This window comes from Dermacentor andersoni, chromosome 7, assembly GCF_023375885.2.
Source record: "Dermacentor andersoni chromosome 7, qqDerAnde1_hic_scaffold, whole genome shotgun sequence".
NCBI lineage: Eukaryota > Metazoa > Arthropoda > Arachnida > Ixodida > Ixodidae > Dermacentor > Dermacentor andersoni.
Window position 1 is genome coordinate 83,947,969 of NC_092820.1, and position 72,089 is coordinate 84,020,057.

A 72,089-nucleotide genomic window follows, 5' to 3' on the forward strand; every position below is an offset into this window, starting at 1 on the left:
GAGGTGGCCGGTTCAAACACCTTGTAGTGTATATTTTGAACCGACTACCGGTGAAACAGTGATTACGTGCAGCTGTACTTGGCGTGTCATCGTGGAGAACACAATTAGCCACATAGCGAACTAGCCATGGATGTGGTTGATAATTGTGGAGGCTGTTCGACGCGGCGTCACTTGAACTCCGGCTGCAGAGTTCTACTTTAGTCTTTAGCTTTGACCTGTTGCAGTGTTCTACTTTGGTCTTTAGATTTGTCCTGTTGCTCTCCTTTCCTCTTTCCTTTTTCCTCCCCTCCTTCCTATCTTCCATTTCTGTGTTGCTGTCACCTCTATTCAGAAGAGTAGGCAGGCATTGTGCCCCTTCCGGTGGCAGTTGCCAGCCTGCTCCTTGCTTTCCTTTTCCTGTTAACTGTGTATATGCGTTCAAAACAAATAATAATAATAATAATAATAAACACTGCTACAGAAGGTATCCGTATTGTTGCATGCGGACGACATAATGCTGCTAGCGGACAATGCAATATATTTACACACGGTTGCGAATATCTATGGCAACGCAGCACAAATCTAGGGCTCAAGTTCAGGACAGATAATTGGGAATTCTGCCATTGAATGAGGAATCGAGTAGTTATGTAGTGTCAATTCAACAGCAAGTCATACCCATAGTAAAGCAATATAAATGCAAATACCTTGGTTTATCGACAAATAAAGGAAAAACTTACTCAAGCACCCACCAAGATAATATAAAATACAGGGGAAGTGGAATGCAGCAATCACGAAACTTAGTGCATTTTGGTACCACAATAAATTTTGAAGCAAGAAAGCAGTAATCGTAGCATCACTAATGTTCGCAATTGGCATTCTGTGCTTAAAATCCGATATCCTGTCAGTGTTGGGAATCAACCAAATGTCGGTAAGCCGGTTTGCTTTGGGAGCTCACCCTAGAACCACAATTGAGGCAGGGCAGGGTGACACGGGTGGGGGGGGGGGGGTTCTTTAGAACTCGGAGAAGCGCAGAGCAATGTCAGTTTTGAGGAGAGACTCGGGAACATGGATCAAAATAAATCGGCTGCTAAAATGCACAAGCATCTGTAGCTGAAAAGCTTGGACACAGAATGCAGGAAGAGGTCAAGAAAGTTGACTACCAAGCACAAGTTGATTGAAAGTTAAATAGCCAGCAAGGAGGCGTGAGAAAGAAAGTTAGAGACAAGGAAACATCCAATTGAATGCAGCGAGTGGAAACGAATAGCACCATGAAGATTTGCAAGAATGGCTAGAAAGAAGTTAGAAGGGAAAAACTGTACAACACAGAGGGCAATGCCTTGCTAGTTAAGGCTCCAGCTGCTTGCCTAAGGGCAAAAAGCATACCGGAGCTAATATTCGCAACAAGATGAGGCATGTGTATGCTGCAGACAAGATCCGAAGGCCACTCAGCACATCCTAATGGAATGCGAAGGAACTCACTCAGTGAGACGCGCAGGTAATGTAGTCTTTGCAGAAGCGCTTTGATTTCAAGTGGATGGAAGCATGAACAGGTCAGTAACCGAGATAAGGAAGAGACACTGAGACTACTGGTGAAAAAAAAAGCAAAAAAGAGACTGATTTGACCGGATCTATTAAATACATATGTAGCGATACAAAATAGACAGGGGAGTTTTGATGAAAAAAAGGCAAGAATAGTGAATATGGTGACGACTTCCAACGGAGGCACCAAAAATTTTATAGAAGGCCAGTGTTGTAATATTTTCAAATCAGCTTAACTAGTATTTTGCTTTCCCTCTCGCCGATTACGCTCCCATATTCCTAACAGAATTTCTGGCGATAATTGTGGAAGCTGTTGCTGATGATAGTTTTTTGCACAACGGAGCCACCTGTGAGAGAAGACGACGACGACGAATGTGCGAGCAGTGCCACAAGCGCGTTTGTGCGGTTGGCACCTAGAATTTTTTAAGAGACCCTTTTAAATAGTTGTACAAAACGTTTTCCAAAAACACCTGTCCTTACCTTTTTGCCTTGGACCCCTTTGAGTCCCACGTGTGCTAATGTTAGTTCAAGGGCGCGTCACAGGTTGCCGAGCCCGCAGGGGTATGCGCAAATATGCCCGAACGCGAAGTTTTATTCGGCCATATGAGAAATCATCACTCCCGTATAGAATTAGCAAATCAACTTTACCGTAATACTTAAGTACCTTTCGCTGCTTTCTTATTTACTTATGCATACGTTTCTTAAGCACTCCTCTATGTAATATTTCGGTCTTGAGGTTACAATAAAAATAAATCAATAAAATTGAGCTTGTACCCTTTCTTCACTATCACCAAGATAGGCCCACATGGTGATTTGATTTCTCAACCTCTCGGACACATTTATTTCTTGTTTGCATATCCTAGCCATATACAGTTTCGCTGTCAAATGCTAAAATGAAAAACATCTACAGCATACCCCATTAAATATAGTAAGCGGGTGACTATTTGTTACCGCCCCATTTCAAAGGGCATGATAGTAAATAATCATCGTCTGCACGGAAAGAACGAAGTCCTTCGTCACACTGGAGATTCTCTTCATATCTTTGACACCATAGAGTTTCTCACTATAACACCTAGAGGGAAATCTGGCACCGCCGTCTATGGGAGTTTCTTAAGGGGCCCCTTGACGTCATGGGAATGACGGTATATGGGTCTGCGAGGCTCGTGTTGGCTGGTGTTGCAAGCGGCTTCGTCTAAAACGTAGATATGGCTACACAAATAACGCGTTCGTAAAGTAAAACCGTCATGAAATGTTTCCGTTCGTGCATATTACATCCGTACTGACCTGCAATGCATGACGAAGTGAAGAAAAGCAAGAGCAGACGATAAACTGTTTCAAAGCCAGCGCGAATCTTGTTGTCTGTCCTCCAACGCTAGCGGCCCGCGCATACTTTTTACGTATCATATAATTGTACATGCAATACTAACTTCTGATAGTTCATCAAAACACGTTTTTCCGTAATAACAAAGCTAAAACAGCTTTTTACGTGCTGTTGTTGTAGAAAATGGATCATTGTGACCGACGGAACTGTGCGTGCCTGGCTCTCCGAGAACGATGCCATTTCAAGGTCACAATATACCGGCATTCTCATGTATACCACAGCGCAGGAGCACGAATTTGCCCACTAGGCAATATAGTGAGAAACTATATAGTTGACCCCAAGTACAAGTGACAGCTCGTGTAAGGCGCCACCACGCTATGAAGTGTCCGGAGAAATACTTATACCATCTGAGAAAGCTTTTGAGAGAAAGAGCGGACACACTGGGAGATGAAAAAACGCATGTCTATCCGGAGGATATAATTCCGGCCAACGAGAAAATAGGGCCCTAAGATGTAATGGAAAGTACACTTACAAGCTGGCTAGAAACAATGAGCATTGTAGTGTCTGTGGTTATTTTTGCTATCATGACCATGTTCCGACGCACATTTGCCAGTGCTTCTCACCTGTGTAAAGTTGCAAAGCTTAAAACTCTGCTGAAAATACGCGGCGTTGTTGTGGCTTGTTTAAGCTGCCAACTGCGCTGAGGCTTTGTTTATGGATGCGGGCTTCGTTGACGCCACACAAGTTGATTAGGGCTTCCGTGTCATTGTGTATTACCTGCAGCTCAAATAAATATGGATCTCAAGAATCCGCTGCCTTCATCAAGGCAGATTGGGTCTTAGGTTCCATCTAACATAATAAAACTATTTGTATTCTCCTTAAGGTAATGATTGCGTCCCTGTAGATCAGTGTAAGCCATTGTTGATCAATGGTACAAGCGTATATAAGGTTAATTTCGTAAGCTCTCAGTATTGTTTACAGTTTCAGCGAAGTAAGCTCGTAGACGTTAAAGGATGTAGTGGGCGCTGGAGATTGAAAATTCCGTTTCTTGTTTGAAACGACTAGTTTTACTTTGTGTCATATTGCAAACTGCTACATGCTCACATCTCACCACGACGTATTTGCAGCTAGAATTGATAAGTAGGCAGGATGGACAAGAATACAGAGAAAATAACTTTTAATTAGCAACGCATGTCCAGTTGTCGTTATTTAATTAGTCATAAGTTGTCTTTGATGAACATCAGCCTGCTTTTCGATGGGTCAAAGTGATTCGGCATACAGTTTTTTGTGTTAGTAAGGCAACCGGAAAATTGATTGAATAAAAAGCCTACGCTTACGATACAGGTGCAATTCTTTGTCCCAAATAAAAACAGAGAGCGAGAAATGCTGAGAGGTGCATGATAATTTTTAGATCTGAGGAAAAAATGATTTCAGGCTAACTAATCTTGCAAATTGCAAATAGGAGCCCGTGCGCCTATGAAAAGCTCGCTTGATGTTTTCTTTTCGATTATGTATCTAGTCGTGGTGTTTTTTTTTTTGCGAAGGTGTGCAATAAATATAGGTACTACAACGTACCTTGAAATCCTGCAAGCATTACATCTGGATGGCTCGGATCAACTTTTCCTAAGTAATGTTTATGGACCCACCTGTAATTATAAAGTATTACGTTGTATCGCATTGTGCGCAGCTTTCAACAAAGGGCAAAGATTCACTTACGTTCCGGAGCCATCAACCAAAGAACGCCTAAAATATGTTGTGTTATCTGTTGTGTTATCCACCTTGTCATTTTTACACCAAACGGTGGTGTTATCGGTCGTATTAAATGTCCATATTGTCTCAGTTGTGTTCATGAACTGAAAAAGGAAGCGAAAACTATCAAAAATACTTCACGATGTAAAAAATCGTCACACATTGTTCACACTTTGAAAAGGTATTCTTTTTTTTTCAACGTTCAGTAGAAAGGTGCTCAGAAAATTCTAGTAGCAAGTATATGCGCAAACCAGGCGAATTTTCGATGTCGTCGCCGCCGTCGCCGTGAATATCGCAAGTAATTCCAAGAGCGAGGAAGAGTCAGCGTCCCGCACGCCGTATGCGGCACATGCATGTATGAGCAGGCGAGCGTGAGCAGACGAGTATGGCGGCTTACACGGCGCAGTCCTCCCGAACATTCAGTTGCGGTGTCACGTGACCCGACGTGCGCTGAAAGAAGGGAGGGTGCGTCTCTGAAAGCTCGGCCGTAGCTGCCCGTTCTGTTTCGCGTGAGTCAGCCAATTCGCTGCGCGCGAGCCTCGGAGGTCGCAAATGCGGTGAATGATAGGGACAGAGGCTAGCCAAGATTTCCGCTGCATTCGTGCTGACTGTCTTCCCTGGCACCTAGGGTTGGAGGTAGCGTAATCTGAGATTTGAAGGTGCGGTAGGGTTGAAGTGGGGGATAGGACGGCAGCCCGAGGTAGTCCCTGTGCGACAAGCATGCGCACTCCGCTCAGCCGTCGCTCATCGTCGTGCCAGAGTTGCGACAGCGAGTGCTTCCAGTTTTCAAGTGACATGTGGTCATACCTGTTTGTGCTCGAGCGACACCATGTTCGTTTAGATAGCAAGCGAATGCTTACTACAACGCATGCCGCCTTGTCTAAGAGTTTGGTATTGCTAGAAATTCAACTCCGCGCGGGTGAAACTACGACTTTTATGATTTTGCAAAGGAGACCGTGGCAGTGCGTGCACTATCATACTGTTGTACAACACCCATTTCCTGCAGTACACAAAACACATAGCTCTCAGCATTCGAAAATCAAGGGAAACAGCAAACAAAGCTTCCCTTACATAGCTTCCCACAGTAGGTGCAATCTGCATGACATTTTTTGTACCGGGAATTTCAGGAAGACAATACCGAGCTGTGATTTCCGTTGATTACATGATTATGGAGTTTGCTGCAGGTACACATGTGAAACTGTCGATTGGACAGATAAAATAGCAAAGGAACAACCTGCAAGACGCTGGGTGGTCCAGAAGGCTCGTGGGTGCTCGCGTGGTGGGGGGAGTTGGCTAATGCTTCCTTAATGCATAAAACAGTTGCTACCAAAACCACAATGAGCGTTTTATCCATGTTGCTTGGCAAGGGTTCTTGCTATACACGATACGCATCGATTCTATCCTGTATATTTATATCAAATGTCTCTCTCCTTTAAGCTTTATCGTTTCTTTCCTGTTTCAACGTTCGTTTCTTAAACTGAATGTTTGACTAAAATGATTATTGCTTTTGTCTTTCCATTGTTCTGCTTGCGATGAGGAGATATACTTTGTAGTCGTGTTTGAATGACGTTAAAATATGCAGAGTGTATTTCTCGCACGTCACTGGTTCGACGGCTGCGTGTCGTGCATCGAGGAGCCTAAAGGTCAAACGAGCCTGAACAGTTTTTTTAAAGATTCATTTGAGGGTGAAATTTTAAATTATTAATTGCACAGGCTTTCATTTAAACCCCAGAAGAAGCTTGAGGATAATTTTATTTTCTGAGAAACACAAGAAATGCAGATTAGTTGCAGCACGAAGGGAGCGCTCCCCTTTCGGCGCCAATTACGTTGGCACTAATGACCCTAATGTGGCCGAATATTTTACTGAGCATTCGGATAAATATGTCCTCTATAGAACTAGAGATATTGTTTTATGAGGATTCAAATGTTCAATTAGGGACAATATTTCGGTGGACCAACAGAGAAAATGGTCGCACTAAGAAGGTATGGTGAACAATTGTAGATGTCACTATTGCTAGTCTATGTCTTGTGCACGACGATAGTCTTTACAGCGGTATACTGTCAAGTAGGAACTTTACCAGCTGGATCAATCCCATACCTCAACATGTGTTCTATCTGGTAAAGCCAGGTAATGCAACTTTTCTCGCGGTTCCGGGTACAAATTATCAATTTGCCAACAATATCAGACACCTAGATCTACGGCAGTGCCTTGAAATTTGACTTGTTCAACTGGATTTTCTATTTAAATGCCGCTCAAAAATAGTACTGACCCACGCCGTCGCCTGTTGCAAAATTGGACAACGTTACGCATGAAGCCATCCTCTCTGCTCTCGCAGAGGTAGGAGTGGGTGGTCGGATGTTTAAATGGATACGGAGTTATTTATCCATGCGATCCTTTTTTGTAAGCACCGAAGAAGGCCATACTTGTCTACATTATAGCTACCGCGGCGTCCCCCAGGGCGGTGTACTTAGCCCTGTGTTATTTAATCTAACACTAATTGCTCTCCTTGAGCACGTGCCAACTACAGTCAGGCTATTAACGTACGCGAATGACATCTGCATATGGACGTCTGCAATAACACGCCTACAGTTGCGAGCGAGAATTCAGAGAGCCGCCACACAAACTGTTCTCTACCTTCGTAATCGAGGCCTGGAAATTTCCTCAGAGAAATGCGCACTAGTGCCATTTACGCGCAAACCCATGGCCAACTACAATGTAATGATAAATGGCCAAATAATTCGACGGGTCCGATCGTACAAGTTCCTAGGTGTCATAATCGACAGGGACTTGTCATGGAGCCCACACGTATCATACGTGAAAAAACGGTTGACAGGCATCTGTCATCTCTTCAAGTTTTTCGCTGGCAAGACCTGGGGAATGTCGCCAAGTGCGATGTTGCAACTGTACAGGGTGCTTTTCCTAGGATTTCTGCGATACAGCTTGCCAGCAATAAACAACACAGGTAAAACAAATTTACGCACAATACAAAGTCTTCAGGGTCAAGTGCTCCGGATCTGTCTAGGCCTGCCTCAGAGTGCTTCAACAGTGGCTACGATAGCAATCGCTAGAGACCACCTTGTCAAGACCCACATTGAAATTGAAGTACTCAGGACCCATATAAGGCATCTGACCAGGACTCCTCGTCACCACTTGGCCTCCCTAACAGCGGACAGACCACACACATCTTTCAGCCGGACGATAACCGCACATGATGAATCATTGCCAGCTTGTTTCACCCCGGCTGCGAGACCTTCGATTCCTCCATGGTGCCTCGCTCAGCCAAAAATCAACCTCACAATACCTGGTATCTCGAAAAAAGCTGATCTATCATCGCCAGCCCTTAGACAGCTCACGCTACTACATTTGTACGAGAATTACCGTGATTCTACGCATATTTACACTGATGGATCTGTCCTTCCAAGTAGCTCCGCGGCGGCAATCGTCATACCAGCGAAAGCTACAACGATCAAATTTAAGACGACCCACGCGACAACATCGACGGCAGCAGAGCTCGCAGCGCTCTTTACTGCCCTTCATCACATTGGTGATGAACCACCGCATAAATGGACAATATTCTGCGATTCGAAGGCGGCACTGCAGTCTCTACTGTCACCTTTACTACGCGGACCACACGAACAACTAATATTCCATATTACAGAGACATTGCAACATATAAGTGAAGCAGGCCATGAGATAACCTTTCAGTGGCTTCCAAGTCACTGCGGGATTATCGGCAATGAACGGGCGGATCACGCTGCCCGCTCAGCCCATACTGAGGAGCGCCACGTCCCAATTCCTCATTCTAAAACTGACGCAGCACGGAAGCTCCGCCTACTTGCTCGGCAGTGCACCGCGTCGCAATGGAATGAGCCACATTTAAGAAACACGCGACTGTACTCACTTGATCCAACACTAAGTCTTCGAGCGCCATCACAGCTTCGCCGTAGAGACGCCAATCTTTTATATCGACTTTGGTTGGGCGTTGCCTTTACTAAAGCCTATGCATTCCGCATAGGGATGACCGACAGCCCAACCTGTGACCACTGCGGCCATGAAGAATCAATTGGCCATATTTTGTGTGCCTGCCCGCAGTACAGTACACAGAGGGCATGCCTTCGCCACGAACTTGACCAACTGGACGACCAAGCGCTATCCGAAAAAAGAATTCTACAACATCGAAAGGACCTACCGTCACAGAAGAAGGCCGTGCAAGCGCTATTGCGCTTTTTGCGATCTACCGGCCTGCGTGAACGACTTTAACTGGAACGCCTTTTGTGTGTGTGTGTGCCTCCATGTGTGCGTGTTTTTTTCCCCTTTTTTTGCGTTTTCCTCTCTGTCATCTTTCTAACCCCTATCCCCCATCCCCAGTGTAGGGTAGCAAACCGGAGACTCATATCTGGTTAACCTCCCCGCCTTTCCTCTTCATTCTCTCTCTTGGGGAATCCTGCTTTTTGAAAAGATTACACCTTAATATTGTTGGTCCCGGAATTCATTTGCAAATTTTAATATTTATAAACTTAGAGCACAAACCGACTGTATTGAAGGCCTCATATGTATTCTCAGTATACAGTAAATTTCAAATATGCATATACGCCAATAAGAATATATATCTTCAGTATAATTGTGTAACTTAATAATTGAGGTAAACAAGAAATTTTCAATGTTTTGACGTGATTAGACGTCTTGAAGACTTCTCGAACATTAAGTGTCTGTCCGTCTGTCTGTTTGTCTGTATGTCTGTTTGCATGACCGTTTTCCGTTATCACAGGTCACAGAGTAGTCCTTGGTCAAATGAGTACAACACCGGTCTTTATTTTCCTGGGTTCGAGAGCAGCCGTTCGACCGACTTCGGTCACGGGTTGTGTGTCATACGGCCATGTGCCGCTCTTCGCAGAACCTCTGTCCTGCATATTGAGGTTATAGGGCCTCTGCATGCGGGTGTGTCATGCTCCTCAGTGAACCTCCTGGACACAAACTTCGGTCACTGCGTGTGTACTGCTTTTCGATGAACCTCTTCCAGCATTCGTCACCGCGTATGGGCCGCTTGGTATGTGCGACTAGGCATGTGCCAATAGGCATGCGTAGGTGTGTTCTGCTATTCAACAAAAAAAAAAAATATATATAAATGTGTACGGTGACTTGGTGGACTCCCACCTGCCTCGCGCAGAGTCAAACAATGTTGTCTGAACATTTATTCGCACTCTCACCGACCGGGGATTCCTTATGGCATCCCGGGACACTAGGTGGCGTACACCGTTCAGTGGGTAAACCAATTTTGCATTTACACGCCAAATTGATCACTTGGGACATTTTGCGTGTATTTGCTGGTTTCTTTCACGCTGGGAAAACCACTTTCACGCAGCAAGTATGGCGCAGCACGAAGTCGTATCAGGAATTTTTCATCTTCTACAATCTTCTGATTGACGCTTTTCATCTAATTATAATAATTAAGAAGTTTAACATGTTTTTAAGACTTATTACATAACTATACGGAATGCAAAAGGTAGTCTGAGTATCTCCGAGCAACGGGCAACAGCATTACCGGGGTTCCAACCAGCCACGTGGCATTCGCATATATTTAATTTTCGGCTCAAGTTAGGTCCAACATCCTGTATATGTTGAAGGAACATAGGGACTTCTATTATCGCCAGTGCAGAAATATTCTCCTGGCCCCATGTTTGACGATAGCCTTTGCTCTTACTCGAATGGATTAGTAAAGTGTTGTTAAAAGCGCGCCGGTTCAGTCATGCAACGTGTCACATGTATTTGGCGAAATATGTGTGAGTTTTTGCCTTCTTCACAGGAAAGCATGATTTCTTCCAACGTTCTTTTCCTGGAAGGAATAAACTCGACACATGCGACAATTCTCACTTGAATTTTAAGGAACAGCGATGACGTCAGCATAGCTATTTCAGAAATAGAAATATCAGCGGCCATACTCACGTACATAAGCCACAGTGAAGGCAAGCAAAAAAGAAAATGAAATTATAGTTTGACTGCCTGGAGACGTCAAGGCAATAGTATTGTTTTCTAGGCGCAACGAAATGAATCTTATTCTTGAAGACGTCAATGCGTTTATGAGGGCGTGAATTTACATTCAACCATTTCTTGTTCCGTCAGTGCTGGCACAGTTGTTTGTTGGGGGCCGCGTTTTACTTATGGTGAGCATCCATCTCAAAGATAGCTCGAGATCTGTCACCTGCTTTTGCAAGAAATAGCACTGACATATCCTTAGGCTTGCGATAGCAGGACAACCAAAGTGGAATGCACCGTGCACATACCAATGATTATTTGAAGATACATAAAGCAATTAGGACAGGCGGCTGCTGAAACTTAATGTAGTGCGTCGACGTCGAAGTTACCGCCACGAACGGCTTGCCATCAGGGGTAGTAGCAGGAACCGTGTGGAATCTAAACAATGGAATCCTTGCACTGTCCCCTGTCTTAGTATACAACGCCGCAAAGAAATTTCTTAAGTTACCTTAAAGATGCCTCAATGAGCAAAAGCTATTTTTGTGCAGTCTCAAGGCAAGCATAAACTCTCGTGAACCGTGTAAGACAAAGTACTTTGTGCTATTCTGTTTCTGAAGTAAACCAGGCCACCAAGGAGCAGATGATGGTGAAGGCTTGCAGGGCACGAAAGTAATGATAAAGACATGAGCATGCACAACGAGGTTGTGTAATATACCCGGTTGAAGTGACCGAATCGATTACAGCATTTCGTGACAGTTTTTTCTTGTATAGCTTGGCTTGCCTCCGTCCTCAGAATTACTTGCTGTTGATGCAGCGCTTTCTCATTACGGACCCAGGCCATTGGGTCGCGCAAAGCAGCCAAACTAAATCCCTGACTGCAGCTCCGAAACAGGAAACAAAAACTATAATTGAAACGTTTCTCTAGCCCCCCCTTACGCGCGATCACGGTTCATTGCGGCCTACCTTCTCCCTCGTTCCAAAGGCCTTTCACAGAGGTGTTTGCGAAGTACTCCACAGATAGAAGTACCACTGCAGAAGTCATGGGTGAACGTCAAGTGCGCGTCCTCGTTATACGGAGTTAAATAAGACTAACACATGAAAGTTCTTGCTTGCAGTCTGAATAAATTTATAAGTATCCTCTTTCGTTGATGGTCTTTAACTTCCTAATATAGGGCTACGAAATACCACGCTAGGGGAGGCCTTCGGAACCTCCAAACATGTGCTTATCAGTACATCGGTGTAGCCATTGGGCCGAGAAGGCATAAAAGGAGTTTCGTAGTAGTTAGCCAGTTGAAGCTCATGGCTAGAACAATAAGATAATCTAACGGTGCCTGAGTAGTGCAATGTTCTAACCACCCGCCGTGGTTGCTCAGCGGCTATTGTGTTAGGGTGCTGAGCACAAGGTTGCGGGATCGAATTCCGGCCACGGCGGCCGCATTTCGTTGGGGGCGAAATGCGAAAACGCCCGTGTACTTAGATCTAGGTGCACGTTAAAGAACTCCAGGCGGTCGAAATATCTGGAGTCCTCCACTACGGCGTGCCTCATAATCAGAAAGTTTGTTTGGCACGTAAAACCCCATAATTTAATATTCTGATGAAACATAAGAAGACCGTTCGAGGAAAACGATCACCAAATACAAAATGGAATATCGAACACTTTCTAATTTCTAAAGCAACAAGGAATAGGATATTTCTGCAGAATCACTTCGGTAATAAAATGAAAGCAGGATTACATACATTTACACATGCATGTACCATCGTCCACAATTAAGACGTCCGTATAATTGAAGACCTTGTAAATTAAAAACTGGTTCCAATTATACTGACCACCACGAGAACGATAGTTTCAAAGAAGGAGAGAACAAGTTACCAGGCGCATGTACAGCTCATTGAAAGAAAAATCATAATAGTGCAGTGCCGCAAATTCGTTTAATCAAATGCAACATTTTAAGAGTGCCAAATAATAGATATTGAGTTACTTATATTGTAGGCGCGTAAAACTTACCGATTATTATTATCAGACTGAAATTAACGAGTGTACAAATTATCAATGCAGTGTTCTCGCTGGGGAAGAGGTGCCCTTGCACAACAAACAGAGCTGTTTTGTAATGTAATCATTCGGAACAATTTTCAAAGCCTAGGACTCTAAACATGTGTTTCCCCTGGGACTCTAAAAATTGTTTTTATCCTTGATATGTACGAAAGAAACGAATACTTGCCAATGCTTCTCATTCTTCGCGGTAAAAACTAACTTGTTTATAGACGTCTTGTAATCAGTATTTTATATGCTGATACGTTGATTATGTTGTGCCGCTCGCCACGGGAACGTAAGCTTTAGTTCTTGGGGTTAGAGTGAGCAATTCGAAACTTTTAATAGAAAACTCAGTAATCGAATGCCAATAAAGGCGCAAATACAATTTCATTCGTTTTCAAAGTGTTACCCATTCAATGATTGAACTCATTTTTTTTGCAGGCGGATCTGAAGCGAGATAGCAAATGAATATTTCGAAAACTCACTGTGAAGTAGCTAAAACACGCGAAGGTTACGCATCCATTTGCAAAAAAGCCTGCTTGAATAAACAAGTTCACCATGTCACCATCATAAACGACTACTTGCAAGCATATAGCTTGTCCTTGGATGAAGTTATTCTTGCAGCTTAGATGAGGTAGACTTCGTTCAGTGCTGTTTAACCGTAATGGTGGGAAGCTATGCTGCCCGAGGCATTATATTTCGTGGCAATGCACTGCATTGACTACGTAAATTTACTTTAAAATAAAAACATAGTATTTATAGCAATATGGACACTCTACCATGCGCATACACATATGCATAACGAAGGGAAGTCACTGCGTCAAGCAGTCCATTGTATTTTGAACAGATGCCCATATTCTACTTCACTGAAAGCTGTTGCATAAAGGCCCCTGATTGTCCAAAGTGACAATGAACGATTGTAGCGCACCAAGCTTGAAGCGCAGTTGTTGCCTTTGCTGAGATAGTAAGGTGCACTCCTGCAACATGTGGGGCTATGTTCTCGTTCGCCATTGCAAACGTACACGGCACGGAGCTGGTTACATGAATTGCACTACACCGAGGCGAAAACGGTACGACAAGGCTTCCACACTTCCACACCAAATTTCAGCCCACGAACTACGGCATACAATACTGATCTTTTGGATTCGTCACTGCACATTGTTGCACATGACGTTCTTGCCGAGAGTTCGGTAATGTGTTTCTAATGTCCTTGATGATGGGCGGAACAGTGTATCCTTCCCGATGGTTGCGTACACGCATTCTTTTTTTTCAGTTCGTGCACTTATTTCTTTCCGATCATACAGGTATCACTGGCAAACCGCTGGATGGCTTAGGGAAGTAGAAAAGAAGCAGGCCTTCAAGAATCATCGCAATGGCGTCTGCTTTAACTTTAAATCGCTCACCCGGAAGCGACAAAACGTGTTCATTCCTTTTCCACACGTCGGCGCAAATAACTTAGGCACCTAGATGTTTTCAACACATACGGGAGCGTGTGTCAAGAATAAAGTCAAGCCAAGAGTATTCGGCCACGAAATGGCTCGCTTTTAGTTGTCTCGCATGGGTCCACGTTTGTAGGGAAACAACAGGAAAACCCCCTTTTCCTTGGCGCTCTTGCGACGACACCAACCCGCAAGCACACAATAGGCATTGTCGTTGTGAAGAAGCATCGCTATCTCAAAGCGAGGAGAAACCTAAAGATACCAAAAATTGAAACGCATACAGCGAAAGCACAACGAATGCCGTTACGAATAACTATGTGTGTCTAGCATGCAACCTTTCTGTAGCCCGGTTCAAGCGTAAAGTAGGCCCTGCAGTGTACGGTTTGTGGCCAACTAGTCGGCGTACGCTCACAACGCCCTACGGTGTCCGGTGGGCGTCCGCTGGTGCCAATTCTATTTGTTCCTGGGCCACGATGCGTCCAACCTGAGCAATATCTCCCACAGTGTTACGAGGGAGTTTCATAGCCAGAACGAATTAAAAACAAATTATGGGTGTTTACGTGCCAAAAGCTGTTTCTGATCATGAGACACGCCGTAGTGAGGACTCCGGAAATTTCGATTACCTGGAGATGTTTAAGATGCACCTAAATCCAAGTACACGGGTGCTCTCGCATTTCGCCGCCATCGAAATACAGCTGCCGTGACCGGAATTTGATCCCGTGACTTCGTACTTAGCAGCACAACACCACAGCCACTGAGCAACTACAGTGGGTGCCCAGAGAGTTAAGTTGAAAAGAAAGAGAGAAGGAGATAAGTGAGAATAGGGAGAATATCGCCACAGGGTCAACCACGTGGTGTCAGCAGCATTATAGGGCTGAGCGCGGGGGGGGGGCGACATTGGCGACAGTCTGCACTGGAGGGCAAGGCAGTTTGTAGTTCGAACGGATTCTTTCGCGCTATTTGCTTCGCGATCCTTCTCGACGCTAAAATGTCGCTGACACGCCGTGCAGTCAACGCTAGCGCGACATCAGTAAAGAATGCCATTCGTCAAGTATGTCTGACATGTGTGGTTAGTGTTGGTATGTTTGAGGTCAACATACACCTAGGAAAAGCACGCTGAACACCTAATTACAGGCGTCCATGACGTCAAGGCACCTTCTGTGTGTGTTGCGTGGCGGAATGCCTGAGCGGGCGCCGTGGGCATGGATCGGCGTGCTCATAACTACACTGTAAAAAAAAAATTTCCTTGGTTTACAGAAAATTTGCTGGTAATTTGTGACCGAACACTCTTCCGTAATTAAAGAACGGTCATTTCCGTGGAACGGACAGCTGTAAAATAGAAATCATAATACAAGATACGGGTGCTTTCGTTTTCAGGAAACGGAAGAGTGTGTATGCTAAATGAGTAATATACGGACAAACCGTTAAAATACAGATACTTTCTGTATTTAGAAAACAGATGACTCTGTGGGCTAAATCTGTACTAAACGGGCCAACCGTTAAACTACAGATACTTCCCGTTCTCAAAAAACAGGCAAGCCTGTATGGTAAATCTGTAGTAAACGGGGTAACCGTTAAAATACAGGTACTTTCCGTATTGAAAAAACAGGCGACTCTGTGTGCTAAATCTGTACTAAACGGACCAACCGTTAAAATACTGGTACTTCCCGTTCTCAAAAGACAGGCAAGCCTGTATGGTAAATCTGTATTAAACGGGGCAACCATTAAAATGAAGGTACTTTCCATATTGAAAAAAAAAGAAGAAACAGGCGATCTGTGTGCTAAATCTGTACTAAACGAGCCGACCGTAAAAATACAGCTGCTTCTCATACCTGGAAAAGAAACATTCTGTAAATTGAATCCTTACTATTTTATGTTTTACAGAGCATATGCGATTTCGTAGAATGTGCGTAAGCTATAACGCAAGTTTTGTGAAGGTGTCTTATCACAGCAGCAGCAGGTCTCCATTGATGAAAATTGTCATGCCAGCAAACTGATGTATGTTTACATTCTACAAAAATGACTGCGCTCTGTGAAACATATAATTTTAAGGGTTCAATTTACAGAACAGCTGAAAAGGTCATACATTTCTCATTTTGCGATATGAATAAAACACACAAAGTGAAAAAAATCAGTCGACAAGTTCCTTAGTAAGCAGAAGCAACTTTATTCTCGTCAAGTGTTTGTCCTACACCCTTTCTAGGTGGAAGTACACTTGACCCTGCACATCCGGCCAGACTAAGCTTGCTGCCGTAAGAGAAATAAGTAGGATTGTTGGTGAACTTTCATCCTAAAGAAAGGGGCACAAAAGGATAATCACAGAACACAACGTGGTAACTTATGTGTTGGGGAAGCACGACCATGGATCAGCATTGTTGAGTCAAGGAATGTTGCTGTAGCCAACATTTTGACAACAGTACTTGTCTTCAGGGCAGCAATGACTTTACTTGGCAGCATCTTAATGTATGCAAGCTCACTCACAACCTCACTGGGGAGGAGGAAAAGCTGGTGCATATATTATAAAAACAATCATTGTAAAAACTGGGGGAAAAGACTATGTCAAGATGTCTTCAATTAAGAGCAGGGCAAATGAACACAAAGACATGAATACACATATCAAAAGTCAGTGGAAAAAAACAGAAACAGAGACTGAACCAAATAATAAATAAATTATTACATCAAAATTAAACTGTGTGTAATATTAATATACCAGTGAGCAGCCTGTGAAAAATTAAATTCAGACCACCAACTATAAGTGCTTGTCTAACCAGATGTAAAATTGTGAAAGGTCTGTCATCATACCTTGGCAGCGAAGAAGCAAATTGACAAAGACAAGGTGACGACACACAAGAATACACGACACTTCGTGACACTTGTGTCTTCGCCTTGTCCTTGCCAGTGCACTGCTTCACCACCAAGGTATGATGATTAATCACCAACTAGCCGAACTTTCCACATTACTGAACTTCAATTGACTGTTGATCATTTTAAACGTCCATCTTACTGTGAACCTCTGTCTCACTTCAACATAAAAATTCGGCATTTTTCTCACAAGTCTAAGCTCAGATGCTGTTATTTTACTAGGAGCAAGCATTATAGAAAGTTCTGAGTGGGGCACTCAGCAGTATCATCCACAGCTGTAAGCTTAAGATTTAACAGCCTGAATGCACCTTAGTTCCTGAACAACCGCTTCTTTTTTTTCTTGCAACATAAATGCCTTCCATTATATACAGTAATGAACAAAAAAAATATTTTTATTTGGGTCTCGTGAGCGAATTGTTCCGATTGTTGGTGCTGTGTTATGCCATACCGCTAGCCTAGGGTAACCATCTCTTGGAAGATACGCACCACCACCTCATGTTAGTCACGCCACACAGCCCCCCAACACTTCACATAACCTGCATATTCCCAGAATGTATCACAAGGAAACCAAATATGTCAACCAGTATGTGAAAATATCTGCATGCTGGTGAGCTTTCTAATGATAAATGGAGGTTAGCCGAGCAAAAAAAAAGAAAGGCTTCGCATGCCACTACAGGTTTAATTTAAAACAAGATCAAAGGATACGATAAAGGAAAAAAAGAATACACATGTATCCAACTGCAGACAAACATGGAAAGTAGAATCAGTGAGCAGTATGAAATCAACAAAGTGGAAAGTGGAGCGTCATTATGACACAAAGTGTTGCCCGTCCCTAAAGTGAAGCGATGGATAACATGTTATCTGCTGATGGTGTCATAAAGCTCCACTTTTCACTTTTGCATTTCATGGCGCTCATTGCTTCCCCTTTCAGAGTTGGTGGGTGAGTGGATGCATATTTTTTCGTTTGTCTCATCCTTTGATCTTTTGCTTAAGGGATAATAGTTTTTAAGCTTTACTTATTTTTTAAAGATCACCTGTGTCTGATAGCATATTTCTTGTCTTTGAGCTGTATTATTTGCAGAGGCAAACATTACTAGCACAAGAAATTGGAACAGATAACTAATTATCAAAAATTGCTAATTAAGTGCCTAATTACTTTCCAGTAGGTATTGCAATTTATAAATTGTAGCCAGTGAGATTGCAAGACATATCCACTTGAAACGAATTGCTTGGATTACACTAGTTTCGAGATATTACCCATAGTATGGGATGAAATACATGGGCATTCATGTTACTTTTGTGCTTCAATGCATGAGTGTCTTGTTAAAAAGGTAAGTGGAACAACAGTGCATACTTACAGCGAGTGGTATGGTGCATATTTCATAACTGGTATCATTCTGGAAATTCATTCCAAGTGGATACACCTCGCAAACTCACCAGCTACAATTTGTATGTGCTATAGGTGCCGTAAAGTAATTAAACAAGAAATTAACCAGTGAATTCTTTATAATTCGTTCAATATGTGTTCCGATTTCTTGAGCAAGTACTGTCCACCTCTGAATAATTCAGCTCAATGACTAGAGTTATGTTATCTGCAGGAGGCGATTTTTAAAAGTTCTGTTAAACTTATATATGATCACCCATTACATTTTAAATTATGGGGTTTTACGTGCCAAAACCTGTTTTTGATTATGAGGCACGCCGTAGTGGAGGACTCCAGAAATTTCGACCACCCGGCGTTCTTTAACGTGCACCTAAATCTAAGTACACGGGTGTTTTCACATTTCGCCCCTATCGAAATGCGGCTGCCGTGGCCGGGATTCGATCCCGCGACCCTGTGCTCAGCAGCCTAACACCCACCCATTACATTAAACCTGTGATAGCTTGCCAAGCCTCTCGCTAGGATAACCTTATCACCCATAGAAATTTCTCCCAACAGCAAGCACATACTTTCCCATAATGGTAATATACAGTTTTTTTGCGATACACTTTCGGAACATGCAAGTTGCGTGCAGGAATGGTGGGCTATGCAGGGTGAACAATGTAAGAATGCAATGCACGTTCAAGGGACTATTGCCTTAGGCTAGTGGTATAGCATAATGTAGCACGAACATTCCGAAAACAACCGAGATGTTTGGGCTTTCTTGAAGCAGTTTTAACCCGCCATGGTTGCTTAGTAGCAATGGTGTTGGGCTGCTAAGCACAAGGTCGCGGGATCAAATCCCGGCCATGGTGGCTGCATTCCAATGGGGGCGAAATGCGAAAACACCCATGTACTTAGATTTAGCTGCGTGTTAAAGAAGCCCAGGTGGTCCAAATTTTCAGAGTCCCCCACTACGGCGTGCCTCATAATCAGATTGTGGTTCTGGCACGTAAAACCACATAAATCAATTAATGAGGCAGTTTTAGCCCATTTTAATCTGTTTCGTGACGATACTGTCATCTAAAAAGCTGTTCAGATCTTCCAAGTTCTTTCTGCTTGGCTGTCACCAAGCTTTGCACATAAATTGCATACAGTACCTTTGTTGAATTCACTCAGCCATTTTATTTCACTCAATATCACACTGGGACAAGACAATGCTCAACATAACTGCTCCTGTACAACAGCCAACACAACTGAAAGACACATCACACGATGTGGCAAACCTGTGCCATATGGTCTTCTCTAAAATAAATAAGGTTGGATAATTTTCAAACGGGCCTTCTATGCCTAACCATCTTGGGTCGGATTTCTTGACCAACTCTAGCCTTACTGCTAATCTACATTCCCATTGCCTAGTGAATACAATAACCAGTAAGTCTATACAAGGCATCCTTATGCCTGCCACCACTAGCACCTGAAAAGCACCATATAATTATCTCCATTCACATCCATCCTAATGGACTTCCCTGCCATAACCAACCAGCCTGGAGCTCCCATATAAACAGATTATTAAATAATCACAGGTACAGCATAACACACAATCAATCTTTTTTGCACACATCAGCCACTATCTGGTGTTCCATTCAGGTTCTGAAAAGAATTAATGAACCACTATAAGTATACAAAAGTTTGTAAAATGCAACAAGTGAATTAAAGCGCTCAGTTGAGGTTGGACTTATGAAGTAAATTGTGCTAGACGTGTGCAAAATTTTCAGGTAACAAAAGTGAACATTAAAAGAATCTATAAAACAATTACAGTCAAACCCACTTAAAACAATATTCAAGTGCTACGAAAATCCCATTGTTATAATTGATCATTGTTATAACCAGGTTGCATGAAAAAAGCAAACTAGGGGTTGGCAGAGCTGTTGTGAGGAAGCTATAATGGAGGGGAGGCCAGTGCTCCTCCCCATCCCATTGCTCCATCTGGCTGCTGGTTGTGTTCACTCGTCTAACTTCTTCCTAGGTGCTCCGATCGCATGTAGCCAGCCATGGCTGTCAGCGTTAAAGAATGGCACTGATATAACTGTAAAGAGGGGCCATGGGTGGCAAGCGATATGCGAGCTCCGGTGCGGCATTGTTTTGGTAGCCCCAAATGGGGGCTTTTAAAATATGCGAGAAGGTTGCCGCGGCAGCCTGCTCTACGATGTCACCGCTGCCGTCATTGCCATCACTATCCGATGCAAGCATGTTCGCGACGACCGCCTCATCAGTTAGAAACCTTTAGTTTCCTGATCTAACTGAGCACTTTCTTTTCACCTGCAACATTGTGCAATGATGATGATTGGCAGGCAGATCAGCCATCTTCCGTTTCGGCGGCAAGTCAAACGAGGCTGGGAAATCATGCAGCCAGGAACGATTTCGACACAACCAACAAAAACAAACGCGAGCGATTAAGCTGTTTACAGAACTGCGCTGAATGGGGAGCCAGCAAGCAATCTGGGAGTAACACAGTTGGCACGGACTGTGCGTGTTTCAGAGGGTGGTGTGGCGTAGAGATATGCGCACAGCCCATTTGTGTTCAGCGGCGTGGAAGGGCGACGGGAGAGAAAAATTTGAAGAAGGCTGGAAAATGAGCGCGCGGCGGCTGTCAGGGCCACCATTCAGCAGCTCGAATTGCTCGTTTACTTTTTTTTCTTTTCAAGGATTTCGCATTTCACTACCTTTCGGCACAGGCACCCAGCAGCCAGACTTCACCATTATAACCAATAATGCGGCATCAGGGCATTGTAGTAAGTGGGTTATTTCGTCATGGAACACATACAAAAGTTGATGGTGCAGCAGCTTCTAATTGTTATAGCTAATATATTGTTGAAACCTGTATCATTAAAAGTGGGTTCAACTGTATAAGAACCATGATGAGGCTTGAGGTTATGAGAATTGTTGACAATGGGTTTTTACTCCTAATATCACACATAGGGTACAGGGGGCATTGTACTTGAGGCCTCAAGATTAAATTTAGGCATCCACAGCAGAACAATGCAGTGGGTAATTTTAGGCACCACAACTGCACCTCTAGGGGTTGCAAATCTACAGCTTGAATTTTTGCTTTTATGCATGACAATAATTGTCTGACACATTTTAATAACTATACAGTAATCCTTTGGAGATGTTTCTACTTGCTGCAAGGCAGGTATAAAACAGCCAACTTAAATGCTCCCATTAGGGTATAGAAAATTTAGTGGTCTGTTTCTGTGTACATTTCATAATGTAACAGTCCTGTAAATAAGAAACAAAGTCAAAAATGCACTTCCTACTCACATTCCTTTCGAAGACGCTGTGCCAGCTTCACTACCTTTGTAGGAATAGCCAAACGGCGGGCATTGCCCTGGGATTTGCTGCCTTTGCAGGGATTAATATCACATATTTGCCTGCAAGAAAAGCAGTAGTAATGTGAGCATCTCTTATCGCCATAGATCTGAATGACTTCACATTCACAAGCCTTAAATGCTTTTCCTACTATAACATATCAACATCCAAACAGCAGCAGTGGATGAGATGACAAACATTTGAGAGATTTTAGTTCAGATATCAAAAGTGCCCAAATTATTGCGAGTTTGTTGACAAGAACAGATTTTAGCTGCAGATATAAACAATTTTGCCCTACAGTTGTTGCAACATCTTACAAGTGTTAGAACTTGTGAATGTTCCGATACCCCTAAGCCATGGTGACAAACCAACAAGCACCACAGAGTGCAGCTTTTCAAACAACCAACCGTTTCAACAATCCCTTGCTTTGGTCGAGTTGGGAAGAAAGTGCCCAACCAAAGATTGCGACAAAAGACCTGTACATGTAATTCCATACCTCCATAAAGTTTCAGATAACTTGAAAAAGGTCGCAAACCAACACAATGTCAATCTGGTTTATTCAGCACTTAGTAAATTGTCAGCAGTGTGTAACCTTCAAAACAAGAAGCACCAGAAATGCATCCAATTTCATACTAATCACTGGACTAATTACACCGAATGCACTTCAGATATTGTCTATCATATACCCTTAGATTGTGGACGTGTTTATATAGGACAAACCAGTGCTTCAATGACAGGGCCAGACAGCACAATAATGATGTTAGAAAAGGATATGAAAGTCACTTGGCTGAACATTGCAAAAAGTGTGCATGCACACCCATGCTAGGAGACACAGCTTTCTTGTGGAAAGGATACACAAAAACACAACACGAAATGGTTGAAGCATATTTCATAAGGAAAGCAAGTGACAAGTGCATCAGCTGTCCATCTTTGGTTTTGCAAGAAAAAGTGACATTTCTTTTGAGGTATATAGGCACATGAACTGATTGACCATACAATCGTGCATATGATCCGATTCATTCACAATCTTTAGTGTGTATGGTGATCAGTGCATGATGTTCCTGAGGTGCAGATCATAAACAGATGTTCGTTTGAAATACACGTTAAATGGAAGTAGCACTAGTCTTGTCGTATGTGTTTCTTTTGTCTTTGTCTTTAGCACATTTTTATGAACTGTCCAAATGTTTCATTTTGTTGCCAAAAATTCTGGATTTGAAAAATGGGTTTACTTTTCTATAACATACTGCACTATTAGCGGTATCCAGTGAGAAAAAAGGATGTGTACATCTTTCTTATAAACTTTCTCAGTGATGATAAAAAAAGTTAATCTGCTCTAGACACCCACATTTTCCTATCAATCATAATTAATGGTGTCAACAATTTGTCTTCATAGATAGGCAAAAGCTTGTGCACTAAAATAGCACAACTCACCTCTGAATGAACTCAAGTGTTGTAGCTGCTCCCTTTGCATAGGTCATGTTAAACACATAGTAGCATAAGAAGGCAAGACACGCTGCCTCTATGAAGCCAGTGCTCTCCGTAAACAACAGCTGCTGCTCGCAAACAACAAAACATTTCTTCTCAAAGATGCCTCCTGCAATGATACATAATACACATTTTATAAGCACCAATGAAATTTCTATAGATGATATTCAATATGCAACGGAGACCACATCTATCTGCTAGTCATATCAGTTAATACTTATTCAAACAAACTAGTGCTGCCAATTTTAAGTAATTACGCTACCTGGAGGGTCTTTTTCTGCAAATATGTACAAAATTGAGTCTGTCATACTTGTTGAATACAACAATATGGCACGATAACCAAGTGCCTTAAAGATAAGTAAATTCAGTCCTATAGTCCTTAAATCTGTGTGCCATATGAAGGTGTTTACCTTGGCTAGGACTGCAAGCATTGCATAGCCACAGGAATACGACAAGCGGAAGTGCATTAGCTCCAACTTTACCGCCAGATGTTTAATTACAAAGCTACCATCAAAGTAAAAGAAATACTGCAAGCCTCTCGCCTGTTTTTCCTGCAAGTCAAGTTATGAACGACAGAAGCATTTGCACATGTTTTACAAGCTACACAGGTATTTCTACAACCTTAGTTTGCTCATTATTTTGGAGAGCTTGGTAACATGTTTCACTCTTCCTTATGACAGGCTTTGCTACTTGCGTAGTTAACACACTTCCGAGCAGGCTTAATTATGTGGCACATAAAACTACAAGAACAGGTGCTGTTGCAAAGGCATACAGTCACCGACTGATTTTCCGGACTTCAAAAATTTGGACATGCTCGATTATTCGGTCTGCTTCGTGGCACGGCCATTCTCCCCATAGACCATAATGTATAACAACTGCTGAAAGTTCAGACACCTTGCAACCTCTTGTCTGATTTTTCGGACGCTCCTTAAGCCAACTCAATCGAGAGCACCATGCACCAACTCTGACCGGTGCATGGTTCGACTTGCTGAACGCCATTTTTGTTTTGAACGGAGCCTCCTTGCTGCCCCAAGAAGCGGCGCAAATGCAAATCCCCTCTCATCATCATCGTTTCTGCTTGGTTCGTAGCTCCAGCAGTTCCGGTCTCAGCTTAGTAATCCATGTCAAGACAATCCAGCAGCTGATTTGTTTCTTCCTTCGTGCACGACACTGCGAGTAGGCCAAATTTTTCGTTTGTATGACTGGTGTCGGCGTGAGGGTGTGGTGATGTTTGCTTTGTGTGCTATGTCGAGGTTGCGATGATGAAACGCGGCATACGGAAACATCATATCAGGTGTCTAATGGCGCCGACAGTGCCCGCTCAGACTGCGCTGGGGCATGCCTGCAAGCGGGTGCCGGGAGGGCTAGGATTTGTAGCCTTCCGATGTGCTCCCTGCTGACGCTGAAACTGTTCTGCCGAGACCTGCACAGTGGTTGCATTGCACTTCCGGACACCGTCTCATTTGACAGTTTCACAGGCGCTGATACTGCTGTACTGACATGCACACAACTCGACGATGGTGAGATCATTCATCAGTTTTTGCTGCACTGCCGGATGACGATGACTCCGATTAGGAAGATGACGCAGCATGTGCTACGCTGCCGTCGCATGCGGAGTGTGTACAAGCAGTGACTGACCGTACGACCCTCTCCGAGATTCAGGCTTATCTGATTGTGCGTAAACAGAACAGCTTGCAACGGCGAATTCACGATTTCTTCAATCCTACTGCCGAGCCCGAATAAGTGCGTGGAAATAAAGGATTTCTTTTTTTTTCTTAATCTGCTTTTCTGGACACCTGCTTATTCGGACATTTTTGGAGTCCCCGTGAGATTCGAATAAACGGTCGGCGACTGTATTGCACTGCATTACAGACTATGAACATTAGTGTCTTACCTAATGAAACCACAACTGGTGTAGATGGAAACTCGTCCATCACTTCCGTGATGCTTGTACCTTCCTGTGAAAAGAAAGAATAGCACGTGGGAACTAAAAGACGACACATATGCCAAACAGCCCCAGTGTGTTTCCAAAATGGAGGCAATTGAATATACTGAATTAGTTTCACACTGCTCTTGAGTGGCAATACGGATTTTCCAGAAAAACAATAAACAATGAGGTGCTCAGTGCCAGCTGGTGCCAGTAAAAAGCTTCAAATTTTAAAAACATTTCATGTTTGTGATCCTCATTAGGAACTACAAGGTAATACTAGCGATAAGCACTATCAAGCAAGGGAAGTGTCAGCCAGAGCCAACATTTTGACAAGGGGAACTTGATTTCATCAGGTACCATGAGACTTGTCAAAATGTTGTCTTCAGGCTGAGGCTTTCTTCGTTCAACTACAACTGATTACATTGTCTCGTCTTGTGACCACTCTGGCTTGTTCGCATAATACAAAACTAGGCTTTTACTAGCTTCTTAATATTCAAAATCTGAAGTACAGTCAAACCCACTTATAACAAAAATCAAGTGCCATGAAAATTCCATTGCTATAACCGGGTTGCATGAAAAAAAAAAAAACAGACGGAAGGACGGCATAGCTGTTCCAAGAAAACTATAGAGGCGGGGAGGCCAGTTCTTCTCTCCACTACCTTCCTCCATCCAGTTTCTGACTGTATTGACTCGTTTAACTTTTTAACTCTGCTTGCTGCATGCTAGAATCACGTCTTGCTAACAAGCTGCGGCTGCCGGCGTTCAAGAATGTCACCGCAATAACAACTACAAAAGAAAGGTCACAGGCGGCAAGTGACATACAAGCTCAACCGAGGCATTGCTTTGGTGGTCCCAAAATCCACCTTTTAAGAGATACAGGGAGGTTGCCGCAGCAACATCTCAGCTTGAGAAATCCAGAAGAAATGCTGGGATGAAATCGCAACAAGCATCTCACCACATGCTTCCCAGTGGCTTGCACGGGAAAACCACATATCCGTCAGCCTTGCTTGCTTTATGCGAAGCTTGCCGACATCCTTCTCCAAGACATCCAGATGCTCCATGTAGTGAAGCGGATGGTCCCTCGCAAAAACAAGCCCATGAGGGCCTGAATAATCTACAGAACCTCCCGCGGGGACAATGTTGAGGTAGCCTGCCCTACCGCATCAGTGCTGCTGTCGTGGCTGTCACTGTCACCATCCGATACAGGCATGTTCGCAACGTTCGCCTCATCGGTTAAAAGCACTTTGTTTCCACATCTATAGCAGTGTGCTTCCTTTTCACCTGCAACATTGTGCATTGCCGATGATCAGTGGGCACATCAGCCATCTTCCATTTCTGCGGCAAGTCAACGTGGCCAGGAACGACTGATACAACGAACAAAGATAAGCACGAGTGACTTAATCCTTTCGGAGAATTGCGAAGAATGAGAGCCATAGAATAAAGACCCAAGCACTGGACCGCAATGGTGCGGTCCATTCATCTACGGAGGGGTGGAAGGGTCGGTAAAGATAAGCGCGAGGCTGGCATGCAGCTCTCATGGAGCAGTTCGGGTGGCAGGCGATGGTGCAGCGGCTCGCATTTCACTTTTTTCCTTTCAAAGATTTTGCATTTCATTACCTTTTGGCACGGACACCCAACACCCAACAGCCAAACTTCATTGTTATAACCGACAATACGGCACGGGGACATTGTAGTAAGCGGGTTATTTCGGGTTGTCACAACCTTTATTTCTCTTAGCAGATCTAGCCTCCTGATCACATCTAAAACATATTTTGTGGTGGCCATATTAAGAGGCGATGTAATTATTTGCTGCACTCTGAGGGAATCGAGTTTTCAACAGTGCTACTTGGCCAATAGCTGTCCATTAGGAAGAAAAACTATTTCACAATTGACAGACCTTGAGCTGTTGTATCTTGGTGTCTACCTCATTCACTGAGCCAAAACGTAATTTTGCTGCAGTTTTGGTTCCACTTTAGCTGTTTACGAATTTTAATTGAAATGTTAGGACAGAACAGTTTCTAAAAATCCAGCAGCATAGTGCGTATTGAATTACACAAAACAAGCATTGCTTACTTCAAGAACACGAAACAGATCATCTGGATCATCCTTGAAGTAGGCAGCCAATAGTGGAATGGTGGCTTCTTTTGCATGCTGGTTTCCTTTCCTCTGCTGAAGTTCCACCTTAACCATCCACTGCACAAGTTCTTTCCTTGGTGCAGTTAAAGTGTCCAAGTGTTTTATGAACAAAGGTGCAACGCCAGACAGGTTCTCCTCAAATATACCCTGGAATTGAGTAACATAACCCAAGTAAGGAAAGAACACAGCGAGTCAGTGCAAAGAAAACAGCCAGAAATAAAGTGATAATTATTTGAAACAGTCAGTATGAAAGCAAGCATCTGCAACAGACAATGCTTTCCAACAACTGAATATATGCCGCCAACAAAAATAACTATGACCATGTCATCAAAATTCAAAGTTCTGCCAAAAGCTCTCAAGGAAGAAAAAACAATTACTCCACCGAAAGAACATCAAAAGCAGAAGATTAGCTTACGTAGGAACCAAGTGTTCTCTTATGTTGTTATTAAAAAAACTGCAGGTACCTTAGGTCATGCCTGAAGTAGAACATTGCTTTAACGGCAGAATTTGTTCATATTGTTCATATGCAAGACATTGCTACAGGTACTATGTGAGTTACTAGATACTGTAGTGAAAAAATATATTTAGCATTTTGCATCACGTGAGGTGAACTGCTCAAAATGTTGGTGCTGCATTATGCAATACCACTATGCCAGGTCAATAGTCTTTAGAACACACACACTTCTGAACACACAAAAAAGTCACATGGAGCGAGGTCAGGCGGCCACACCCCTTACTCACCTGACCTCGCTCCATGCAATATATTTTTTTTGTTTCCTGGAATCAAGAATGACATGAAAGGACTGCGATTTCACGATGTAGAAGAGGTGAGGGAAAAAACTAGAGGAGCTATTAGGCCACCAAAACAGACAAGTTTGAAAAATGTGTTGAAGAATGGAATCGTAGATTGGACAAATGTATTAAGTGTAATAGAGTACCTTCAAGGTGATAAGGTTTTGTAAAAAATAAACATACAGCAACTTAAAAATAATTCCAGTTACTTGTGGGTAGCCCCGTCGTATACTAAATAAAAATATAGAAAATCTAACCTCCGTTGTTGTAAAGACGTAGTGCCACCTATTGACAGTTTTGATGAAGTATAGCACATGTTACCCGTCATGCCATCTATAAATAAGATTTTAAACCAACCGTACCTACAGCCCGGCAAACTGTGGCTTTGGCAATGTGCCCCTGTTGTTGGGTTCAGTGATTTGCCAGCCTTGGTAGCCAATGAGTTAGTATTAAGCCATTAGAATCTGGCAACATTAATGCCTTCAGGTAGCATGTGTGGGTTTATTTACTGGTTGCCTTCACCAAAAAGGATCACGTTCTCGTGACACCTGCGGCAGAAAGGATGTTCCACGTCTGCCACCGAGGTCTGTGAGCGGTGGCGCTGGCTAACACTCCCAGGGTTCTACTAGGACACATAAATACCCAAGAAAGTGGATGGGGAAACAGCGCTGTGGTAGCTCAATTGGTAGAGCATCACACGCGAAATGTGAAGGTTGTGGGATCGTTCTCCACCTGCAGCAATTTGTTTTTTCATCCAGTTTCATTTCCATTAATTTATCGTTTCTTTATTTTGTTTATTAAGCACAAGTAATTTCCCTTATGTTGTACTCGGTGTCAATGTTTTTTTGGCTTCTTATGATATGACTACTAAGCTTAAGTTACACATCAGAGTATAAACAGACACCAAGGCCAACATATGTGAATTACGCAAACCAGAGAACGCCTTCCACAAACCTGAACACCGTTTATGCATTGCATAAAATGCTGCATTTACTTCCTTCATGCCTTTTGGAACATGAGATCCTGACGCCTCCCAATGATTCAGATAATCCTGTACAGATGTTTCAGTTTTTGATGGAAGAGCTCTTGGTTAGCGAAGTTGTTAAAGGGATGATAAAACCAGCTTTGTTATACCTAAAAGTACCACTTTGAGAGTATCTCACACGAAGTGCTTCTTCACAGGAACATTATGTCAGCACATCAAATTAAACAAAAGTACAAGTGATTAAACATTACCATTCTTTCAAGCTGCGCCATTCTCCCTTGACATTTTGCCAAGTGGCCATGCCTATGTCCCACCTTCTTGGAAACAAGTTGCAGTGAAGCGAGAGTCTGTTAAATTGATTTGAACTGAGCATGTTCTCATGTCGCTCTTTAATGCAGTTTCTTTCATTACTGTGGTGATGCTGGCCTTAAAATGAAGTTCATGGGCAGCACTCGCCTTTAATACAGCATGCAGTAGCTGTAGATAACCCTCTACACACACCTGCAATGCAAGGCAAGTGCAATGCAGCATCAGTACCATTAAAGGGGCCCTGAACCACTTTTTATCGAAGTGGAGAAAGACATTTGAAGTGAAGACAGGCTATTTCAGAACCACTCTGCCACAAAAAGTACTTCGATGCGTTCAGTAGAAGCGCAGTTATTGACAATCAAACAAGGCCTTAGCTGTGCTCCCCTTCCTCCTCCAATGCCTTGCACTGCGAAGGCTGTGGCGGAGACGTCCACAGTGGCGCACAGTTCCAATTCCTGATTTCGTGCCTATGCCGCGCTAAACGTAAGCCAAACGCAGCTGTCCTCAGAGAGCTGCAGTGCGCTTAGCCACTGGACTGGTGGCGGCACCTCGTGACGGCCGCGGTGTAGCCAAGCACAGCGACCAATGGCAGCCGCGTATTGGAGTGTGCTTTATGACGAAATAGAGCATACAGAAAAGTGCGAGGAGCATGAGGTTTTTGAAACGAGAGCGTTTGAGAAAAAGGTGACTTCGCGGTCCGGGGAGCTCTGACTTCGCGCTCCGCTTGAGAGCTCCACGGACTCGTACGACAGCAGAACTTGGCTGAGATACAAGAGCGTATGCTATCCGCGGACTATGTTATTTCACCAAGCCCGTGGGGTGGTTCAAGGCCCCTTTAATGCTTTTGTCGCTGAAGATATCGCTGCACCTACATTCACGTAAGAAATCCTCTATGTTCCATCAGGTGTCCTTGCTACGATGTCATTGTTAATCTTTTTTGCATTCTCTTTCATCCCTTGCCTTTCTCCATGTAGCCACACAAAGCTTCCAAAAAAGCCCTGCTTTTCGCAGAAAGCTCTTCATTCTACTACATCCCTCACATGCATGTTCAAGTTCATGTGTACAAACAATCCACATTCTCAAAGCAGAAATATGCTACTGACTTGAAGAGACGACTCAATATACAGCATTTGATATTAAAAATATGCTTCAGTGAAGTATTCCCTACATCACATGGGAAGCCAATCAGATTGCCCACCAAAGTGACATTACTACTACCCCAGTCTACATAGAACGCAGGTGTTTCAAACTCAATAAATTACACGGTTTACGCAGAGCACCTAACTTTGTATATTGATGAACACAGGGATCTACCCTACGACTCAGTTCACTTCTACATAGCCATGAAAACTGTTTCAGTGTTCCTCCTTTGTAGCAATTGCTACGAACGGTTGGATGTCTGATTTTTCCCTTTATTAGCGTCCCTCTACAGTAAGCACAATGAGTAAGCGAAAAGAAGATGCACTAAGACCATGTCCTGCTATTTCAGATAACATTTCAGACTTTCCTTCTAGAGGCCATTTCTTTTGTCTGACCTTAATTGTCTTATGGAGTGCTTTTCAATGTATGCAGCAAACACTGGTAATGCGTAGACATAAGTATTTGCCATTAGAAGGAGCTCTTACCCTCATATTTTTGCCAAGGAGCTGACAAGCATGCTTGTAAAAAAAAGGACTTGTGGAAGAGCAATGGCCACTCCTCTCTGACTTCTGCCGTGCTATGGACTGGTGCATCAGAATTTACGAACCTTCGTTGTTCACTGTAGGTTGCATCCATACAGGTCTGTGCCAAGGGTACATCTATGTCTCGCAGTGTCTTCTGGGCCTCCCCGTTAAGAAACTGGATTTTTTCAGCTACGGTTTCGACTGGTTGCAAGCACACTGGCTGCCAATTGGCACAGCCATATGAGCATTTCTTGGTCTTCACGCATGATGGCAATCCCTGCTGTTTCACATGGCCCAAATTCTCTACTCTGTTCTCAAGTTGCTGGAACAGGGAATCATATCCTCGACCAAACACCTTGCCATTGACTGTGCGGTCCTGAAGGCAAGCAGGAAAACGCTTTACCACGGCCTCAGCAACACTGCGGATGAACTCTCTCCTAGGCCGTGGTGAAACCTGCATCATGTCATGCGCAATGCACCTTACAAGATCTCTCCTTTCTCCGGGAGGAAGTGCCTGAGGTGCCTCTAATGCGACTTGAACACTTCTTGGCAGCCTCTCAAAATGAAAGTTGAACTGGGATGTGCTCACTTCTTCTTCAAAAATTGTCACGCAGTCGGCTTGCGAGATACCTAAAGTAATGGAAAATGCAAACCTGTCAATGCGCCAAAGCTGTACTGGCACAAGGGGGGTGGGGGAAGAGGCCGTAGTATTCTTTAAATGTCTATCTAGTAGAAATGTACGTTTTAGCTGCTGCTGACGTGCTGATTGGCTGGACTGGGGTGCCAGAGAGAAGGAAACAGGCACCCACAGCAAGTTTCCTTCTCACTTGTTCAGCTCCAGCAATCAGTGGCAGCTGAAATAGACATTTCACTTGGTGGACATTTACAGAATACCCTCCTGATGTGTGAAATATAAGCAGCTGCAAGACTTTTGGCTTTACACACAGTACTTCTACACATCAACATGCTTTCTGAAGCAACAGAGTGCAGCTGCATTGCTTACAGTGCACAGAGAAGTTTGTACCGAGCCTTCAATGATACTGAGTGGCTTTTAAGCCTGTAATCATGGCAGTGGCGAGTCAGGAACACCATGCCACTCTCGCAGGACATAAATTGAAAACCCAGGACTGATTCTTTATTCATTTTTGTGTCTTGTGTAAATGCACTGAAAATTTGAACTTGTCGACCCGGTGATTCTAAGAAAAATTAACCCAATGTGGTTTAATGCTGCACAATAAAGTACTTCCCACCAACTTCAAAAGTGGCTGCATACAAGCATTGATTTAACTTTGTTTTACAGCGCCTTTCAATTTATGTAGGTTGTGTGCCCTAGAGAAAGTATAAAATGAAATGCCAGCCTATAGACATCAACACAGTCATCTGTTGTGCCCCAAAAGTAATGCACAAGATTCTGCAAGGTTGTAACAATTTATACAATGACCAGACAGCCCACTAACGCATCCTGGGTAAACACTGAGCACTGTAGAATGAAGGTCATGGCCATCACATACCTGTCTGTACAAAGAATGCGACTGTACTTTATTTGTCAGAACTGATGTTCATGCACGCAAAATCAAATTGAAGAGAGCATATTCCATGAAACCACTTTGGTTACATCAGGGTTGGGCAGTTGCATTGGAGTAACCTTAGTGTACACCAAGCATTCGGACAACCTTTAAGTAGTGTAGTTATATAGTTGCTTTACCATGCTCGCTGCAATAGATCACTGCTGTCAAATTTCCTTGCAAACAGTCCATTGATAATTCTGACATGCCATTTTCCCTTATTTTGTTCTCAGTGCATGCCCCCCAATGATCTTTTTCAAGCAATATTTTCAATAAGCTTTCGTGCAAGAGCCCACTGTGTTCTGTACCGACTTGCATTTCCATCCCACCATGAACCAAAAACAGAAAGGTGCTAGGTATTGTTCAAGTACATTGGATCTGAGTGGAACAAATCCAGGAATTTCAGGAACCTTTTCTGCAATTAATGATACCCATTGGGTCAAAATTCAACTGGAGTCCCCCTCTGCAGCATGCCTTATAATCATAGCATGGTTTTGCCGTGTGAAATTCCAGAATATAATTATTTTTAAAATTTTCCTGCATAAGAATAGACCAAGTATTTAAGACCACGATGACATCATTGCTTGCATTTGGGCATGAAATTAAAAAAAGCGAATACTGTCATTTATTTCAATTGCAATTGCTCAACCCCCTTTTACCAAAGAAATGTAAACAGTCTTGAAGGAAACTAAAAATAACTTGTTCTTGGAGTAGTTAGAAACTTGATGAAACCATCATGGCGTAAATCAAGCAAGACATTAGGAACGAGAAGACGACGCCACAGCTGTTTATCCTAGAGGCTAGAAGAGAACACACAATAAAATGTGCATGTGAACGGGTTCATCAAGGTAATCAAGAAAAGCCATCTTTTTTTTCTCACTGCCATGTAGAACCACTGTGCATGCACACTTTATTGTTTTCTCTTCTAGCCTCTAGTAATAAATCAGTTGTGAATGTAGTGGCAGTGGTGTCCAGTCTTTTGTTCCTTGTGTCGTTTAATTTGTGCGACAATGTCTTAAAGGAGCACCACACCTGTAATTTTTGTATCCTTGTAAATTTCACATGTGTCACTCAACCACTGGTTCTGATAATTTTTTCAGCCATAAGATATGCAAATGAAAACTAGCCTGCACATTACACATTCATTACCGATACAATGCACTATTAGCAAGCCCATTAATTCACTGGTTCAAGCGGACAGATTTCAAACGTGGCACTTTAGATGGTTGCTCAGTCAGTTTATATTCAGCTTGTATTTGCATGCTCACTAATTCTCTGGATTTCAACAGAGCCGCTTGCTTATGCATGGTTTTCATTAAATACTTTCACTTGTAGAAATGTACTTGTCCGGTTATGTCTCTGTTGCTCATCTCTAAATGTGACAAAAAGTTGCGTAACAAGAAGTGCTGCTTCCTGGGCCAGTTGGTTCATACTGATACTTGAAGAAACTGCAAGCCACCTTCATGTTTGTGTGTCATATTTTCGCTGGTTTCCTCAAGTATCATTGTGTGCCAAGTAGCCAAGCACTCTGCTCTTCTAGGAATAATGTCAAAATGCAACAGTCTATCATATAGTACACATAATTAATAAACAAAAAACATTACACATTTTACCTGAAGAACCATGTTCCACTGGTGGTATAACTTCAGCAACTATAAAGATCCTGTCGTCCAGAGGAAGCTCCTTCAATACATCTTGAAAGACATCTTCTTCAAGAAGAGTCCAGTCTTTCAAAAAAACCTGTTTAAAGGTAGTGGCATTATCTTGTTACACATATGACCATATGAAAGCCTCACCAATTCGTGCACAAATGCGCAATTACCAGTGATCAGGCAAGGTTATTTTGCCGTAATTGTAACACTATAAAAATTTTATCTTCCAAATTTTTGGCCTCAGAACATGCATCACATTATGTTCGAGCTTGTCATGCAAATATGCTTTTTATCCTTTCTGGTGCTTCAAACTGCAGTAGCCAAACCACTAGACACCACAATGATCGCTGCTGCATGCTCATATGCAGGCACTACTGAAGTAGGGTTGGAAATATTGATGAATGTTTAACAGATTAAATGTATCTCACAAAATTATTAATCGTCATCGATGTCCACCTTTCATTTAATCAACCTAATTGATTAGGCCGGTTCGAGTAATCGTTTTCTAGAGTTAGACAGGAGTGGCGTGAAAATTTCGAAATCGTACTGGAATGCTGACGCACGAAAAGAGACTGTGCAGCTGTGGTAGAGCGACTGTCGACTTTTATTCCAGGTCCCGAGTGATGCCGAGCACTTCCCCTCTCTGCTCCCTCATTGCACATGCCACCATGCTGCCCTAAGCCGGAGGCTTGAAATGCCCTCGCAATTCATGGCCTACTATAGCAACCCAGTCGTTCATTGTTGTGCCACTCCCAGTCCACTAAAGACGTGCCACAGCATGCACGCCAGTTTGGAGCATGTTTCACATAGCGATGGGGTTCATGTCGATTCCAGCAAATCTACAGCTTACAAGCATCTGTCTAATATGCTGCTTGTGTGACCATTAAAAGAACATGTCAGTTTCACCCTAAACTCCCAGCCAATTGACATTACTTTATGTAGAATAGAGCATGTGGTTTAAAATGTTAAACCAGTAATTTTTTTCCTCCTGTGTATAGCAATTTTTTGCATAATTCAGTTGGACTTCAATTTTCACTTTTGCCATTTTTTTATTTGTTGTTTAACTGCACTATACAAAGATTCACTAAAGCCATGTATGTTATTTAATTCTGCCCTAAGTGATATTCTTTAACATATACTGTTCTTTTCCAACGCCACTAGTGTAAACTATATTAGTCTTTAACAAGTTAAAGATTGTCCTTTATTAAACGTTTATACACTCATGTTTCAAACTTTGTTCCACCTCTCAAACATTAAAACAGGGTCTTACAATAGTATATAACCATGTTACAACCTTTTTAAAAGTGCCCGGCAAAAACTTTGATTACTTAGTTAATCAATTAAAGACCGTGCATTGTACATAATTGATCGATTGAAGGCTATGATGATGAATGATTAATCGATAATCACACAAAAATTATTCGGCCATCCATATTCCGAGGTGCTGCCTGTCAATATCCTTGGTGCCATGGAGGACGATGTCTTACAGGCGCCTGTTCTTAGGCACCATTCCTCTTTCTGTGCCAGCATCACTACGTGATAATTACAATATATATTCCGTTTATTTTGCTGTGATCGCGAGTCCCCCCTCACATTATAGTCATGGTCGCATCATTTAGAAGAAAATACAGTACTCCAGCTTCTGCAGTGAAAGAAAATTCGCCATCAGGTATAAAAGGGGTGAGAGGTTCTTTACATGCAACTTGTGATGGGTCAAAAAGACCTTTGGTACTGAATAAAGCACAGACAACAGGCTTAGCTGTTTCTTGTGAAAACAAAACTAGAAAATTGGATCTCAATTACTTTGCCAATCCATGATGATGATACTAATTTAAAGGTCATATTGTTACAATGATTTTCACACATTCAAATGCTGGAAATGGGTAACTTCATTAACCAGTCATTACTGCCCATGAAAACAAGGGCAAATCATTAGTTCACTTTAGCTACAGAGCCCCTACACCCCTTGGTTGCCAAGTGGAATGAAGTAGCCAGTGCCCCAGAGAAAAAACAAAGCTGTGCACCCAAGCTGCTGGCACGTGACTGAAGATAAGGGATCCGTGCATAGCAAAGACCTACAACGCCGAGACCTAGATGAAGCACGAGTGTTACCTTTGCATTTTCCGACTTGCAAACGCCTTTCTCTTCTGCCTGTGCTAGCACTTCTACAAGTGTGCTTGCTTGTGCCATTTGTTTCACACTGCAGTCTCCATTCCATATCTTTAGGAGTGGCATTTCTCCTGCAGTAGTTGAAGCAGCAGTTACATTTATAAATAAATTCAGTCTTTCATTTGGGAATATTGCTGTGTTTCAGCTGCTCAGAAGCTGTATCCCAAGTGGAAGCATTCTGTTTAATGCAGCAAAACAAAGCCATGCTTGAACTAAAGAACATTTTATTTGAGACACAAAGTGCAAATGCAAAAGAAAGAAAATGGTTATTGCATTTCACAAGACCACTATTTCTTCAAACTAAAACCAGTTTTTGAAAACGAGAAACATAAACACAGCCACAGCAAGGACAATACAAAGCAATGGGTACAATCACAGTACAGAGGATTTTAAGGGATATTGAAGAGAAACAACAAAGCACTCTACGCTGATTAATACTTCCATAACCAATTGCATTAATTTTGCAGTAGGAGGATCATTGATATATGAAAAAATGAAACCCAAACTACCACTTTTTGATTTTCAATCCAAAACCCCTATGTCGATATGCCAGTTTGATGTCACGGGTTTAAAGCTGCAAACTGTCCCAAAATGCTTGCTTTTTCTACTGAACAACAATATTAAGATAGACCAGAGTTCCTTTTTATAATGCCCACCAGCTCATTTCCACATGCTTCTGCTTGGTCTTCTGTTGCATTCCAATAAGCATAAAGGTTTTGTCTTTGTTGTGGTGCTAATTCTGTTGCAGGTCCCAACCATTCGCAGTACCTCCATCTGCATTGACAGCTGTGTTCGCCAGGCAACTATACTGCATCTTTGTTGTAAATTACAACACGGTAGAACTGCAAAAATTTGATCAACTTTGCTGCATGTACATACTGGTGGCTCCTGGCCCTCACAGGATTGGCTGTCACCAGCCGCCCCCTTTCCCTTCTCTCCACCCAACTCCTTGTCTGAACTTCGTCCACTTTACAGTTGGCAAGTATCTTCCCACATTACAGCCACTGTAGAATAGCAAAACTTGTTATGTTCAATCTTTGGCTAGCTTAGAATACATTGTAGTTCATTTTCACCAATGAAAAATAAACTAGTCCTGAGTAAACGTAATTTAAACCCATGACGTCACAGCAAGATGGCGTGGAAACACCACCCATTGTTTTTGCGTCTATTCTGGCTTGCCTCTCGCAGCAATTGGCTTTTTTTGGCATTGTAGAAACGTAACTTACTGATAGAGCTGAACTTAATTTTCTGTTTAATGCCCCTTTAACAGGTAATGATGTTCAGAGTTTTTCACAGAAGGAGAAATTCAATCTCACAACAGAATTGCCATTAAACGAGTATGGCTGGTATGCTGTTCTGTCAAGAAGTTCATGTGCATGCAAAAGAACTGTTTCCTCTGTTGAGTTTTGCAGACCATACAGTTCAAGGCCAGGTAAAAGTGCTGCAGGTGTGTGTCGAAGCAACAAGGCTACCGCTTCACTCTGGTCTTTAACAATGGCAATCACGGATCCAAACACTACACTGAATCGTGTGCCTGAGACAAGCACATAATCATTACATGCATAAGTGTAGCCCTCTACTGTAGCTTTCTTTAGCAGCACACAGTCATCAGAGAAGTATTTTCTCTTCAAACTCCCGAGTACTTTCAACTGCTCAGACATGCTCATGCCTGTGAACTGACTGGCAATACAAAATAAGCCACGTGCCGCCAAGAATGATTGAAAAAGCTGATGCCGTTCACTCAGCGTCTTGGTGACGTTCTTGTAGTTCCTGACAGATCGAATACATTCTTTAAAGTACTGATGCTTACTTTCGAACCTCATCGTCCACACATGACACAGTGGGCCGAAGTGCTGCAAGAGTTCACTGTAATGCAACATGTTATGGTGCTTTGGCCTGAGTTTGTCTCTGGGAAACAGTTCACAGCGAGAAACAACATAGTTTTCAATCAGCACTTTCATATATGCAACCTGGGCAGCTGTTATCTTTGGAGCCATTAGAAGGTCTACTACTTGCATCAACGTGATGACAAGCTCCCAAACAGCATCATTCATGTCTACTACTTTGCTGCCCAAGTACACAGGAAATAATCTCAGCAAAGTCCAGTTCTGGAGTGCGTGGCCTCCAAGTTTGTTACTGTTGTGGGATACTTTAGCAGGCTTGTTCCGCAAGTCATCAGCATTAAGCTTCATGGTAAAGATTCTGTTGTTCAAGTAGCCATATGTGAACCAGCCTTTGTTCACAAAGTAACGAATGCATAGTGCCAAATCATATTGCACCACACCTTCAAAAAGGTCATGGCCAATGCATGGCGGCAAACCTGGGTTGCAAACATGAAAGTGTTTTAGAGCATGGAAAGGAGAATTTCCAGTCAAACCACAGTCGCTCTGCACACCATTTCCATTGGCAAGGCGGCCTAAACTTTCATTATAATTTTGGGGGGTACGACGTTCACCAACTGCATTAGGCACCTGCTCAAACTCTGCGCGGGTCACAAGGCAAAATCTGCAAAAGTACATGGATGTGCTAAAGTTCTGTGTAAAGTCTCCCACCATGTGGCTTCCAAGATTGTCACCTGCAATGAAACTGAGGCGCACAGCATAGTGAACCTCATTAATTGACAATCCTGATCTTTCAAGACTGACCAAATCCTTTACCAAAGGCTGCAAAACTATGTTTAGTCCAAACTCTCTTATATCCTTGTTGCGACAAAGCATCACCAGCTGCAAGCTTTCCACATTTGATCTACAATGCAGAGGCAAATTGCCTAGTGTCATGTACACACCAAGTAACTTGAAATTTCCTTTTGCTGATCCCAACGGATTTACCATTTCAAATTCATCTTGGTACAGTATGATTTGTATCACATTCTCTTGTTCTCTGAAAGGTTGGCACAAAGTAAAGTCACTGAAACAGTCATCAGACATAGTCCGAGAGGTAGGTAACTGCTTGCTTGCAGGTGAAAAGTGGCACAAGAATTGTATAAGGTCTGCTACTGGCACGTAGTGGCAAATGGTAGCACTGTTTTGCCTGTTGAGGCCTAAATAAATCTCAGATGGGCTCACATAACACAACTTATTTTTGTAGTACTTGTACCGTTGATAACATGAAGCCAGTGTTTGCGATGCTGTGTTGAGGTTGTCATTAGCAAGATGAGACTGCACTGCAGCATACGTCTCTTGTGGAACTATTGCGGCTACCTCTTTCAGTGATACATCCTGGCTCAACCTATGAAGATTTTTTATGCCTTCTGCTATATATTGCACAGTTCTAGCTGGCACATGGTGCTTGCACTCAAGTTTGAGAAGTAACAAAGCAAAATTCTCTGTGTAAAGGTCATGTTAAGAACTATGTGCACTGGGTTCCCCACAAGAACCATCCTTTGAACTTTCATCTGAAAGATCCATTACTTGATTACCTAAAACCATTTGGTCTTCCAGTTCAGGGCTTAGGTTTGGTGCCTGCGTGTGCTCTAAAGCACTCTTTGCATTGTGGCTTCTACACACATGCGTCCGAAATGATGCACCAGAACGCAGTACACTTGTACAACCTTCAAACGGACAAGAAAGGCAATTCAAACCACTGTTAAAGTGGTCAGCAATGTGCGAAATAAAGTCTGTGCGAGTGGTCTGTAGTCTCCCACATTGCGACACAGTACACTGATAAGTATTGGAGCGTCGCTGGCGCTCGCTGATTTGGTTCCTGTGATGCCTTGAGATATGTTGCCTGAAGCTCCCGTAGGTTTTCAAAACAGCATGGCACTCCTTGACGTGGCATAAGGCACCGTCCACCAAGCTACTGTGGAAGGCGAAATGTTCAAAGTAGGACTTGAAGGTTGTAAAAGTTTTTGTACAGAGGCGGCAAGTGTTCATCTTGCATCACTGATGATGGTGCTACAATAGAAAAAGCAAATTCTTTTGTAAAACTATTGCACCCAATAAATACTCCAGATTTAATAAGCTTGACTAAGTTTCTATTTTCTGCACTCATTTCCATCTTCGTCACATGAAAGCAGACTGACGAATATACACTGTTTGCAACAGACACTGATTATTATTAGGCTTTGCAGTCAGATTACACGCAAGTGCACTGCAGACATTAGATAAAACAATGTAATGTTCTCTAATGACAATGTTTAGATACCCTTCTGTTAGCATGAAGGTAGTTTAACATTATGATCCAACACACCTGTGAGGGCTTGCGAAATCCACAAGACTCACTATGCACTGCGAAGGGCTGAAATACATATGTTCAGCCACACTTAACTGGCAAAAAGATGAACTATCTCAATCACTGAAGGACAGCACTATGCCTACTTCTGTGTCCTGTGGGCAAGTGAATGAGAGCGAGTGAACTGTGGCATCGTTGGCAGACGTCGTCTGCTCCGGGACTACTACTAGTAGCCGGTTCCAACTGCAATACGGCATGTAATTACGACAGTATTCCTTAATAGCCGCTGCTAAAATGTCCGCTACTTCTATTTACTGATGTTACAAAATGAAATCTCGGAAAATATACAATATATGATACGATACCACAGTTTTTGTGTGTCCCATACGTAGAAGAACACGTAAATGATCACAACATGCCCGATGCATCATCTGTCGTGCTGTGGCAAAAACTGTCTTTTCTTCCTCACCTGACCGTGACTTTATAGGGCCATCCGAATGCAATGTCACTGCCTAGCAGATTCTTCTCCTCAAATACTACTTTCTCCAAGGTTAAGACACACAAACCATGATTTACTATGATGTTCAATATGAGCTGCAATGCACAATCCATGGCCAGAGCACTAACGTGAAACTCTCAAGAAGCGGATTTGGCCATTTCATACACATACCTTCTGTGCTTTCAATCATCAGCTTCTTTACAGTGAAAATACACTGGCCCACTGAGCTACGTGATACCCTAAGCCCTTAGTGCAGCATGCTTCGTCATGGTGCATTGCTGCCTTAGGAAATGTAAAGTCATATACTCAAAAAAGATCATACAAGGCACGTACTGACATCTCTCATAACGATCAACATAAGGAAAACATTAAAGGAAAACCAAACAGTGCTACAACTCCCCACACAATTATACCCCTGTCATAAGGGGAGACTTCATGCCATTTTTATCTAATGACATTCTATCCATCAAATGACACTAAATACTGTGTGCTGCTACATGGCAGAATATTGACACTGAATATGAATGTGTCATTTGCAGATGATGGCAATCACAATTTCTCAAAGACTAGGAGGTACAGAAAAGCTTGTGTATGTGCAAAATGTTTTAAAATATACGTGTCTTTAACAAAAAATTATTTTTTAGCATGACACAGCAGCAGAACAGCCATATAAAATTTTGGCACAGGTCCTGGCGCAGCAACAAGCACTTTTGGCACAGTGTCAAACATATCTATATGCCACATACTGTGTCAATTTTAACTGAACTGGTTAATAAATATAGAAGTTGGCTTTATGTCCACCAATAAGACATTTCGACTAGAAATTACCATAGTAGTATAATTTATGTTTATTATAATGTGTTCCCTACATGCATATTGCATTGTAGAGGCGCTTCTACAATTTAGGCTTGCAATAGGCGCTGCACATATGGCATGCATTAAGCAAAGAAGCACAAAAAAATATGCCGAACTAGAGCACTTCAGAAAGACCACATCCTAAGACATGCCCGCTTAAACGAAAGCTAAAGGGAAGATGTCCACAGGTGTCTTCTAATGTGCACAATTTCTTTCTCCATAACCGTGCAGTGCAACACACCAAAGCTGATGATATTGCAACCACAACATCTGCTTCCCTAATCATGCAGGGCCGCTAAGAAGGTGCTTATTCATAAGCAAATACATGTCAGCAGTTGAGTAGATGTACTACAATATATTTTTTTAAAGTCGCACCGCCAATAACAATACTAAATACTGTGCGACTGGACATTATCCGAGAATCCTTTTCGAACCAACATCATCCTTGAGTGAGCTCCGTGCAACACTAGTACGAGGAATACTGCAGTGCTGCACGAAGGGAACGAAAAAAAAGAAAGAGTAGTACAGCCGCACATTGTAACCAGTGTTTTTGGAATGTAGCACAATGGAACATCAGCCAGAAATATAGGCAATACAAACAGCATGGAAACAGTGAATTGAGAACCTATCGCTACGGCTATATCTGTGGTTGTGGCTGCTCCATTAACTTCATGCTTTATGTACTGGTTTCAGTTTTATTATGACGGCAGCATCAACAGTAGGGAGCTCTTGTTCTTATACTTCTTTAGGTACAGGCATGGCACAATTTTACGCCAAAATTATTTTTTGGAGCAGAATAGCACAGAAGTCCGCCCTTGGCATAATTTCGATCAATTGGCACAGCTATTCCACCACTACGTGGCAATTTTTATCTGCAAATCTTTTAATACATTTCTGTCCTCGTGCAGATTGCACTTATGACATGGGGCTAAACACAGTCTAAAATGCGCTTGGCAATGTTGCTGGAAATGAGAATACTAACAATTTTGGGAACAATTAACTTTAGTGTTTTGTTACCCTTAAAAAATGAAAGAACAAGAAACAAAACAGTGAAAATTGAAAGCATTAATTGCTATAATTATCTGCTTACTTTTTATTATTTTGTTTGTTTGCAGCCTCTCTTCAGTGAGAAAACTCATCCGGTACACAAGCGTATTCAAACTGATTCAGCAAAATGAGTTGTTTCCAAATTCAATTTTCCTTAATGGTACATCTGTTGTGGCTTCGACGGGGCGGCCGGACGAAGGACCTACGGCATGAGGCCTAAACGGCTGGGGCGCGCAGCGCCTCAAGATAGAGCCGGACTGCTTCAGTTGGGGACCAGACCAAGAATGATTTTATTACAGCAAGGGGAAATGCAGCAGACAACTTACAGCGTTTGGCGCTGAGTGGCGCCCTGATGTAAACGACCCAAAACCTAGTCGTAATCCAACACAGGATACCACAACATCCACGTGTAGCAACTGACTAGTGACATTACATGCAGATGTCATTAGACACACATGACATTAAATCTATTAGTGTGATCTGGGTCACATTAGCTTAGATGTGGAAGCTTTTTTCTCCGTAAATGTAATTGAAGGCCGACTCAAAGTTTGGGCATCTGATGCATGTGGGAAGCCGCCATAATCTGGCGACTAATTTTATCGGCATTCTCAAATAAGCAGTCATTTCTCTAACAAAGAACAGAAGACAGGTAGTGTTGGCCTAGGTAAGAATATGTATCATGCTTTATATAGATGCACATGTTATACCAAATGTGCACCCGTGAGCAAAAGTATGCAAACTGCAGGAGTGTACGCCAAGCTGCATTCACGCATCATTTGCTGCTGTGTGATGCTGCTTTTCCTTACAAGGTACACTGCTCATTGGCTAAACATCAACACAGTGATGCTTCCTGTGCTCCATCACATCTAAAATGCTGTTTCAAAGAGTGAGTGCAGCAGAGCTGGTTAGCACATCTGATGCACATTGCATTTATTTGATTATTGTACGTTCTATACTGTTTTCTTTCACATAGAATGCCTTGCTTCTAGTTCGGTGTTATATTATTGGAAATGGTTCCAATGCTTGCTGCTGCTCATTCAAACACAGTTGTGTAATTGGTGTCTTTTGTCACACAAATGAACTGTAACAGATCAACATCATAATCTATGAAAGCAACGGCAGCATGCCGACTTGCCTTCAGAGTCCTCAAGAGGTGAAAACTGCAGGTTGTCACTTCAGCCAATTATGCAACCTTATCTGTTTGCAAGGGGACAACTTTGAACGACTAGAGCAGCATGTATGCCCTGGTACTTATGTTTTCGTGCACATGGTACTGCTCCCACAGCGGTCTATGGTGATTCTTATATGTGCATTCTTTGTTGTCATACTCAATGAGCAGTTCCTGTTGCAAAAGCTCTTGGAAGATGAAAGCTGTACAGTGCCCCTATTTTCATTTATTAATACACTGAGTGTTCTGTTGCTTGGCAGAACACAGTGGTACCTTGATACTATGTCACTGTTCTTTGCACAACAAAGGTCAGAGAGTGCAAAACTGTGCTATGGTGGCTTGAAGGCACGGTTGGAGCATTGCTGCGGGCAACAAGCGACGCTGTGTGCAACTGACAATGATGATTGCTGAGGAAAGCACGACATAAATGCCTACATTTGAGTGGAGCCACAGCTGCTGTGGTACATTCATCACTTGTCAGCTAAAGACAAATTTATAGCCTTACATATTATGTACAACAGGAACCAACCACTCTGCTGAAAAATGTGCACAAACTTATGTGTCCTACACGCCGCACATTCAAAGGCATGGTAGTGACTGATGCTGTAGAAGCCGCGCGGCACCTTTTTCGTTGCTAAATACTTTTTTTCGTCGCGGTGGCAGATTGGATTTTTAACAAGTACTGCCCCAGAAGGACATATGTAACCTGCAAACAGAGGCCACATTCTAGGCCGGTTAAGTTCTAGCTTCGGTGTTCCCGTTGCCGCTTTGGTGTCCTGGCGGAGCCGCCAATAATACGAAATAATGACACGTTCTTACAACTAGTAAAAAACACGACTGCAGAAACATAATTACGCCCAGCAGCTATAGCTTGTGACACTTAGTTCAGCACTGCAGCGCCCAGCGACTTCTACACCTGTCAGAACTTCGCCCATTTAAAGACGTGACTGCACAATTGCGTCCCTCATACCTGAAGCATCGCACAGGTTACTGGAGGAAAAGATGCGATGCGCGTTCTTATGTACAGTGAAAATCAAGTTAAGACGTCAGGAACAAGCGCCGACCTGCAGAAAAGAAAACGATAAGTGCTCTACAATGCGCCACGTGCGTATTGCCTACTCGATTAGATCCTCCGCGTTTTCAAGCGACGATTTGGACACGATGGAACACACTAAATTACCTGGGAGAAAGTAGCACGTCACACGACGCAAGAATCGTTGAAGCTGCTTGAACTGCAGATCTACGGCGAGCTAAGTTGACCATCAGCTGCACAAGGAAAGACGGCATACATGAAGCCAACACTTAAGAAAACTTGCGCTCAATAAAAGACGCAGGTCACAAAACATACCTGATTAGTATTACGATGTGTCAACGTGGTGATGCCAAATCGCACGCAGAAGCAACACGGACAGGGCACTAGAGCACAATCAACATGACAACATGACAACTGCAAAAAGCGCTAATGGCATTGTTCCTTTTCTAATGCCCCTTGGCGCGAAACCAACGAATCGCGGCGAAACGAAAGTCTGGCGCGAGTGAAGGTACGCGCGTTGGCCAATGCTGTGGGCGAGAGTGATCGGTAGTTATGGAGAGATGTGAGAAGTACCTATTCTAACTGGAGCGACTCGCTTACGCTGACATTCTCGAAGAAGTGTGACAGGGGGCGCTATTGCACATCACATTTAGCCGCATATTTGCTGTTTTTATTTGCCGCTGAGAAACTTGGCGAAGAATGAGCAAAGTTGCAGTTATAGTTTCATGGCGGTTATATTGAGTCGCATATTTGCTGTTTTTTATCAGAGTCCCACCGTGCGTTTTCGATCGCGATAGATCCTGATCCGGATCGAATTCCTCGTTTGCGATTGTCTCCATTCCGCAGCTTGCACAAAGGAGCCCATCGGGATTAGAAAAATTCGAGAGCGATGGGGCTCCATCGTCGTTGAAAGGCCTCGCGTGACAGCGGTACTATTATTTGTGTTTCAAAGGTTTGGTAAAGAACCAAAAATAGTTGAAAGCTGAAACGAATTTGCAATAAAGCACTGCCATGGGAAGTGGATATGGTGAACTTAGACGGATTAAAATAGTTGCAACCTGTTCTTTCACTTGCAGTTAAAGAAAGATGTACACTCACCGTTCCGCCTGTGAATGACGTTGTCGGTGTTATCCGAGTCTTCGTCTCTATACTGTCCATCGCTGAGAATCAGCTACGTGACTTGCGACACAATTCCCCAGCCAGTGAGCTCTCCCGAAGCAAAATTATTTTTTCAGTACTTATACTGTCTCATGGCAAAAGAAAGAAAAATGCCCGAAAGAAAAATACAGGTGTACAGAAAAGACGACGAGCGACAAACCGAAAAACGAGTTGTGGCCGCGCTATTGATGATCGTGAACGACCACGGATGTTCCATTGATGAAAAGAGTGAGATCTAGCCTTCAATGTTGGACCATCGCTTTGAATCGAGAGGTTTAAACAATTAATTTTGGCCGCCCGGTCCACAAAGACGCTCGCCTGCTGTTGATGAACACACACACACACACACACACACACACACACACACACACACACACACACACACACACACACACACACACACACACACACACACACACACACACACACACATATATATATGCACATACAGCGCCGAGCACCATGCAGCAGCTGAGCGGTGCAAGTTTGTTTACATTGGAGATTGGAACGTGTATCCACCACACTTCGTTCACTTAAACATATATGTTGTATTATAATCTGCACAGCGTTTACACCGAACAATATATATATATATATATATATATATATATATATAGGGAGAGAGAGAGAGAGAGAGAGGGCGCGTCAATATATATCTACACGATCTGTTATTCAAGCTTTCGGTAGAAGGCTCTGAGTCTGTACATCTCTTCATAATGCGTACAGTTCGCCTGTTCAATAAAATGTTCTTGGATGGAACTCTGTGAGTACAAGTGCATGCTCATTTAGACAGCATGCGTGTATATAGTTTTCGTCGCAAAAATACGGATGTTCGTATAATAATAATACGGAATTCCGTCTGTTTCGTGCAAAACAGGGCAGTCACCGTAATATTACGTGCAAAATGTCCGTTAAGCTGAAAACGGAGAGCACTTTCCGTATTTTAACGGCAGTTCTTGCAGTTTTTTGTGACAATGACAGATTTTCCGTTTCTTTACTTGCAGTCCTCCGTATAACGACGGAAATCCCCCGTATAATTACGGAAATTTTTTACAGTGTATAGTAACAAAGGCCCCATTTGCTTCCAAGGCGTTCATGCCTGCTTTCGTAGAAAGAATATGATATTTTTCATGTGGTGCACCAGCACGCGACAACATGAAACCATGTGCTTCTCGCGAATAGCCGAGTGACACAATAAGCTCCGCCTCTAAGCCAATTAGGTAATAAATGGAAATCGGTACGTCTGGCAGTATTTCATCATTACGAAAACGTCGGAGTAAGAATTGGGAACCAATAATGAAAAGTAGAGCAGCACTCGCATTCGAGGTCCCGATCGTAAGCAACTTCAAGGGAGAGCAGTCCATCCGTAACCCACATGGCCGAACAGCAGAAGTAGGGCACTGAACAGAAGCAGGCCCCTATGGCGAAGACGACAGCCGCCTTCTAGGCTACCAGTCAGGTCAGCTAGCCTAGCGCTGCCGTGTCCCCTGCTCCGATAACTGTTTATACAGAATGCCAAGTATTTAAAGGAACAGAGGCAATTTTTCAAAGAAGCAAATGAGATAAGCGTTTAGCGAGTCTCAATACGAAATCACGACACAAAAGGTAGACTTAATGTCCTATAGGCTCGTCGAAAAGCGTTTTGGGCTCCGACGCTACGCCAGCCGCTACTACCCCGTCAACAGAGGCGGGGGAACAAAGCGGCATGCGGCAGGGCATTGCGCACCAATTTCAAGAACAATTTGAGCTCCAGCAGCAACAGCGACAGCTGCAGAGGCAGATGCAACAGTCTCTTAGCTTCAGCAACAGAGGCAGTATGTGGACATGACGCTCGCGCAAGGAGGGAGGGCGATTCATAAATGTATTCACAAGGGTCCCGCTAGTGGCGAATGGCCTGCTGCCGTCTCGCTGATGTATCAAATAATATACAACGAACAACGATAGCGGTCAAAATACGAGAACTTAATTAGCGCCAAACTGTGAGCAACTAGAAATCCGACAGTGGAAATGCCGCACGTTTCGCTCGCCAGCAGCAGCACTCCAGAATAATATTCGTTCGGCACGGATTCGACCTGTGGTAATATACTTGATGGCACTCAACAAGCGAACTGTTAAACTGCTAGGATATAACACCCTTTACAATACAAAATATATCCTACTGTTGCAATGCGGGCAGTCAAGCCTACGACTGTGACCGATAGATACCACAGCCAATGAGGGATCAATCACAAAATCATTTGCATCCTACCCCAAAGAAAGGGAAGGCGCGTACTCACAGCCTAAACGTATACACGGTGTCCCAGTTAACTCGGACCAAGATTTAAAAACACCACAGAGCTCTAGAGAAATCGTACCGAATGCATAGTAGCCGTAGCCTTGTGTACTTCCAGCCAGTATGTTTTCGTCACGATGTATTAATTATCAGTTGACTTTAAATAGTAAACAGTTTTAATATGGCTTGAAACACAAACATATCAAATAGAAAGCTGTAGGTCACCTAAAACAACCTCCGAATCAAGCATTCATTTCGTTCTGAAGTGTGCCTGGTTGTTTCTTCACAGAAACAACGAAAGACTGCGATATACGCGAAATGTGAAATGAATGCGCACTCGCGAGCCGCTTCCAAACGTCTCCAAGCAACCCTCGAAATATATACGGCTGCATTCGTCTATCGCCGCATGTAGTCCGCACCTAGCTAGCGTGGTGCGGTAAGCGTCAGCAGCTGTGGACGCACGAACGTTGTGCTCGATCATGAGGCACTCGGGAAACCTTTAACCTTCGCGCATCATGAACAAAAGCTACAAACAAAATTCAACCAAAGTAAAAGAAAGACAGCGCGCAAAAAAGCACGAAAGAAGATCGAAAGATAGTTATCGGAAGAACCGCGAAGAGCTACTCAGTAGTTTGTTTCAATAAAAGAAAGAAACCAAAAGCACGTAAGGCGCCTCAGGCACCCACAAAGAAAGATCCAAAGCTACGTGTTTTGTGATTTACCCTTTTTCTCTCATGAACTCCGCAAAAGAGGCAAATCAAGCAGTTTTAAACCTATTACTATTTCTGCCGCAAGTGCTTTGTTTTTATTTAAGCATAGGGTGACATCGTGAAGACGCGTTAGAGAGGGACGTTTCACACCAGTTTTGAGCGGTTATATTCCACTGTCACTTATAGCACGTGCTAAAACACGTCACTCTCTGTAGCAATACAGCGCTAGGTTCTTTCGTACACTTGTGCTGTGGCAGCTTTGACCGACGACGTTGGAATCTCGGAGCAGATTGTTTATTTTTGTCATTAGGGCTTCCAGTGTGGTAGTTTAACGCACGCGAGTGAGAAAGTCCGGTTTTTCTGCACATTTCTTGCTTCCAAGTTTGTTTCCAAAATCTCGGTCTTCAATATTTTTGATGATGTTGATGGTACATGTGCATATAACCTTTTCTTTAGATTCTCCCCACTGATGATCTTGAGGTTCCGGTCTGCACAGTGGCCTCGCGCATACTACCGTGAGGGCAAGAATCAAATAATGCCAATACATCCGTCTCCGCTTTGTGAACTACTCTTGCAGCCCGGTGTCGCTTTATTGTGAAGCTACCGTTCTGGGAAAGGACTTCCTACGTTCTAAGTATTGGTGACGGACTAGGCCGTTCTCCACAATGCCGCATCCCGAATAGCTTGGCTGGCTTCCTCTCGTCGCCATGCGCAGCCCCCAGAGCCAGGATCATTTTAGCCTTCTGATCATTCGTGAAGGACATGACTGTGTTCTTCAAGAGCAGGTCACAACCGTCGTAGCGGTGATATCTCCCGTTATTTTCTACGCACTGACACGTTACGCAACAATTATTTACTTAATCGACAACAGGATCTGCTGTCCATACAGCTCCGTGAAAACGCATTAGATGCATGTAGCCTGCGCGACGTTTGTTTCTGTTGCTAAAGGGAATAAAAAGAACATACGTTCTGGGTGCGCCTATGTGCAGAATCAGATGAGTGCGCAAAATTACAGTCCCGAGTGCGTCATAGAATCCCGGCAACTATGTCCCCCCTCCCCCACTGAGGCTTCGCTACGCTTGTCATTGTGTCAGCGGTGTGTTCTTATGATGCCGCGACCACCACCTTGCGTGTATCCAGATGCCGCCGCTAGTAAAGACGTGTATCCGTGGCCATTCGCTTGGAAACGCTTGAGTAGCGGCGAGCAAGCGCCTATCTCTCGTATTTTGGATGTTTCGCGCTCTTTTGTTTTTTCTCAGAAAAACGGACACGACAAAAGCATTGGGGTGTAGAGGTACACAGCAACTACGTAAAACCCGGATGCGCAACAGCACGTGCTTTTGGCATCAGCGCCCTTACAGTGACTCAGCAAGCCAGCTGATCGAGGAGGAGAACCGGCGAGAATGCAAAAGAAATTCATACGCTGAGAAACCGGCTTATTAATGATGTACATATTTGGTAGAAGCGATTTGGAGAGCAACAACAAAAAAAGACCAACCCTTTCTCAACCGGAAAATGGGGGCAAGCGAAGCTTGCCCTGCATGCACTTGACTTTCGTGACGGTAAGGTTACTCACAGGTAACGGTGCCGGATTGCGTTGCCCTCCCGATCCCAACGCTCGGGATGTCCTTCTGGTTGTGTTCGGATTGCTTGGGCTCGGGTGGCTCTTACGGCTGGATCGGCGCGCCGACGGCAACCCCATTCACGGGCGAGTTCTCAACGCCACTCGTCGAAGGCTGCCATTTGCTCGGGGGAACGCACAACGCCTGGCCGTCCCATCCCTTTTTCGAGAATGAACTGAACGGCAACTAAGTCAGCGCAGCGCACGCAAAACCCTCTCCTGCCCTCGCCTCTCCTGCGCAAGAGAAACGGCTTGGAGTGGTTGCGCGCTTGGCGTGAGCGCGCGCCTATGCAGCTGGAATCCTTGCTAATAATTCACGTTCCGGCGCCGGCGCAGCTATAAACTCATTAAGTCGCCCTTTCCCCCAGCTGCTGGACTCTGGGAGCAAATGGTCTTTTTTGAGTGACCACAACGCCATCCAAAGGTGAGAGCGAATACAAGCTGTGCTTGAAAAGCACGAATATTGAGCGCTGTAACTTTTGAACCCTTTGCTTACCAAACTTGGGTGCAGTTCTCATCATACCGCGCAGCGCTGCTGCAGACAGCCACATTAAAAAGCATATCATGCTTGACCGCGTGCCGCGTTTTTTATAGAAAGGTTATAGAATAGGTTACCTTACTCATTATGCCTAGGCCTAATGAATAAATTTGTTCGTGTAGCTTGAGCCGGCGATCTAGGTGTGCAAAATAAAATAAAGCCAGACCTTACAGACAATACTTTAAAAAGGTAATGACTATCCTATTATACGAGGGCCAGCTACAAAACGTGCTAGGTATGCTTTTATCATACTTCCTTTTGTGAAATAAGCCTGCAATGCTTGGGAAAAACGTTATTTTATTCACATATTACCCTTAATATCTAGTGAAAACAACAAATACTTTGACCGATCTTGGTACCCATTCCAAACTATGGGCCTATATAGCACTGAACAGCACGGGGCAGGGAGCGGGACAACATGCAGATCACCATGCTGCGCGTAGTCTTTAGGAATTGGGCTGCCCGTGGTGTTCACGAAAAGAAAAAAAAACCCTAATCTTTGACCTCCGTGTCTCCTAATGGTGCTCGAATTTCGGCGTTGGTGTTCTTTAGGCTAACTGTAGGCGAAGGCAAGCCATGAACCGAACTCGGAGGCAACTGTTTTTAATTATTACCCTGTTAAATGCCATGCCGGCGTCTTGTGCATGACGTCATTAGTTATGTCATTACTTCCACTTTCTACTTCGCGGTTTCGAGTAATTTCACCAAAGTCCTCCTCATGTGACAATCTCTAAGGTCTACGATTCTGTGGTTAGGTGTGCGGTAATCGGGAATTTCTAAATACCTTTACTTAACTTCACTAACGGCAGTTGTAATTACACTTATGCACTGACATCGTACCTATAATCCTACTTTTCCTACTTTTTGTATTTTTCGAATTTCCTCCTCGGTCGTCTCCGGAGGTGAACCGGAAGTGCTGCGGAAGAAACAAGACTGTATCTCGGTGCTCATTCCACTAAACAAGAAACAGCGCATATAAATGTTGGTGAATCCAACAGTAATGTTCCGCACCAAGGCCATCTGATCCAAAAGCTTCTTATAGCGACATCAGGAAGAGCGTTCTCACGCGCTTCTTCGGTGTTGGCTAACGCTGAGACACATAATCGACATATAAACAGCTTGAAGCTTAGGCAAAGGCTACTCCGTATAGATTCAATATATGCCTTTAAATAAGTATAGAGAGGGCAAGTAGCAGGTATTTACCCTTGCATTTTATTTTTATTTCGAATATCGCCGCAGTGTCCACCAAGTGGTGTGTAAGCAGCCTTATAGGGGTGAGGGGGGGGGGGGGGGGGGGGCGAGATCGGCGACAGTCTGCACTGGAGTGAAAGGCGGTTTCCAGTTCGAATGTATTCTGTCGCGCTATTTGCTTCGCGATCCTTCTCGACGCTAAAATCTCGCCGACACGCCACGCAGTCGACGCGCGCGTGACATTATAATAAGGAATGCCATCCTGCAAGTACGTCTGGCGTACGTTGTGTGTGCTGGCATGTTTGAGGTCATCATCCACCGTGAATAAGCACGCGGAAGAGCTAAATACAGGTGTCCGTGACGTCAAGGCGCATTCTGTGTGCGTTGCGGGGCGGAACGCCTTAGCGCGCGCAGGTGAAGTAGGAAGGCGTGCTCATACCTGTGGTATCGAATCCCGCATCTGCTTCCAAGGCGTTGATGCGCGCCTTCGCGGAAAGGATATGACGCATTCAATTCGGTGTACCAGGAAGTGAGAATATGAAAACGTGTGGTTCTCGCAAATAGCCCAACGATGCAATTAGGCTCCGTCACTAAACCACTTGTTAAGAGATGGAAATGAGGATGTGTGGCAGTATTTGGCCATTACGGAAATGTCGCAGTAAGAATTGCGAACCAATAATGAACAGAAATATTAACGCACGCAGCAAAGCGCGAATCTTCTCTGAATGGTGAACTCTTGAAGAGAGAGACAGAGTGGAAAAATTAAAAGAAAAGCAGTAACAGCAAGAGTAGTGGTAAGTCTTCAGTTTTCTTTTACAAACATGTGCAAGTGTTCCTACTTCCGCGATTTGCATTATCGCACAGAGGCAGTTCTTTCTTGAAGCTTCTTTAGAACACTCATTTATTTATAATGCTATTCAGAGCCCTAATACAGACTTCGCAATTAGTAGAGCGAGTTATGGCGTTCAATGGTTCAACGGACACAGCCTTTCGACACATGTTTAAAGTTATGTTCGACGCTGTCCAAACGCACTTATGTTTTGACGGCGTTTAGACTACTTGAAAGGGCATAAAATAGAAACATTAAGTCGAACTAAATCGTGATATTATTCGTCTAGAGCTATATCACCATTTTAAGTATTCCATCTTAGGAGGTTGTAGCGTGGAAAATTCCTCATAACGTTTCCGCTGCCGTCGAAACACCTGCGCAAGAACAGACCAGGTGACGTAATCTCCACGTGGCCACCCTTTATGCCGCTCTCTGCCAGAGAGCCAGTACTGATGTCGCATTAGAGGTGACATAGTTTTCGACAGGTGGCGCACGTATGATTTCTAATATGCGTCATTTTTTTTAGCTCAAGAAATATTGGTTCGCTCTGAGAATTACAAACGCGTTACTATAGCAACCTAATATTTTAGTAGGCCGAATATAAAATTTTCTTTTTGTATACATTTAAGGTATTGAATGCTCGAACATGACATTCTGCGCAAAGGTGCGAGAGAATGTACTTGTAGTGGTTCAGTGCAGTGGAATCTACTGGGAGCATGGCTAAAAAGGCCCGCTTTTCTAACGAAGCAGGCGCTTAGAAGAGATTGTGCGGGTTCAATGCTTTATAGATTAAAGGCTAGAGCAAAGAGAGAGATAAATAGTAGAGAGTAAAGACAGGGGGGTTAAACAGACGCACGTCCGGTTTGCTAACGTATGCAAAATGCATAATAATTGACCTGCACACAAGCCCAAACTGATAACAATTATGCGGCGTAATCCTGAATGAATTGCAATAAGTGGTTTGTATTTCAAGTATGCGGAAACGATCGCAAGCCGACCGTTTTATAGCGCTTCTGCAAAATGTGCGATGGGCCGCGCTGAGCCTGACCTCCATTAGACACCATCCCTTCTTTTCTCTGAATAACAGTTTTTTTGGTGGTGGCTGTTTACCTGACGTACAGAGAATATATTTTGCCACTTTTATTTGCAAGGCAAGATGATAGCAAGTAGTGTGTCCTAAGTGCTGGCAGAGAGCCAAAGCCATCGGGCCATCGGATTACGTCTGTAGGAAAGTTCATTGCGCTGTTTTTCAATGCGCTAGACGACATATGTAAAAACAGCAAAGTTAAATTATTGTTTCTACATGCGCAAGATAGCATTATTTAAAAACAGCAGATGGACGGAGCAATAAACGTGCTTATTATGCACATGATAAGACGGTGCCATAGATGTGGCTATCCAGCTTTACTGAGGGTTACGCTCCTTGCTGCGTGTGGTTCTCACCCGTGCTCTTGGGATAAAGGAACGACAACACAGTAGTGCAAACAATCACAAGGGCATTTATTGCACCTGTCATAGATTAATGCCTGCTAGCCGAGTCGCTATCCACAAACTTGCCGATGGGCGCGCAACAAATCTATGACGTCCGACTCGCAGCATGTTCGCCCCAGGCTGGACACCAACGCATGGTCGTTCGCGCGTACGGTCACGCGAACGGTGGCGCGTTCGAACGAGGCCTCGCCAGACGGTCTCGCAAAAGCATGGATCGGCGCACGCGCGGAACGTCCGCGCCGCTTGCCGGACTCGAACCAAAGCGGGAGAGCCTTCTCCTTTTCGCGCCCAAGTAGCCCCGCTGTTAGGTGGCGTTGGCAGAGCAACACACGCGGCATCTCTCGCGATGCGCTTCAAGCACACCGACTGCCGCGGGCATATAGCCACGCGGCGAAGCGGGATTACAGGACACAGGAGCGATGCGGGAAAACAACATATCAGGGGACGCGTGAGAGTCGTGCATTCCCACAACTGTCAGTTGCCATCGTTAGGTTAAGCGGTAAAAAATTTCTGCCAGGAAAAAAAATGTGAAAGAAAAGTAGGACCTACTACAAAATGTACGAGGCTAATGCTTTCATCCTACTGTTTTTTGTCCAATAAGCCTGCAACAGCTTGAAAATAAATTATTTGATTCACATTTTACACTCAATATTTAGTGAAAAGCACAACTACTTTGACCAATCTTGGTAGCCATTCTAAAGGAAGGGCCTATGCAGCGTTGAACAATACGGGATAGGGCGCGGGACAACCCGCAGAGCACCATTATGCGTGTAGTCTTCAGGAGTTGGGCTCACCGTGGAGTTGACAAAAAGGACAAAAGAAATTCTAGGCGGCCCTAAACATTGACTTAGGTGTCTCTTAGTGCCACTCGCATCTCGGCGATGGTGATTTCTAGGTTAACTTTAGGTGAACGCAAAGCACGAACCGGACTCGGAGGCGACTTTCTTTATTATTAGGCGGTTCAATAACATGTCAACCTATTGTATGTGACGTCATTAGTGATGTCATTGCTACCACTTTTTACTTCCGGGTTTCCAGGAATTTCTGCAAATTCGTGCTAAAGTGGCGCGTCCCCAATACGATTCTGTGCGTTGGTGGGTGGTAGTCAGTGATTTCGAAATAATTTTGATTATTACAAACACTTCACTAACTCAACTTGTAATTAAACTTCTTTTCTGACATTATATTTATAATAAAACTCATAAATTTTGTACTGGGCTATATTTTTTCTATTTTATTTTGAATTTCCTCTACTGTTGTTTCCGGAGAGGAAGCGGAAGTGCTGCGCAAGAAACAAGACTGTCTTTTGTTGCTTATACCACTAAACATGAAACAGCGCATTTGAATTTATGTGAGTCCAAGAACAACGTTCAGCGCCACGTCCATCTGATCCAAAAACCCTTAATACTGGCATAAGGAAGAACGTTGTCACGCGCTTCTTCTATGTTGTCTAACATTCAGACACATGATCGTTTAAGCGCCTTTAGATGTACAGCTTAAGTGATGAGTCTGGTGACGTAGTTCATAAACCAGTGGTGACGAAGAAGGCAAATCATAACATGCGGGTAAATTCTATAAAGTTCAGTGAATCACTCAAGTCTGGCAATAATGATCATCGCCGTAATCCTCGTCAACATCATCTAACCCGAACAAATGACCTCACAAAATTTTATGCGAATATCGTCGCGCCTAGGCAACGGCTGCTTCGAACTGATTCAATATATGCCCTTAAAATATAAGAGGGCAAGAAGCAGGCATCTAGGCTTCCAATTTATCGTTCCTTTAAATGTAGCGGCAGTGTCGACCACGCGGTGTGTCACCATCCTTGTAGAGGCGAAGGGGGGGGGGGGGGCGACATCGACGACAGTGTGCATGGGTGTGCAAGCTGGTTTCTAATTTTAACGTATTCTGTCGCTCTATTTGCTTCGTTATCCTACTCGATGTTACAATGCCGCTGACACGCCGTACAGTGGACGCGCGTGTGACGTTTAATAAACAATGCCTTTCTGCAAGTACGTCTGTTGTTGGCCTTGACATGTTTGAGGTCAACATACACCTTTGATAAGCTCGCTGAAGAGGTAAATACAGGCGTCCATGACGTCAAGGAGCATTCTATTTCTGTTGTGAGGCGGAATGCCTGAGCGGGCGCCACCAGCGTAGATCGGCGTGCTCATAACGGCATTAACAAATGCCGCATCTGCTTCCAAGGCATTGATCCGCGCTTTCGCAGAAAGGATATAACGCATTCCATTCGGTGTACTAGGACTTGAGAATATGAAAACGTGTGCTTCTCGCCAATAGCACAATGATAAAATTACGCTCCCGCATTACACCACCTAATTAAAATATGCAAAATGAGTACGCGTGGCAGTATTTGGGCCATTACGGAAACGAAGAAAGAATCGCGAATGAATAATGAAGAGAAATGTTTACTAACTCCAACAGTGAAGCTCGGCTTTTCTCCGAATGGTGTCTTCCGCTGAGGGGTCGTGAAGATAGAGAGCAAGTAATCATTTTTATTTTTAGAAATGTAGTAAGAGCAAGAGTAGTAGTAAGTCCTCATTTTTTTTTTTTTTGCAAAGAGGTGCGAGTTACTCTTCTTGCACCCTTTAAGTTGTCGCACATGGAAAGTTCTTTCTTGAAGCCTCTTTAGAAAGCTCATTTATTTATAATGCTATGGAGACCCCTAACACAGACTTCGCAATTAGTAGAGCGAGTTATGGCGTTCGAAGCAATCTCGGGGTTCTGCATGCATGCGTTAAAAATTATACTCGACGGTCTTCAAGTGCTCTGATATTTTGACGCCGTTTAGTCTACTTGAAAGCGCAGAAAATAAAAATAATAGGTCGAGCTGAGTCGTTATATTATTCGTCTAGAGCTCTATCATAATTTCCAGTCTGCCGAAATATGAGTTTGTTGCGTAGGAAATCTTCCGATGGTTCCGCTGCCGTTGAAACACCAGTGCCGGAACAGACGAGCTGACGTAATCTCCGCGTGGCCTCTACCTATGCCGATCTCTTTCAGAGGGCCAGTGCCGATGTCGCATTAGAGGTGACATAGTTTACGACAGGTGGCGCACGTATGATCTTTCATTGGCGTCATTTTCTTGCTTACGAAACTCAGTTCTATCTGACAATGATGAAGGCGTTAGTATATAAACCCAATGTTTTATTACTCTGAACCTAATAATAGTGACGCCTGCCTACGGGAATTCGACAGAAGCTTTTTTTCTACTACGCTTGCACCGCGGCTACATCATCGTGATTTCGACCCGACCCGAGCCCTTGAGGAAGACCACCCAGCTTGACATTCGCGGTAGTCGGCGTCTATTTAACGTGTTTGTGGCGTACCCTGAGGTTTCCGTACTAGGCATTATACACGGAATCCCACCCAATACTGCGCCGGAGAAGCTCATGGCCAAGCTCGGGGCACGTACACAGCGGGTAGTGTTCGAGCGATTCAGTGAGTGAGCGAGTGAAAAACTTTATTAGCTCTAGATTCGCTGGGTTTCTGTGGTCTTCAGATAGCTTCGTCCATCTTCTAGAACAACAGTCGGTTGCCCTTAGTCCAGGGCTCCGCTGGATGCTGCTGCCAGTTGTGCTCGCCGAATCAGACCTTCTTGGTCGACCTGGCGATCGCTGGAGAGCACTTCCTCCCATTGCTCCGCACTCGGCTTTGGTATAACGGGTACCACGTCTATCTTCTGGCATGCCCACGTTATGTGAAACAGCGTGGGTGTTTCGTGGCACCAGGGGCATTTGTCATTGTATTGTGTGGGATAAATTTTGCTGAGTACGTTTAGGTTTGGGTACGAGCCCGTTTGTAGCTGCCTCCACGCGACAGAGTCCTCTCTGCTAAGGGAGTTGTGCGGTGGTGGATACCGCTTTCTGCAGCCCTTGTAGTAATTTAGTATCGCCGAAAAGTCTTGGGGTACAGGTTCGGTCCCCTCGAGGTCGCCTACGTTGGATGCTGGGTAATAAGTGTACCCTCGAGCTATGCTCTCCACCTCTTGGTTCCCTGCCACTCCCGTGTGTCCCGGCGTCCATACTATCGTATGCCTAATTGGTTCTTATTTTGTTTGTCGTTGTGTTATGTCTTCTCCAGAGCGGAGTATGCGGAGCGCTCCGTGCCCTATTCTGCCGCGTAGGTAGTTGCGGAACGCCGTTTGTGAGTCTGTAAGGATTCTTGAAGACCGTTTAGACCGATATCCCTCCGCTGCCGCTAGAGCGACGACCGCTTCTTCAGCCTCGACTATCGTACAGCCTTGTAGTGATGCACTGGTGATCTCGCGTAGGTTCGAATCAATCACCGTTGCTACCGCGTTGCTGTTGCCCTGCCCCGCTGCTCTGGCGTATGTGGCTGCGTGCACATATACCGTCGTTTCTTGGGGTGCTAGTTTCTCCTTTAGGTATTCAGCCCTCGCTTCTCTACGTGCTTTGTGTAGGTTGGGATCCATGTTCCGGGGTATGGGTGTTACTTTTAGTGTGTTGCGATACTTGTCCGGAATTGTTTCGGTCCTCTGTATCTCTCGAAGTTGATTGGCGCAGCCTAGTTTCTTCAGGAGCTCCCTGCCAGATGGGGTCTGCTGTAGTCTGCGCTGTTGGGAGACTAGTGGCGCCTCTTTCAATTCTTCGAAGGTGTTGTGTAGTCCTAAGGCTAGGAGCTTTTCGGTTGAGGCGTTGTGGGGAAGGTGGAGTGCGGTTTTGTAGGCTTTGCGTAGAATCGCATCCGCCTGTTGTACCTCACTCTTGATGGGATTGTAGTATGGGAGGCTGTATGCCACTCGGCTGACGACCAAGCTTCTGACCAGCTTGAGTGTGTCCTCCTCTCGCATGCCGTGGCGTCTCTGTGAGATGCGCGTGATCATGCGGGCCACTTGTAGGGTGGGTGCCTTGAGTAGGGCGAGGGTGTGGGTGCAGCGTTGGTTTGACTGTATCCACATCCCCAGGATTCTGATGAGCGTCTTTTCCGGTATCGGCTTCCCCTCGAGGTAGACGTTGAGCTTTAACTCGTCGCTGGTGGGGACTGTGTGGTTTTGCTTTCCTCTCCAAACTCTCAGAAGCTCGGACTTCTCAGTGGAGCAGGCTAGCCCTCTTGCTCTGACGTAGTCCTCTACGCAGTTGGCTGCCCCTTGTAACTTCTCTTCTTTCTTTCTGAGTTGAGCGAGTGACTTGAGCAGCATAGCAGCAATGCGTCGAGTAATCTTGAAGTAGTTAAAATGGCGACAAGGAGTCTGGGTGCGATATAACTTGAAGGCTGGGGCTTGGTCTTTTAAGGGACGTTAGCCCCTGTAGCTCAACGTAGGTGTCGTTACGGCGGCATACAGAAATGGCGATGCCCCATGTGGCTCAGATGCCGAAAAAGCTATACTGACGTCAGGGACTTCGGAATGTGTTGTTGAGGGTGTTTCAAAAACATTTAATAATAAAGCGACAAAGAGGAAAAGAGAGGGGGGAACCGAAACTGGAATAACCAATAGGAAGGCGACATGCGCAACAGTGGGCGGGGGCAGGCGTATATGGGAAAAGGGGGACGTAGAGTTGATATACCAGTACTGTTACCAGTACCAGTACCAGTTGTCTTACCAGTACTCTCGTACTGGGCTGAAAACTGGAGGCTTACGAAAAGGATTCTACTTAAATTGAGGACGACGCAACGAGCTATTGAAAGAATGATGAGTGTAACGTTAAGGGATAAGGAAAGGGCAGATTGGGGGAGGGAACAAAATCGAGCTAATGACATCATAGTTGAAATCAAGAAAAAAATTGGCATGGGCAGGACATGTAATGAGGAGGGAAGATAACCGATGGTCATTAAGAGTTACGGACTGGATTCTAAGGGAAGGGAAGCGTAGCAGGGGGCAGCAGAAAGTTAGGTGGGAGGATGAGATAAAGAAGTTTGCAGGGATTATGTGCCCTGGTCTTGGGAACGACCCTCACAGACGTCAGGCGACAGCGCTCATTACCTCTGAAGTCTCTCTCTTTATAACCAACGGCCACCGACAACAACTGCAGGTGACGTCAACGCACTAACCCTATAAAACTAAAATGCCGAGGATGACGAGGCCGCTTTGACGAAGATAGTTCCTCCTTACGAAACGCTGGCCAGCCTTTCTGAGGCACCTTGTCCCTGTTTACAAACTTTATACCACAGTGTGCTTCTTGATATTTAACACTTAGAGGGAAGGCGCAGCCGAAGAAACAACATCGACTCGTTGGCTCAGCTCCGAAAGGGAGTCATAGGTACAGCCGCGCTCGCATTCGAGGTCCAGATCGCGAGTAACTTTAAGGGACAGCACTTCGTCCATAACCTGAATGGCCGAACTTCAGAAGTAGGGCACTGAACAGAAGCACGCCCCTTTGGCCAAGAGCACAGATGCCCGCTCGGATACCAGTGAGGTGAGCTGGCCTGGCAGTGTTGTGTGTCCTGCTCCGATAAATGCTGATACAGAGTGCCAAACAATTTAAAGGAAACAGGCAATTTTTCAAACAAGGAACTGAGATAAGCGTTTAGGTAGTCTGAAACAAAATCAGGACACTAAAAGCTAGAGTTAACGTGCTATATACACGTACAAAAGTGTTGTCAGCCATAACACCACGGCAGCCGCGACTCTCTCCTCAACAGAGGTGGAGGAACGAAGAGGCATGACGCGGGGCATTGCGCACAGTCTTCTACAAAAATTTCAGCTCCAGCAGCAGCAGCGGCATCTGCCGAGGCAAATGCAGCAGATGGTCTCTTAGCTTCAGCAAAAGAGACAGTATGTGGATAAGACGCTCACGCATGTAAGGAAGGCGATTCATAATTGTATTCACAATGGTCCGGCGGGTGGTTAGCGACCAACGGCCTACCGCCGCCTCATGGAAGAATTTCATAAAGCGAACTACTAGAGCGGTCGAAAGATGCAAACTAAATTAGTACTAAACTCCGTACAAATCGAAATCCGACAGCGGAACTGCCGGACGTTTCACTCGCGAGCAGCAGCAGTCCAGAATTATATTCGTTAGGCACTGATTCTACCTGGCTAATATGCTTGCTGGAAGTCGCGAAGCTACCTGTTAAACTGCTGGGATATTATACCCTTTACAATCCAAACTATCCTAGCGTTGCGACACGGATAGACCAGCCTATCGCTTCGAGCGATAAATATCACAACCTATTAGAGATCAATCACGAAATCCTTAGCATCCTCCTCCATAGGAGAGGGAAGGCGCAGACTCACATCCTAAGCGTATACCGGGTGTCCCAGTTAACTTGGACCAAGGAAGAGGAGGAGGAAATAAATGGAGAAGGCCAAGATTTAAAAAAAAATAACAGAAACTCTAGAGAAATCGTACCGAGGCATAGTAGCCGTAGCCATGTGTAATTACAGCCAGTATGTTTTTCATCACAACGTATTATTTAATAATTGATTTTAATTAGTTAACGCTTTCATTATTGCTTGAGGCACAAACTTGTCAATTACATAGTTGTAGGGAGCCACAAATAACCTCTAAATCAAGCATTTCTTTCGTGCTCAGCTTTGGCTCATTCGTTTTTCCGAGAAAAAACGAAAGCGAAAGCACGCGAAACATCCAAAACGCGAAAGTTCGAACGTTCGAGTAGCGGCGCTCTCGCGCCGCTACTCGAACGTTACCAAGCGGATAGCCACGCATACACGGCTTTACTTGTGGCGGCAGCTCGATACACGCTACGTGATGGTCGCGGCATAATGAGAACACGCCGCTGACGCAATGACAAGCGTAGCGTACTCCTAGCGGGGGAGGTGCGATTTAGGTGCCGGGAAACCATGATGGCGCACATTGGGCTGTAATTTTGCGCACTTATCTTTTTCTGTAGTGATCATTGTAAAAAATTTCTGTCGCTGTACGGAGGATTTCCGTCATTATACAGAGGAATAGGAGGTAAAATTACGGAAAGTGTGTGGTATTTCAAGAATACGGCAAAAGCTGACTTTAACATACGGAAATCCTCCTCGTTTTAATTTTTACGGACATAATACATAATACAGTGGCTACATCTTGCAGTGGCTACATCGTTTTGCACAAAACAGGAACAATGACATATTTTGGTTTTGCGAACATCCGCATTTTTGCGAGCAAAACTACACCCGCAGTCTGAATGAGCGCTTGTACTCCCAAAGTTTCATCTAACAATGTTTCATTGAACGCGCAAACTGTACGCATAACGAAGATACGTACAAAATGTCAGAGCTAGCCTTCTACAAAAGATGCAAGAACAGATCGTATAAATATATATACGTATCCTCTATTCTAGTCGCAGTTTGCCGCGCATACGGGCATTGTAACTCTGATCATATGCGCAAATGTATGCGTGTGTTGGCAATGTTCTCAAATTGAGCGCTTTGTAGTTAATAATACAGCATATATGCATAAGTAAACGAACAGCTGTGGGCATACGTGCCCATGTAAACAAACTTGCGGCACTTAGATGCTGGTGCACCGGGAAGGACATTTGTGCTCGACGCGAAAATTGTGCGCACTATAAGTTAGCACCCAAACGCAGGGAGTGGTATAATAACCGTAACTGCGTTTACATTCAGCAACGTATGGTATCGAAGGGAATTAGCGGCGTGTAGATCCAGGTACAACAGCTGGATGACATTTTCGAATGCGGGAAGCAATTAACGCAAGAGGGAAAAAGCTTTGCTCAATTGTAATGTAGTTGGTTTAACTCATTCCTATAATAATTCCACAATATATAGGCTCTGTCAATAAGCGTCCTCTAATTCACAGAAAACGATTACGTATAATCTTCACTGTTTATGCGTTGTGAATTCTTGCGGTAAGATGTTCTCGAAACATTTGGCGCTTCATCTTGAAACAAGACTGGTGATACGCATGTTCTCCTACGTCAGAATAAAGATCGCGAACGTGCACCGACATGTGTGCAAACTACGGGAAGGTGACTGAAGATGAAAGACCTAGTACCGTGATAGTACTGTGTATTTTGTCAAAAAGAAAAAAAAAACAAAGATCGCCAAGTGCCGAGTTGGCGTAATGATTCATGATTTATTTCTTTTTGACCCAGCGCGCAACACTATTTGCCCCATGTGCTTTATCCATGGGTAAATGTTATGAAGAAACTCATCGTTTACCCGTTCATTAGATGCACAAACCAGCCCAAATTAGCACTATACTAGAGCTTAGTGACACATCGCAGTGCACTGGAGAAGTATATTTAATTTGCACTTCACAAGTTGTGCAAGCAAATCAATCAAGCTGTTAACGCTAGAAATCGGACATCTGTAGATGTGTTCTACAGTGCTGCAGTCTTGAATAGCTTTACAGTTAAATGGTATCAGTGTAATTTCTCTGTAAAACCTGCAGCAAGGTTCAGCATTCAAGGAAGCTGGCATGAACAGTGGTCTGCTTGCTGCGAAGTTCAAATCAGGGGCTACTTCTAGGGTGGCTGTATATAATTTATGCTTTCGTTCTTATCATGTTTGAGGCAGAATTAGTTTAACCACTTGGCTAAACAATAGTGATGTCACGTCTATGCATACAAGTATTACCCATGCATTTCTGGCATTTGGACAATGGCAGAAATGCATGGGCAGTACTTGTACACATAAACATTACATGACTGTTGTGTAACCAAGTGGTGCCGCTGCATGCTAAAACTTACAGGGCTATTATTTATTAATGTCAACTTTTGTAGCAACATTAAGGTAGCACGTTTTATATTGTTAGAGATTACCTTTACTGCGTTGCATCATTATGTGATATTTGCACTAAATGTATTTGACTTTGCCTGTAGAACCCTGCACACTGGCGCATGTTGAAATTTATGATGTTAAACATGCAGCTTACCAGTTTCGATAAATATAATGCAATATTTCTTACCGTATTTTCTGGCTTCGGAATGCACCTCAGATTATATTCTTGTTCGCGACAGGACTATAACGCCGTTTTCTCTCTTTATATTTTCTGGCACTTCATACTGCGACGAGTTAAACCACTGGGCAGCAATACTGGAATCGCTGCCACGTGTGGAGCAGTGTTGAAACACAGAGGAGGAAACACGGTTTCGCCTTGTTCGAATGTGTCGCAGGCCCTTCTAAAGTACTGCCTGTCCAATAACCTTGTTGGCATGGAAGCGCCGTCCACTTCTACGCATTGCTTTCTGTTTAATTGTGGCATCACATTATAATCGTAATATATACGTTCTTTCTCTAAGAGACCCGTAGGCCTGTCCTTTTGTTACATTTGCCGTCGAATTATTTACGTGCGGAGGAGCATCGTTCCAATTTCCATTTTATCGGAAAGTAAGCTGCTAGTACCTAAACAATTCTGCATAGCAGAAAACCAAAGCTGAACTGCCGAACAGGACAAAGCAGGAGCCTCCAGTGCAGTCTGAAGTACACAGATTGCATTGGTCATGCAGGGGTGCAAAGCACACCTCTTTATTACTTGCTGATATGTTTATGTAGCTTCAACCAAGTGCTACTGGCCATTGCTCACGCCCTCAGCAAATTTGGAAAATCTTCATGGCATTTCTTTTTCCAAGTCATTTTTCTTCTGAAGTGGTATTACTGCATGCCTAGGTAGGAAACAAATTTGCAGACAATCAAAAGCCAACAATGTGCAAACTTCGACCATTATGCAGTTGACTCAGTGGAAGGTTGAAATTCACCATGAACATTTCACAAGTAACTGTTAATTGGCACAGGGCCAGAACATACAGTAACCATACTGTAGGCTAGTGCAGTGTCCCGTAAATGAAATGGTAGTACAGCTTCCCAGTAAAAAAATCCCAATTAAGAATAGCGACAGGCAGGGAGATACGATTTCTGCAATGCTATTCAAAGCATGCGTACAGAAGGTATTCAGAGACCTGGATTGGGAAGAATTGGGGATAAGAGCTTTTGGAGAATACCTTAGTAACTTGGGATTCGCTGATGATATTGTCTTGCTTATTAACTCAGGGGATCAATTGGAATACAGGCTCACTGACCTGGGCAGGCAAAGCAGAAGGGTGGGTCTAAACATTATTCTGCAGAAAACTAAAATAATGTTTAACAGTCTCGGAAGAGAACAGCAGTTTACGATAGGTGGCGAGGCACTGGAAGACGTAAAGGGAATATATCTACTTAGGGCAGGTAGTGACGGCGAATCCGGATCATGAGACTGAAATAATCAGGAGAATAAGAATGGCCTGGGTTGCGTTTAACAGATATTCTTAGGTCATGAACAGCAGGTTGCCATTATCCCTCAAGAGAAACGCGTTTAACAACTGTGTCTTACCAGTACTCACCTACGGGGCAGAAACCGGAAGGATTACGAAAAGGGTTCTACTTAAATTGTGGACGACGCAACGAGCTATGGAAAGAAGAATTGTGGGTGTAACGTTAAGGGATGAGAAGAGAGCAGAATGCGTGAGGGAACAAATGCGAGGTAATGACATCTTAGTTGAAATCAAGAAAAAGAAATGCGCATGAGCATGGCATGTAATGAGGAGGGAAGTTAATCGATGGACGTTAAGGGTTACGGACTGCATTCCGAGAGAAGGGAAGCAAAGCAGGGAGCGGCAGAAAGTTAGGTGGACGGATGAGATTAAGAAGTTTGGAGGGACAACATGGCTACAATTATCACATAACCGGGGTGCTTGAAGAAGTGTGGGAGAGGCCTTTGCCCTGCAGTGACCGTAGCCAGTCTGATGATGATGATGTAGCTTCCGAGTGTATGCTGCTATTGTTGCGTTCTGTGAGAGTGCTGGTAACATAACATGTTTTACACGTCTAGTAACAGTAGTAAAAATGTGTCAACTGCATTTTTTAATGATTTGACAGGTGTAGGCAGCTAGCTTTGAAAAATAAAGCCACAGAATGAATGCATCCTGATGTGACTTTCACTGCACGTGTTGCAGGTTCAGAAAAGTAAGTTGTGAGCTGTTGCCAAGATTCTGGCAAGAATGGAAAGCCAGTATTAAATGGTCCACGCCACTTATTGCTACTACAAAGGGTGGATAACACATCGAGCGCCATTGACTGAAGCCAACTTTGTTCCGGAAGTTTGCACATGAGGACTTTACCGGAGCCCTTCGTCTGTACGGGTGTGGGGCATTTCTTCCCCTAAAATACCTGCCTATTATGCCGTAAACTGCCCAAGCAGGCCATAGCTGTGTTTCGAAAAGATATCCGCTCACAGCGTCGCTACATAAGTCTTGCGCATTGGAAATATTGGTCAATGAGGAAACATTTTATGTATGAAAACACTATCGTATACGTGTCCCGATATTCATAAAAGTGCTTGCCAGACATGCAGAGACATCTCGTAAAATGCGAAAAGCCACGAAGAAAATTTTGTACGGTAACAATATTATTTGATCACGCGCCCTAGTTAAAGCACCATGTGCCCTGCTTCCAGGACAAGCCACTGCACGACACGGCACTTCCATTGGCTTCACCTGCGTCCGGCGTGGCAAGCGGCATCCAGCAGAAATGTTAGAGATCAGTGGTGCACAGTGTTTTGAGTTCCCCTTCTCGACTCCAACTGAGTACATGGTCATCTGTTTCCGAAGCAGAAAAACAAAGGGCAAGGGCTCTGAACACATAGCATTTTAATGTGGCTGGTACTGGGCAAAGCAAGTACTGTGGCATTGCAGATTTTCACGAGGAAAGGTAAGAGCCAAAAAGACTGCCGGTTTCTTGCAAATGGCCAACGTATCGGTAGAACGTTAAAGTTTTTTTTTTATTCTAATGATTTATTTGTTTAGTGGAGAGAGATTTCACAACTGGACAAGTAGCCTTGGAACCATGAAACACTTCGCGAAACCAGCTTCAATAATCATGTACCTGGATCACATAATTTTATATTCTGCATGAGTGAGCCCACTGCTTAACACGTAAGAGTGCTCATGATGTTTCCCATGCATTATCCACTTTATTTGCAGGTCAACCCTATTTTGCAAGTCAAGCTAATGTTCCCTCTACAGAAATGTGGCTGCATCCTTGCTTTCTGAGAGCCGGCTTTTGAGAATACCGAATGAGCTCAACACATTAAAAGCCAGAACATGTTCTTGATCATTTGAGGTTGTGAATCTTCAAGCCCAATTCATTTAGTGGAGTTAATGTTCTGCAGAATGTTCGTGATTGTTGCATTCATATGGTGTCCCCGCAGTGTCAAGTGCAGTCTCAATAAACAGATTGCATTGGTCATGCAGAGTTGCCCAGTGCACCTTTTAATTATTGCTTAACAATTAAGCTGTGTGGAAACTGAATATTTATGTAGCTTCGACCACGTGCTATGCATTACTTTCTGTTTAATTGTGCCCTCACGTCACATTATAATCGTAATATAGGTGTTCTTTTTCTAAGAGACCCATTGTCCTGACCATTGCTTCTGCCCTAAGAAAATGTGGAACATTATCACGGCATTTCTTTTTATCACTTTTCTTATTGTAGTGCGTTAATGCATGTTTAAGTAAGAAACAAATACGTAGGTAATCAAACCCCAACAACGTATAAACTTGGAGCATTGATTGTGCATTTTGAAAACTCGGAATGTGCAGAAATACACTATAAACAATTAAAAATTACCTTTTACTTGACATGGCTAGAGCTTACAATGACCATACTGTATGCTCATACAGTGTGACGTAAATTTAAATTGTAGTGTAGCTTTCCAGTGTATGCTTCTATTGTTGCATTCTCTCAGAGGGCATGTAACATGCTTAAAACGTCTAGCAACAGTAGTAAATTTTGCCAACTTTATTTCTTTAATGATTTATTTGAATGTGTAGGTGGTTCGCTTAGAAATATCAAGCCATAGAAGGCACACACATGAAAGTGACTTTCTCTGCACATGTTGCAGGTTGAAAGATTAAGGTGTTAGCTGTTGCCAAGGTTCCCACCAGAAAGAAAAACCAGAATAAAAGGGTCCACTGCACTGATATCTAGTACAGGGGGTGGATAGCACATCAAGCGCCCTCGAATAAAGCCAACCTTGTCCAAGAAGTTGAAACTTCTTGACTTTTCAGCAGCACTTCGCCTGCACTGGTGTGTGGCATTTCGTCTCTTATGATACTTGCCTGTTGTGCGGTAAGCTACCCAAGCAGTCCAGAGGAGTGTTTCGAGATGTCCAGAATTTTTCCATTGCAGCACCCACAGCGTCGCTAACATACGTGGCGTGCACAACAAACACTGGTAAATGAGCAACGGGTTCAGATTGGCATAAAAGCGCTTACCAGACATGTAAACACACTTCCTGAAATGTAAAACTACAAAGAAAATTTTTATGGCTGAAATATTATCGGATCGCAGAATCTAGTTAGCGTACCATACGCCCTGCTTACAGGACAAGCCCCTTCACGACACTGTATTTCCAGTGACTTCACTGGCATCCGGCTCGGCGATTGGCATCCAGCAAAACATATTAGAAATCAGTGGTGCACAGTGTTTTGTCTCCCTTTTCTCGACGCCAACTAAACACATGGAAAACTGTTTCCGAAGCAGAAAAACAAAGGTGAGGGGCTCTGAACACATTGCATTTTAATGTGGTTAGTACAGGGCAAAGCAAGTACTGTGGCACAGTATGTTTGCACAAGGAAAGCTTGGAGCCAAAAACACTGCTGGTTGCTTGCAAATGGTGAACGAATTGTCAGCATGTTGAAGTTCTTTTTCTGTTGTCATCGCTTTTTGTGTAGTGGAGAATATTTTCACAACTGAAGAAGCATTGGAAGCATGAAGCACAACACGAAACCAGCTTCAATATATCGTGTATAGACCACATAATTTCACTGCTGCTCGAGTGAGCCCCCACTGGTTAACATGTAAGAGTGTTCATGATGTTTGCCATGCACTATCCACTTTATATTTAGGTCAAGCCCACCTTGATACTGCGAGCTTGCTTTCTTAGAGCCGGCTTTTGAGAATACAGAATGACGGGAACACATTAAATTCCAGAACAAGTTCATGAAGATTTCAGATCGAAGATCTTCAGTTGCCTATTATTTAATGGTGTTAATTTTCTTCGGAAAGTTGTTGATTGTTACGTTCATATGGTGCCCAAGCATTGCACTAACAACTTCTTCACTTGGAGTACATAGCAAGGGTGTACTCCTAGTAAGCTGGGGGGCTTTTTGCTGCATATGCTAAAACTGGTTTCTTGTTCAGTTGAGATTTTCAAATTCCGAATTGTTTATTCGGTGTTGTGTCCTGTCTTCTTCTACAGCTTTTAGCTGAACCCGACTAGATGTACTGCTTTATTTTCTAGATGGCGCATCCTTGCTGCAAAAAAAAAAAAAAAAAACAGCTTGTACTTTATTGAAAGAATCACTTGAAGCAGCCGTAGCCACCAATAAGACGAACTACATCATCATGAAAATTGTAATAGTGTTTTTTGATCGTGAGCGTGTCCCAATAAATTGCACCAAGATTTAAAGATATGTAAATGCCGTTTAACTAGACAGAACCAAGGTAATGTTGTTTCCCGTCGCCATGGAGATACTCAGATTACTTTATTGCATTCTGCCTAATTACATAATTAAAGAAAATTAGTTATAAATTTATAAAATAATCATATAAAAATTTTCAATTAGAAAAATGTAGCGCAACATTAATGCCTTCCGATACAGCTTTCTGTTCCTCATTATGTGCTAAACAGAAGTGTTTGCCAAGAATAAAGCCTGTGAATACACTTAAAATGCCTTGAGTTGGCAGTCACGTGGCAATATTGTATCACAAAGCTACGCGTAAAACTTCAATGGGTCATCTTAAGTAAAAGGCGTAGCTCAGAAAATTATCCTTTTTTATGCAGCCTGTGGAGACAAGGTTTCTTAGACATGACCATGGCCTTCAAGAAAGATGTCGAGGCCACAGCAGTGGACTGCAGAAGCCAAGACCATAACCAGTTCCTCCAGTCACCGTGAAAAGGTCCCCTGGGGCACGAGTTGAATTTCGTGCTACCAGCTTTCTACTGCAGCTTTTCTACCTTCTAAGCTAACCAGGTGGGTCAAAGATGACAAAGGGAAAAAGAATCAACAGCTTCAAATGTAAGACATGCTCATGCTAAATGCGGTTTAAGTATGAAATCCTTCCCTTATCATCCATCAAGAACGGGAAATAAGCAGATTGTATGGTTTTCAGATAGACAACTCTTTCCCTCAGAGAATTCGCAGTGAAGAAAGAAGCAACTTATGAAGGCTCTAATATTTGCCAGAATAATTTGACGTAAATAGGATAATGATTTTGAATGTTTCTGGTGAAAGTAGTGGTAGTAGACTGAATATTGAACGAGTTTAGATATAGATTCAAAGACGGATTTCATTACACCGCCAAAATTTTAAATCAACCCAATAATTCTTGTGTATTATAGCCTATGCGTGTCGAGCGAGTCCCTCCTGATACAGTGCTTCTTGATGCTTGCTTCTTGCTGACATCATTCTTACGCTGCATAATTCACCTCTTTAAATTTTATGTTTCCCCATACAAGCAAACATACATTCACCATAAGAAACCTTGTAGATGATTTCCGGAAACGCATTGATGATATTAGAGGGCGGCATGCACCCCAGACTTAGATATGCATTCAAGAACCTCGTATCTCGGAAACGTCAAAGATATGCTCCTGCTACGCAAGCTCTTCGTATCATCCACAAGGCTATTTGCAAATACGAATTTGTCTAAATTGGGAAAACAGTCAATCGAAAACATATCAAGCGATATCGCTGACGACCTGTACTCATTCCAACTGAAATTAATAAAGATAGATTTAGCACTATTTGCAAGAATCATTGAGATGATGTCATTCTTTCAGTAGAATAAAATCTGTCTTCGGATCTAAATGTCGAATCTTCTATGTTGCAGACTACTAAATATTTCATGAGGGTTGCGAAGTGAAAAATGCATGTTATATTTATTCCGCATTTTTTCATACAAGGATTGGTGATGCTTAAACAGCAGTGAAAGCAATGAGATCACAGCGCCTAATACTTTATATTGCTCCAGAAATCAGTTTCTGTGCCGACCGCAGCAGCCCACACTAATATTTTTTTAAGCAAATGTCAGACAGAAGGCACATAACACTTGGGGTTGTGCTATTCGCCTTGATTTTTTTGGAATGAAGATCGTAGTGACATGTTTTGACCCTAAGTGTCATTACCTTTAAAAAACAAATAGGGGGGTTTTGCACTTCACAAAACTGAACGGAGATTTTGACTGTGTGCAGTGTAAAT

General features: G+C 43.6%; 1 protein-coding gene and 1 long non-coding RNA gene across 4 annotated transcripts; both read right to left on the reverse strand.

The window, feature by feature from the left end:
- Nucleotides 1-19,435: 19,435 nt before the first annotated feature.
- Nucleotides 19,436-37,384, reverse strand: LOC129383374 (uncharacterized). Of its 3 annotated transcripts, XM_055067855.2 has the most exons (8): nt 36,258-37,379; nt 34,107-34,233; nt 30,890-31,558; nt 27,116-27,325; nt 25,007-25,070; nt 23,059-23,221; nt 21,580-21,689; nt 19,436-19,908 (listed from the first exon to the last, which is right to left on the reverse strand). In XM_055067855.2, coding segments are annotated over exons 3-8 (657 nt in total). In that variant the 5' UTR covers nt 30,998-31,558; nt 34,107-34,233; nt 36,258-37,379; the 3' UTR covers nt 19,436-19,906. The 3 variants fall into 3 exon arrangements, with proteins under 3 accessions (XP_054923830.1, XP_054923839.1, XP_054923826.1); XM_055067864.2 differs by lacking the exon at nt 30,890-31,558 and having other exon boundaries at nt 36,258-37,373; XM_055067851.2 differs by lacking the exons at nt 19,436-19,908; nt 21,580-21,689; nt 23,059-23,221; nt 25,007-25,070 and having other exon boundaries at nt 27,237-27,325; nt 36,258-37,384.
- A 2,448-nt stretch (nt 37,385-39,832) lies between these two features.
- On the reverse strand, nt 39,833-46,438 carry LOC129383371 (uncharacterized). The gene is made up of 4 exons (XR_008611278.2): nt 45,402-46,438; nt 45,234-45,319; nt 45,024-45,117; nt 39,833-40,207 (listed from the first exon to the last, which is right to left on the reverse strand). It is a non-coding gene; the product is annotated as an uncharacterized lncRNA (long non-coding RNA).
- Nucleotides 46,439-72,089: the final 25,651 nt, after the last annotated feature.

Excerpts from the sequence above, each read along its gene's own strand:
- LOC129383374 (XM_055067851.2), bottom strand. The coding sequence starts at position 36,380 with ATGCCACTCCTAAAGATATGGAATGGAGACTGCAGTGTGAAACAAATG. Across the intron at positions 34,234-36,257 it reads GCAAGTCGGAAAATGCAAAG|GTTTTTTTGAAAGACTGGAC; the intron begins GTAACACTCGTG and ends ACCTTTAAACAG. Across the intron at positions 31,559-34,106 it reads AGTGGAACATGGTTCTTCAG|GTATCTCGCAAGCCGACTGC; the intron begins GTAAAATGTGTA and ends CCATTACTTTAG.